This window comes from Sturnira hondurensis, unplaced genomic scaffold (genome assembly GCF_014824575.4).
Source record: "Sturnira hondurensis isolate 20B ecotype Veracruz unplaced genomic scaffold, ASM1482457v3 Scaffold0007865, whole genome shotgun sequence".
Classification (NCBI taxonomy): domain Eukaryota; kingdom Metazoa; phylum Chordata; class Mammalia; order Chiroptera; family Phyllostomidae; genus Sturnira; species Sturnira hondurensis.
In genome coordinates this window covers 7,876,581-7,948,669 of record NW_028080496.1, presented here as the reverse complement: position 1 = coordinate 7,948,669, position 72,089 = coordinate 7,876,581, and positions in this window count along the sequence as shown.

The window sequence follows — 72,089 nt, the reverse complement described above, 5'->3', positions numbered from 1 at the left end:
GATCCTTATGATGACAGAATTATTCTTCATCTTGACTGAGTATCAATGTCAGTATCCTGTTTGTTATTGTGCACTGGCGTTTTGTAAGATGTTAGCATTGGAGGAAAATGGGTAAAGTATCACTCCACGGGATTTCTTCCAACTGCATGTAAATCTCAAATAATCTCGAAATTAAAAGTTTCACTCACATAAATGTCCTGGGTGACTTAGGACCCAACAGCTCTGTGACGCTGGACTGGAAGCAAATAAAATACTGACTCTGACACGTGAATCTCACATAACCTTGGACAAATACAGTCGGCCGTTCTCAGCCTACTCCCCTGTCAGCAGAGTGGGAATAAAAACACCTGCCTACTTACTTCACGAGCTGCAGTCAGGACGAAATGAAATTGGAATGATCACTATGGAAGTGCTTCCTAATCTTCAAGTGCGACCAAAACAACACCAACAGCAACACTTGGTGGAGTCGAGCGCTATGCCAGTCTACAAGCTGAGTTAACTGTGTCCCTTGCTTTATGTCTGTTTGGTAGCACACGAGGCACTTAAAAAAGCACCACTAAGGAGAAATCCACATCTCGCGCCATGTGTTTCTGGGGGACCCAAGACTTTCTTCATCCAGCGCCTGCAGTGACTCTTCTCTGTGACCCCTTCACACTCTGAAACTATGAACACCCTCCTGCTTTGCTTCCCCTAAACATTCCGAACCAGCCCTCCATCCTGGCCTCACGCCCCTTCCCCTGCCGTCCCCCTGGCCCGGCCACACACAGCTCCTCTGCTGCGCTGCTCTCCCTTTGAACCACCTTCTTTCTGGAGGAGAATCAGGCCATGGCATTGGGCCCTTTTCTTGTTATTGCATCCCCTGCCCCCGATATTGCCACTGAGGACTGGAGAGTTTGTACTTAAGATGTTGGTGGTTTTTACTACATTTCACTTATTATCACCATTTTACAAGTGAGGCCATGTTAGTAATCTGCTGAGAATATAGAGCTATGTCAATGTAGGTGCTTAGGAAATATTTAATTAACCAAGGAATGGATACGCCATACATTGCACAGATTGTTTTTTCTGTTTTCTGTGACGGGACTACATTTCTGAAAACCCATTATGTATTTATTTTCTCATTTATTCATCCATTATCTTATCACTCACTGAACAATGACCTAACACTCACTAACTGCAAGGCTCTGTGCTAAACCCTGTGGGTATGAAGATGAGTGAAATCTAATCTGGAAGAACAGTCATGAAAGTAACAGTAATGGGAATGTGGTCCATGACCCAGAAGAGACACAAAGGTGCCATGGAAGAGAGAAGACAGCAACTCACTGGGGAGGCTTCATCACACCTAGAGAAGGTGGAGGACTGGTAAGCCCTCAGGGGCAGGCACGCACCCCACTCCCGTGGGGAGGTATGGCAAGAACCATTCTGACCAAATTTGATTTGAAAATGTGGGCCTAGCTTTCCTGGGACCAGGAATATTACGCTTAATGATGATGCTATTGGGTGGGTTCCACCTTCAATGTACAACTCAGTGGTGAATATAGTTTGTCACCAAACCCAGTACAACCCTCCTAGCCCAGCTGGGCCTTCTTTCCCCTCGGGTCAAGTGCAGTAGCCTCTCATTGAGCTTCCTGCCTTGCCGCTCTCCCTCCACAACATTTTCTCCACTCGGAAACTACAGGGAGACCGAAAGCATAAGTAACTTCATGCCACAGCTGTATTCCCTGACTTCCTATCTCACTCAGGTCAAAGCAAAAACCTTCACCTTGGTTTGAAACCATTAGCACAACCTATAGGATTTTTTAAAAGTGTACGTGGCTGACCCTCAACCCCAAAAGTTCTGCCTGATCTAAGGGTGGTACCACCCTCTCTTGGCTGCTGGCTGCTTGAGTCAACTCCAGGGTTGCCTGTGTGGGAGGACCTTCTCTGGCAGCCCCGCCTAAGCACCGCTTCTTGCCTTCTTTCACTTCGTTACGTGTCTTCGGAGGTCACACATGCCCCTGTTGGCTTACGTGCTTGTTGGCCCCTTCCCCACTAAAGCATCGTCAGCCCACGGGGTCAGAGGCTTCACCTCACTGGTCTGTTTAGTGTTCTACCCCCAGGACTTATACCAGCCTGGAGACACACAGGAGGCACTAAGTTAGTAAATTTTAAAATGGCACGAATGGACAATGACAAGTCGAGGAAGGTGACAACTGGAAATAGGAAAGAGAAGGGAGACTTATATAAAGTAAAGAGCCAGGATAATTTTCCTAAGACAGGGAACCTTCACAATTTAAACAAAAGTCTGCCACGGCCAGATTTTTCTTTTAGGGAACTCGCTTGTGCTGCAGTTCTGAGAACGAATCAGTTCAAAAATAGTGTTAGCAGGACAAGAAACACCTTTTAGGAGACTCTTGTAACCATGAGATAAGTTTGAACAAAAGATATGATGCATTTGGACAGTGCAACACGGAAAGAAGTGGAAACTGAGCCACGGGTGGGTTTGTTTCGGGGGCGAACACAGCTACAAAGGCGCGCTCGCTGTGTTTTAGCCTTTATAACTCACTGCTTCTCTCTCTTGCCAAAGCTTACCTATGTGTCTTAGGCTCTCTCTCTCTATTCTAGTTAAACAAATACAACTTAAAGCAGGCTTAAAATACACAAACTGAAGACATTTCCAGAAACCAAGCAGAGGTCCTGGGCCCCTGGGTGCTAGGAGTCCCACGCGAGGCACGGGTGAAGCTGGCTCCTCTAAGGCCCGCCTCCCAGGCCATTTCACACATTACTTGTCCTCCAGTGAAAAAGTGCCGCGTGATATCCGTTCCGTTCTCAATCTCTTTTGTCTTCTGCTATGCACCACTGCCCTATAGTTCCTTCAAAGCTGAAGATAGAACTAGGGCCTGATCTTCGTGCATCCTCCAGTGTTTAATTTTATCCCTACTCTTTCCCCAGTAGAATAAACTCACAATAAGTAAGAAAAGCTTCATCTGTGAACGAACCCCTCAGCAAATAGGCCTCAACCCCTTACCCTTCAAACTTCTCGAAGCTTGCTAACCTAATATTAAGTAGAGTGCCTCCCCTCCTCCCCCCCATTCTTCCATCCCTATCTTACTTTACTTTGGTTAAAAAAGTAAATCTAATTAAAGGAGCACGGGAAATGGAAGCTGTTTAGTGAAGGAGGGAAGCTGGATCTGCGTAACTTTCACCGGCGATGGGGCTTACAAGATGGAAAATTCTTCAGACTGCTAGGCAAAGTACTCTCAATGTCGTAGAAACATCTGGTTTTCCTTGTGTAAAATCTTTTCCACGAGGTTGGCGGAGATTTTTATTCTAATTGAATTTGTACTTAATTCCAGATAAAGATGAGTTTCTTTTTTGCTGATGCTGCTCAAATCAGGGGACCCAGCCCCACTACTTGGAGCCATTTTTACGCAACATTAATCAAATGAAGTCGGGGGTGGGGTGGGGGGGTGTTTGGCACCAGCAGGCCTCCATTTTTTCATGTTTGTGGGGAAGAAGCACGCTCTCTGATGCACTTGACTCCTGACTAGGTCTTTTGAGACCTGGGTCATGGAGATTGGAGGACAGACTCCTGCCTCTGAAAGGCAGTCTTCCTAACCAATGAAGCAAGGGCATGGATAACGCTTTGCCTTGAAGATGGCTTACCACTCTGCCTGTGAATGTGTATCTGGTATTAATGGATTTGAAACAATGTGTTTATTATCCTAAATCGTTTAAAAGAGACTAAGGAGTTAAGCTTTGCAGTATCTGTAGTATTTGTTCAATAATGTCATACATGGATGAACAAAAGAAAAAATAAAGTATAACATACGTGTCTCCCCATGACTTGGATACGCCACAAACTTGAGAGCCGTCTGCCAGCACGGTGGCCTCCTAGAAGCAAGGTTTTCCCTGAGTTATGTTTTGAATACTATGCCATAAAGGAAGCCTATGAAAGGACAGTTTTAATTTCTTTCTCAACCAACCCTGATAAGTAGCTGGACCTCCCCTACCCCCTCCCACAGCACTTTCTTTGGAACACCACCACAGAAATTAAAACGAAGATCTACAGTCCAAACTCAGAATGAGAAGCGAATTTCTGCACTCGCAGATTACCGGGGAGCCTGGAATCCCTGCCCTTTGCAGGGGCCACTTCACAGAAACTGACTCCCCATTTCCCCAGGGACTTTGCCCCCAGGTGAATGGCACCCCCCTCCTCTTTAGAAGTAGAGCAGAAGTGTCCATCAAAAGCCATGGGCACAGGCTGTAAAGTAACCTTGGCATTTGCAAAGCTGACAATATGCACGAACCCTCGCCGAAATGTTCTCATTCTTATCACACGTAGGCCCAAAGCCCAGGTTTCCCACTCTTCCTCCTTGAGGCATCTCTGCACTGACTCGCCCAACTGAGTGAGTTGGCTTTCATCTGGACATCTCACTGTCCAGCATGTACACTGAATTCCTGCTTCTCATGTTTTTATCTGGTCACGATTGTTACCGCAAAGTCTCCTGCTGTCTATCGGAGCGAAGAAGGGCAGAGGGAATACGACTAATTTATTTCTTAAATTCGGTAGACACTCAGGCAATGATTTCTAATTAATGGGCCCAAAGAGTTGTAGAAGATTTAATAGGGGAACAATGCCTCTTTCTTATTTGGCCAAAGCTGCAGGCCATCGCATGCAATCATGAGAGGTGGTGGCTGCGTTTGGTCAGGTTAAAATACAATAGGAAAGTGCTATCTCAGAATAAGAGTTGGTTGATTTCAATATTTTTCAAATAACACTGCCATGAACAACCACAGAAATACGTTTTTGAGTGCATCTCTGGTGATCTCTGAAATCTGAATTTCATAGAAATGAACTACGGGGCCAAAGGATATAAACCTGACTCTTCCAGCTTCTCATTAGCATTGCCTATTGTAATTAAGTATATTAATCATTGATAGAGTAAAGTGATATCTAATATATATATATATATATATATATATATATATATACATACATGTATATATATATAATAGATAGACATTATATGTATGTGACTTTCTCTGGCCAATGTCAAGTTAGAACGTACAATGCCAGAGCCACTTGAAATGAAATTTTGTGGCTGGAAGGAAGTTGGGCTGCTTGGTTTCAAAGGATTCATCCAATGCTACAGCTGGATAATTTTTTAAATGATCAAGACAAGGCCTGGAGTGGGCCAGCCACTCAGCAAGCCTGAGGAAAGATGTGTTTACAGAACGGGTGATGGACGCCTGGCCTCCTTGCTTCATCCCGGGAACGCATCTCAACACATCCAAGGTCACGAGGTAAGAAGGAATAGGAATTAACTACGGCCTCTCCTGACATATGTCAGAGTTAATTCTACTTTAGATGAGTCTTAATTATGCTGGCGAAGTTTAGGGTTTAATAGAAAGAAGCCTGTTCACTGAAACTGTAACTTTTATAGGAAGGACTGAGAAAGATTTAAAGTCAAGTTCACTTTAAATGTAGTGAACTTAATTTGAAGCTACAGTATTAATTTTTGAGGTAACAAGCCCTCCATCTCTTATAGAGTGGTTGGCTTGTTGTCTTTACCTGTCTGTGGAATTACTCACCCCAGGGAAGACCTGTGCCTTCTAGAATATATTTAGCCTGATTGTCTGGACTTGGTGCGCTCAATTGCAGGACTCAATTTTTAGTCAAATTTATTCTTCTTGCAGAGGATCTATGGCCAGAAGCCTTATTCATAGTTGTTCTTCTCTATGGCTACAAGCCACCCTTTTTTTGACAGTTGACAGCCTTTTGTGATGAACTGTGGGATTTATAAACATTATTTTTTAACTGAGATATAACTGACATAAAATGTTGTATCGGTTTCAGGTGTACAACTTAAAGATTTTATATAAATGTGTACATATATCATTTACACACCTGTATATATAATGTGTGGTGATCACCACATTAGGACCTGTTAACAGTCATCCCCAGACATAGTTGTAATTTTTTTAATACTGATAGCATCACTATCAGAGTGTATGGGAAACACACTCTTCTTTTTTTCCAAAGAAAAAGCTCAGCTACACAGAAGTAAACAACACGCCCAGGATCACATCCCTTACAAAGGACTCAAACGGAGCTCCAACCCGTGTCTTTTTGACATCACCGCCACCCACAAAATAATTTTAAGTTAGGAAGGATCACATAAGAATCTCCACACCTCTCCTTTGTGAAACCAGATGGTGACTGATCATTGCTGTTTTTTAAAGGAGGCGTCTGTAGGGGCGAATGACCAGGAGGGGGTCCTAGAGATGCCTCAGTTCAGTGTCACATCCAATTTAGCAGCAAACCCAGGGTAGTTAAAAGTCCAGTTATTGTTTAATCTTTACAGATATCTATTCCTTTAAGGGGTTTTGCTTTTGTTATTTTTTGGACTTTTTTTCCCCCTAACAGTTAGTGTTTTTCTTCTGAAATAATTAAAGGGAAAGGAAGTTTAAAGAGAGGCTGAGTGACATGCAATATTCCCTAATACCCTCTTGTTGCTTTAGGTGATTGGTACACTTAATTAAGGAGGGTCCTGGGTCTATCATCGGCCAGGGCCTGACCTGGGGGTGGGAAGGAGTGAGCTGTAACCTGACCGAGCCCAGGTGTGTGCCTGGAGGTCACACACTGGGAAAACATGTGGCCCCCGTAAGCTTTCTCAAGTCTGGCCGTGCCTTTAACTATTTCAGGTCTTTCTCAAATGTCCGCATTCTCTCATGCTTAGGCAGTGTCCGTGTGCTTTCCTCTAGATTGCAATTTTCAAGTTGGCAGGGGAAGTACATAAGGTTAAGGGACTCACTGAAGGCTTGAAATTCCAAGGCAAAAAGTAGAACTCCTCTCTCCAGCACGCCCCGGCTCCGGGTGCTACAGCGCTGTCTTGTTTGTCGTGCACCCCCACCCCCACCCACGGAACACTGGTTATTGAAACATCTTCTTCTTCTGGATCACGGCATCTCTTGATTTTTGCCCTCACTTGTCTCCTTCCTCCCCTTCTTTCCTTTCTTCTCCCTTCCTTCCTTCATTTCTGTCCATCCATCCAGCCGCCTGCGCGCCTGCCTATCACAGGTAAAGCAGAAGCACAGTCCTGGTGCAGGCAGCACGGGCGTTAAGGAGAACACATTGGCAGGGGATTTCTTCTCTGTGGATCCTCCTGCCCTACCTACCACAGGGGTTTATTCATAGACTGGGTGGATGGAGGAGGCTCCGAAACCCTGGCCACGCACGGCATTAGTGAGAAATTAGATTCAAGTGTCTTCCTTAAGGACAGTCTTATTGTAACTTGTTCGTGAGCCACGAGATATAACATGTTCAGGCAAAAGCATAAAAAAATAAATGACCATACTTGACATCAACAAAGAATGTGCCATTTTTTAATACAGAAGTACCTGCATCTAATGATTGAAGTGGTTTGCATTTCAACCTTTTTTTTTATTCGCAATTCCGTTTGCAAAAAGCAGCTTAAAACTGACAACACACTTGCCCGAGTTTTTTTTTTTTTTTAAATAAAGACAATTGACCTTATACTGAGGTCTGTCTTCTTTGTGAGGATTAATAACCTAACTCTTCTCCACTCTAAACCACACAGTCATGGGCTGTATCGATCAGCATCCGTTCAGAATATCATGAGAAGGCCCTTAGGAGGCATTTCTGTACAGACGCCCATTGGGCCAAAGCGCACTTGAACTCCAGCGGCCTGCCTGATGCCAGCACATTTAAGCAGAACTTTTCTGTCACGTGGCCAGATGTTCTCTTTCCTCCTGGCTCAGGGGCAGGAATGTGGGCCTTTGAGTCACAAAGTCTGATGAGCAGAGTCTCTCAGTATATGTAAAATTTGGACAAGTGAACCCTCAAGAGACTCAATTCATATATAAAGTAGGAATTAAATAAACACTCAGCAGCACTGTTGGCAATATCGGGCAAATGTCCTAATGGAGGAATGATCCGACTTCCCGCCTGGAGTCAGTAGATGCTCAATAAACAAACCGCTCGCCCTTCTTTTTCTGACGGGAGCACAGCCGCTGTGCAGGTTCAGGGCAGCGGCCCACCCCGTCCTCCCGTGCTGTAAGCCCTGTGCACTCTTTGCACGGCTTTCCCTTCCTTGCTCCTACTTCTCCTGTTTGCTTCCTTTTGTCCCCGGAGCGCCGTGGCCCCCCAAAGATAGCAGTGGCCAGTTAGAATGCTGTCCCTTCCAATCGCTGACTGATTCATCGGTGCCCTGGACACTACCACTTCTTTTTATGTTTCCGTCTTCCCCCGACTTCTCAAAGGATCTATTCTGGCCCCCGGGGAAGCCTCTCCTATGCCTTCCCTCCACACGCCCAGCACTCTCAAACGTGTTCACATCACGCTGTGTGCTCGTGAGAGTCGGAATTCTCCCAGTGACTCGTGGATACCCAGCCAGCTGAGTGTTCTGTATTGTCAGGTGGTCTGAATTTGGGCTCACAGGCCTGTGAAAAGGACTCCATGGAGCCGAGATGATGGTAGACGAGGCTACTATCCCTCTCCTTTTCCCTCCGTTTCTCCTAACCATCTGTTCTAAACCTGAACTGGAAGGATGGAATTAGAACTCCAAAGTTCCAGTCTCACTCAAAATTACACATAATGTTGAGAAGCATTTTTTCCTATCACTGAATTCCGGTCTTTCAAATTTCAAAATGATTAAATACCCAAGTACTTCGTGCTTTTGTTACACATTTTTTTCACTACTTTTTCTTTTGCTTATAAACTGAGAGGCTACAATTTTGTTTATACATTTCCAAGACTTTCAGAAAATAAAACAGAAAATTTGATGAATTGTTAAGATTATTTCTGTACACATTACCAAACAGGTATTTCAACTTTTGATTTCTGAGAATACTAGCATATCAGTATACAGTAGTAAGAGTTATTTTGAAGAAACATGTCCTAATAAATAAATACACATGAAAGGGTGGAATAAACATTTTGGGGAAAAATGCATTTTTCAAACAACTGGGCCCCAAAGCTCTTTTTTGGTGGAGCTTCTCGTGGCCCTGGCCCTCTACTAAAAACACTTGGGGAAATAACGGATACAGACTCATCTGAAATGCATGTACAGCACAAGAGGCAATTTAATAATAGGACATGTTTAGGTAACTAGATTATAAGAAGCCAGATGAACCACTGTAAACAGATTCAAGGTAGAGTGGGAAATCCGTTCCCTTTGTTAAAGTTAGTAATAATGACACACGTATGCAAATCCCAGCACAATGTCTTTATTGCCCCGAAGATTCTAACCAGGACAACTTTGACTGAAGTTTTAAAGGTTTTTAGAGAGGGAATTCCGCACTTATTTCTCTGGGCTGTGAGACAGGTCTTCAGTATGTTTTCTCATGCAGCCCCTACGCCCAAATCAATTCAGATCATCTAGATTTCATACACCATTCAAGAGGGGAAAATACAGACAATTTCTTTTTCATTCATAACCTTAACTGTGTGGCCATAGCTCTGGACTGCACCATTCCCAATGGGTAACTATTAGCAAGAACTTACATCCTATTGACAAGCACACGTCGTTACTGATCTGAATGTTATGCTCTTAGCCTATGGTTTCATCTGCTGTGAAGTCCAAATAACTCAGTAACAAGCTCATTGTGATAACTTCACGATTTTCACCTAGAATTCTATCAGGTATGGTCGGTTCAATGCGCGTATGTCTTTGACTGTGCCTGGGAGTGAGACCAAGGTAGGCCGGCTGTGTTTCCACTTTAACAAATGATATGAAACAGGAGATTGCCCTGTAGTGACATTGAGGCTGGACCTGCTTTGACCTAAAAGCCCCAAGTTTCACCTCATGGAAAACCTTCCCAATCAGATCGGAGAAACTGAAAACAAACGCCTGGGAGAAAGTTTCAAAAGCAGAAGAAAAAGAGAGATAGACGTGCAAGTCAACATTACGTTTGGAGAAAAGACCCTCTACATGATATCAAAGCACTGAACTGCTTCTTTTTTTTTTTTTTTTTTTTTTTACCTAAGAGACAGATTGTTGGAGTGAAGAACTGTTCGCTTTTCCAAAAATGTGATATTGAGCATTCTAAAATTGTGGTAGACAGTCTTTGGATTTGCCTGCCCACCGTGCCTTCACCGTTCACACGGTCTGCTAACAGCATCTTCGGAGAAGTCCCCAACCATGCTCCACACCACCCAAGAGCAGCAAGGTATCGGGGTCTGCTCTTCCCGGCCCAAGGAGTGGGCAGTGGCTACACTAATAGGATTCTCTGTCCCGGCCACTTGAATCTTAGCTTGGAGAAACTGCATGGAAAAACAAAGCTGGTTCTTCTGTGGGGAGTACCCTAAAGCGATTGCTCTTCTATTCTTAGGCCACTGATTGACACATCATAGATGTCCTTTCCTGCTTGGCTTTGATGGTATTTCAAGAATCTAGTTACAGCGTCCATTGGGTTTTTCATATGCCCCAGTTCTGTCATCTCAAATGAATCCTGACTGCATCAGCCAATCAGACGAGCAGCCCCTTCCTGGCTCTAGTTCAGCTTCCGGGCCCCTTATGTCTTCTAAGTACAACCTGGACATCCCTACCCACCACAGTCTTCACTAAATACCTCAACGAGTCCCTATGCTGGTGAAATCTTGCCACAGCCCTGTTTCTCAATGTTAACCACTGGAAATAGTGACGTAGTCTTTTTACTGAGATTTTTTTTTCTGATGAAAGAGGCAATATATCAATAGAACCTCTCTACACCCCCCCCAATGCTATGCAATTGTTATAGTTGATAAGATGTAGAGCCAACTTATGGGGAAGAAATTTGACCCTAATAATAGGGGTCCCTCTGATTATATGCCTATAATAATGCCAGGTGTGAGCAGGAAGACTGTGGGTGAGGTTCGCGAAAACATATTTCTACTCCGTCCCCAGAAATAAAAATAAAAGTAGAAATTAAAAGAGACAGAGTCAATGTATTGGTCTGAGGGTGGGCAGATTGTGGCCCTCAGGATGAATGTGACCCCCAGGATGAGTCCCACCCATTCGCACATCGTCTGTGACAACATCTGCACAAGGATGGCAGGGCTGAGCGACTGTGACAGAGACCACATGGCTGGCGAAGTCAAAGATATTTACTACCTGGCCTTGTACACAAGGAAGATTTGCCCATGCCTGGATTTAATCATGCCCTATACACCAATGAGAGGAGACCTGGATGAATTTTGGAATGATGTTTAGCATCCCCCCCTATCTTGACAATGCCAAATAGAAGGGCATTTGGAAATGCTGGTTGTAAAAGCTTTATTTTTATCGCTGTTCTACCCAGGAATAGTCATGTAGCTTTTCTGAGCCTCAGTTTCCTCCCTGCAAACCTAGGGTATCAATAACACCCAATTCTCAGACTTACGGTAAGGGCTGTAATCGTGCCCTAGTATGACTGAATATGATCTATGCAGTTTAACCTGCCTTAATTTTAATGAAAAACACTCAAGACTAATTCCCCCAATATATTCTCCCTTTCTAAAGACAATCACCTCTATCATTAAAATTCTACAGGATTTCTGCCTCCAAACGATTCAATAATATGCTATTATTATTTCTGTTTCTTTCCCAACTTGAAATTTGTCTATCGAACTCCCACTATAATAGATGACTTCAGGTGTCCTATTTTCTGTTTATCTTTCTGTAACTCTAGGTAAGATGATTAAACCTTTACATATTGTTGCATTTACTGCTGGCGTTTTGCCTTTCAACTTGTGTCAGAGGTAGCACCATTTTTAATATATTAACAACATAATTCTATTATGTTTTGAAATTATTACAGATTCTGTATTTTTCCAAATAAAGTGTTTTCATAAGGTATAGATTAACTTAAACATGTTAACAGTTATACGTCAGGAAAGAGGCAAGTGGGTACTTACTATACTTAATTTAGAAAATTAGTAGTAGAAGAACACATGAAAGATATTATACACACAGAGTACTGATGCAGAAACGCTTTCCTACTTTTATGTTTCGACGAAGCTATTCTTTCCCAAGTCCCTGCGTGCATCCCTGTTGACTCTGGAGCCAGCTGGAAAGCTCCTGAATGCTGTTTCTGAGGCCCCCTCGCTCCCGTCGCGACTGTTTCGGATGTCGGTGTTTTTTGAACCCAGTGGCTATCACTGCCATTTTACCACGTGACTGGGCAGATTTTCAAGTTTAACCCAGAAGAGAAAAATTCATGATCTCCGTAATATAACCACTGACTTTATTGCTTTTTAAAGTGGCCTTTAAAAACTGTGTCTCCAGCCACCTCTATGCCTTGCAAGTGTGAGGTCTGGGAATCATGACCGAATCTGTGAGAATTTTTTTTTGCCTGTATTGTTGCTAACATGATGTTTCATTCCATTTTAATAATAATAATAGAATAAGAATATTGATTTAAGAGTTTCCTTCCGCCTCATTTGCTCTGTTCTCTCTGTCTGGTATCACCGTTAACTAGATGTTAAACTCTGGGAGTTAACTCTCCTGCTTCTTACCTTTGCTCTCACATTTTGTCTCTTTTCCTGCACCCTACATTCTGAGAGAGACGCTTATCTTTCACTCTTAACCCGTCTTTCTCTTTTATTTTCTCCCCTTCTGCTGTCATATTTTAAATTCCTGGGAATTCTTCTGGTTCACCAAAAGTTCATTTTTCCAACTGGCCTGTTCTTGTTCGACGAATACAATATCTTTGTACATTTCTGAGGATACTCATTGGAGATTTTCTGTTTTATCCCCCAATGTCCCTGTTGGGGTTCATTCTTAATTCTACTTGTTTCTTCCTTTTAAAAAATAATCTTTCCTTCGTCTTGAAATATTCCTTAACTTTCTGTAGCTATAGATTGTCAGGATGGGCAGCGTAGGACAAAATGGCGGCTGAACTACAACCCAGAAAAGAAGGCTGACGTTGACGATTCGGCTCCCATCAAGAGAGCCAACCAAGATAAAACCCTGCCATATTCTCTGCTTGGGGGCAACTTCCCCAGCCCCACTCTGCAGACCGGGAACCTCGCCCGGGCGTGCAAACCCCAATAAAGCTCTTTATTGCCTGACTTTGTGGCTGATTGGCATTTCTTTCTTGACGGAGCCTGAGAAAAACCTTTCACAGATATGTCCTTATCCAAAAATGAGGAAAGAAGTTCGACTCCAGTCTCTGAGAAATCAGGTGAGGCTTCTGAACTGATGAACTTTGAGTTTGGGCCATAAGCAAAGATGCACACAGGCTGCGTGTGAGAAGAAGAACTTCCTCCTGCGGTCCTGACCCTGCATCAACACCACGCCCTCTCCAGACAGCTCAGTTCCTCTCCAGAATGCCTATGTGATGCGTTTTGCCTGGTGTAAACACTGATTGCCAGCAGTCGTGCCTTCTGGGATGGAAGGGGCAGCTGACTGTCGGACATCACCAAACCCTTTCTGTTAGGCTCACTTCTCCCTCCCGTCTAAGGCCAGCACCTCTCTGCACCCTGCTGGCCACTGAGCACTGTCCCAGGCTTAGTCCCCTCTATGATCTTCCTGGCTGTTTGCTTCATTGACTTCATAACACAACATCACCCACATACTTTCTGCTTTCAGAAATGTGGCTGAATTTCTAGTTCTCTGATGGCCCAGGATTTTGTAGATTCATATCTATTTTTGTTTCTTATTATTCTTTACTATTATTTCCTGGGTGTTTGGGAGGTAGAGGAGGAAACTTCATATGGTCAGTAACCTATTCCAAGCTAGAATGCAACTTTCATTCTACAAACCTTTGCAACTACTTCAATTATGTCTGAGTTATTTTCTTTCCATGAACAATAAGTTACAAAGCTACGATATTGGAAATAAAGGAAATAGATACCAGATCCCACCTCCTCTCAAAGTTTAGCTGCATTAACCGGATTCACACAGCACTCACCTCTCCTTTGGCAAAGATGCTTTGCCATTGTCTTTTTTAAAAACAGTTATTGAGTGAAGCTGTTTTCAGGTTTTTTTCTTCTCTAACAATGCACACACGCATCTCTCAACCCCCTTTCGCATCCCCTTCAAAAGATGTTTGAACTCTCACCTTTAGGGGCTCTTATAATTTAGCTCCGCTGTGTAATACATGTGGAGGATCCTGGCCTTGAAACGAAGGAAGAGATGAGTGTGTTTCATGGATGCTAATGTCTCAGAGCAGCACTCACTCTGGGCCGATGGCGCGTGTTCTCCCGGTTAGGAAAGGGTAAACAGAACCGGGCGGTAGAGTGACGGGACAGCTGCCCAGGTGACCTCCCTGAATCCATTTTTCACACCAGCTGTGGCATATTGCTCTGAGCTGGGCTTTCATCTCTTCCCGCTGCATCTGGCTGGCCCATACTGGCATTCTCAGATATTCAAAGGGCTTCTTTTTTCCTTTTCTGTCTTCTTGCTTTTCTTTTTCTCCTCCCTCCCACCCCGCATGGCTTTGTGAATACCAAAATAAGGGATCTGGATGGGGAAGCCATGGCTATCTTTCCACCTTCAAAAAGTGAAAAACTCAAGAATAACAAGCAAGCCCAGACTTGCTGAATAGGGCTTCATTATTTTCCTTCTTTTTCCTTCCCCCTTCTCTTTCCCCGGCCCCTCTTTCGTTCCTCTCCTTCTCCTCATCCTTTTGCCTTTCCTTCTTTATTCCTCCTGCTCATCCTCCTCCTCTTCCTCCTTTGAAATGAACAGTTTCATGTATCAAGGCCTCACAAAAGCTGCCCCAGTTTCCGATAAGCATCTTCAATTCTCCAACTGGCGAAGCTGTAATCTGATGTTATCAGGACCGACAAAAGTTAATGGCTAGGAGCCAAAGATCTGCTGAACAACAAGGTGTTGAAAACACCCACCTCAGCAGTTTAAACAACAAGTGGGTTGTACCCAGGATCAGGCTGCTGCACAGAGGGAAGCGGCAGGGAAGATGCGGGGAAATCCCCGCGTGTCTCACAGAGGCAACTTCCTCCTCCCTCGGGTGGACTCGGATCCCAGACTGAAAACCCCTGGAAACATGGAGGGCTTTTTCCTCCTCATGTGGGCGCCCGCATTCTGGGTCACCACGGATTCAAGAGGCGTGGTTAGTAACTTGAAAGCCAGACGCGGCTGCAATGATTCCAAGCTAAAAGTCTCTCTTTCACCATTCGGGGCACCAGGTGCCCTTTGGCCTTGAAGTAGGTATTATCCAAGATAAACAAACAAAGCCAGGCACTCAAGGGATGAGGGCAAACTTAAAGCAACACTATGTTATTGCAATAGGAGGAGTCCAGTGTGAACTGAATTCAAATGCGATGTGTACAGGGGCGTTTTTAAGGGAGAATGGGAGAGTAGGGGAGCAGGTGAGGAGGGACTCAGTAGATTCTGGGAAGTGAAAAATTACAAATAGGGCCCTGGCTGGTGTAGCTCAGTGGATTGAGCACGGGCCTGCGAACCAGAGGATCGCGGTTCGATTCCCAGTCAGGGCACATGCCTGGGTTGCAGGCCAGTTCCCGGCAGGGACACACGATACATTGTGTGTCCTCAGCAGAGGCAACCATAGATTGATATTTCTCTCCCTCTCTCCTTCCCTTCCCTTCTAAAGATAAATAAATAAAATATAAAAAAATAAATTAAAAAAATTACAAATAGGAACCAGGGCTGGTCCCTGTGAAACCCATGTGGTTTTGCATACCCTGAAGGTAGGCTCCTACCCACCTGTGCAGGTGGGGAACAGAGGCCTAATCCTCAGGCGCTGGCTGGAACAGGCCCATTCTTCTGGCAGCTTTGAGTTTGGCTACAGAGTTGGCCTTGACCTGTTGAAAGCTGTGTTGATGTTTGTTCAGTCTTCCGTGGGTCAAGATTGGGGTCTAATGGAGAAAGGGCTCAGGGGAGCCTGCCTAGGGTTTTGGTCAAGCAGAGAATCTATTTCAGAATATCAGGGGTCTGTTCAGGTCTAGTCAGCAGCTGAGTTCTCACTCCAAATTTTAAAGCACAGAGTAGGTGAAGTTTTTTTTTTGTTTTTTGTTTTTAAATCTATGTTTAGTCTCTTCTCAGTAGGGGCAACTTATACGTAGTTGGTCACTACAGTGAAGTTTCGAAAGAAAGTGAAGAACTGTATTCCAGCCACGATGAAAAGGGGAGCACTCCCCTGAGAGCCAATATATTTTACTGGTAAGAAGCCAGCTCATCGCGCATTGGCCTTCCATAGGAGGGGTGTTCCCATTTGTCAAAAACGTGAAAAGAAAATACAAACCCATACCTTCAGGTGTTCAGGCACAGAGGTGAATACACAGAGCAAAACAGGTTCGGGCAGAAAACGGAGATGACGTCTGGGTATTTCTCCCAGCCCCTGGTGTTCATTATTCTTCCCACAGGGGTGTGTCGTCCGGAGATTAACATTTCCCGTTTCCATAGGCTGGAGCGTTTCTGCGTGCTGTTAAGCGCGCCCATAGAAAACGTGGGTCACACTGACCGTTCAAGATTGCCCTTGCCAGGCCGTATTTTTGAAATCTCATTGCTATTTTTGTGAGCTAAATTTTTGCAGGTGGTAAGGTGGTGGATGCAAATATCACAAAGTGAATGTGAGCCAATTAACCAACAACCGCATTTTATGAGGTTCCAACCACCTAATTGTTTTGTGTCTGCAGCTAATTATTTCTGGGAGATGTTTCTGCCTATGGAAATGGAGCCGGTTATAATTGAGTGTATGGCAAAACAAAAGTTCTCCTGTAAGTACATCCAGGGCAGGGATCACACCCTCTCCACGCCTGTGTACACTTCCATAAATCACTGTGAGACCATGGATTCTAAATGAGCATGAACAGCAAATGGCAGCACGATGCTGGAGTTGGGAAAGCAAATCACATTCCTGAATGTACAAAATGCTATCCAAGATATTACCTGTGGTTGGCATGGCTATCAACTCATTGACTCCTTTCTCATAGACTCAAAGAATTTTTGAGCTGGTAAGAAACATGGAGGTCATCTACACCGACAACTTTATCTGAAAATGTGGACCCTATGGCCCGGGTGAAATACGTGACCCACTCAAAGACTCACGATGCTATTGAATCTAGCTTGCAAGTTGCGCTAAATCTACACCAGTGCCCTTCCAACAGACCCAGCACTTCCTCGATCCCTTCTGTAAGGCATTAGAGGCAGCACATGTCAAGGGGAAACATGTCTCTTAAACCCACACATACCAGGCCTAAGGGAACACCGACAAATTAATTTTACAGCAAGAGGCTAAACTTGTTCTTATAAATTGGTCTGTCCAGATGAAGTAGTGGGCAAAATGTGTAGTTTTATGCAGATAGATTTTATTTTTGTTATTATTGCAGCTGCTCATAGATATTTTAATGCAAGTTTTTATTGAGCTATGCCCCGAGGCTTTTGAAATTAAGGGTTCAATTATTTCTAAAATCTAATAATTAAGTAAATTAATGAGCCTAGTCAGAAATCTGGCAACTTGACTATAAGGATTAGACACAAGAAATATTACCAAGAGGGAGTTACAAACCAGCCGGGCACAAACCTGGGTGGAGATACAGCTAACCAGCTGGCTGGGATGGGCAGGGCAAACCTGGCCATCTAAGTTGCACCCCCGCACTCCTACAAACCTTGGCAAAGCAATTTTGAGTTTCAGGAAGTGAAGCCTCCAGAGAGACAGAAGAACATTACTGTGCCCACATTCCTTCACTAAAAGATAACAACTGATAAATCATATGTTTGGGAGAAAATGAGCATAGCATCCACTCAGAAACCACAACACGAAGCGAGTTAAGGAAACTAAGGATGTTGACTCAGGGCAGAGTGCTGACGAGAGTCCACGAGAGGTTTCTTGAAATACTTCAAAAGAGAGCCGTACTGGGGCTGAGCGACCCTGCAGGATGCACCCGGGGAGCCAGCTGTGTCTTCCGCAGCCTTGCCTGCTGCATTGCTTTGCTCCTAGGGCAATACCTAGTGCTGGGCCAGGCTGTGCCGTGTGGCTTTCTAAGTCTGCTCTGAGGGAAAAGACCAGTCTCTCTGGTTACCCAGCCCACACTGGAACTCCTCCATGAATTCCAGTTCCTGACTCTGGGGTTCGGTCACATGCACAGTCGCCCATCCTCCCACAGGACTGGCTTGCCTTCCTCTGTGCGTGCTGGCCTGCGGAGTGTCATTCACCCCAGGCTCCCCCTTGCTCCTTCTCATCAGCTTCCAGATTCTCTGTGCTGCCTGCAGGGCACCCGATTCCTGGACAAAACTCGACATGCTTGTGTAATACCTTGACACCACGAGTGCTTATTGAAAGGAATTTTGATTTTAAAAAGATAGAAAAACTTTAGCATGGTATGTTGCAATCCGCATGCTCTTTGTGGCTCACCACAGGTTCTTGAAGCATCTGATCGCAGAGGTTCGGAAACATACTCGCTCACCTGAGATCCCACAGCACGCAAAGGTGGGCCTGGAATACAAAGGGCGACCTGATGGCAAAGCCCATGTGGCGTGCACCGCGGTCCCCTCCTCTCATTATTTCACACTCTGGATTACTGCACCAAGACAGTGAGGACTGTAATAGGACTCTTTATGGATGTGGTCTGGTGCAGTCCAGGTGTGTTCATTATTCACACAGGACATAATTATTAAAGCCAGTGTTCCAGGGCCTTCTAAAGTTTAAAAGCTCTTACAGTCTTTACTTAATTCCTTATGGAACAAAAGATGTTTTGTCCTGGAAATTCCAGTTGACTAAGGCTAATGAAATGAACACATTTTCCCCAAGCAGACCAAAAGATGAAACCTGGGAAGAAGGTGAGAGTCTTGAAGATGGAGTGAGAGAAAAACGAAGAAATATGTTCAGACACACGACCAACTGCACAGGGGGCTGGACTTCCACACAAAGGCTGTCCCCATGGCTCCCAGTCTCAGCAGAAGCTGCTCTGAATTCTCCTGGTCCTCTCACCTGTCCTTCAGTGGCTGAAGACGGAGGTCTGGATGAAGAAGATGTGGTACACGCCTACAGTGGAATACTACTCAGCCATTAGAAAAGAGTAAATACTGCCGCTTGTGACCACACGGTTGGATCTTGAGAATGAGTGAAATAAGGCAGACCCAAAAAGTCAAGAAGCCTATGGTTTCACTTACATAGGGGATACAAAACGGAAAGCAACAAATGAACATACAAGAAAAACAAAGTCATAGATGCAGACAATGATACGGTGGTTGCCGTAGGGATGGGGAGTGAGGGTAGTAAAAGGTAAAGGAGATCAAACATTTGGGTGGTGGGCATACTACATGGTGTACACATGCTATGTCATAGGATTATATACTTGCAATCTATATTATTTTATTAATGTCGCTCCAATACATTTAAGGTAAAAATAGAAAAATAAAAATATATTTAATTGATAGAAAGAAAAAAAACTCTTCTCGGAACAGGAGCCAGAAGTGATGTGATGGCACGGTATGAGCAGTTCACCCGGAAGGCCAGCGTTTACACAGAAGAGTGAGATGCATGAAAACCCCACTGTTCACTTGACTTGCTCTGGGGTGGTTTAATGCTTGCACGTGAAATTCTGGAAAGGGCGTAGGAGATTTTTTAAAAGCCACAAGTCAACATCCTACCAGAGATAATAGGGGTCCTTTATTATTTCTATGACTGGTTCTAAAGGCAAGTGGTAGTTCTGGTGACAACATGAATCACTACCAGGGGATTTTCTTTCTTCGTTTCCTCTAGTGGAAGTAGGTTGCCAGTAGAGTTGGGTTGAGTTTCTTAAAACTCTTGGGCAATAATGGAATCTAGTTGGTAACCTATGCTGTGAGCTACCCCAGAAGTTATTAATTTGTAGTAATGGTCAACTGCCTATTTCCCACCCCTTAGGATACACAGAAAAGTGTTTTGGACCCATCTGGGTAAAAGCACAGCATAGGCATAAGATCATTATCATCCATGACACATTCAGGTCATGTTTCTTCCACATTTTGTTAGTTTCAATGAACCAGGGACTGCTAATGAATGAGTTCCATTGGATAATTTTGTTTTTTCTGTTTCAAGTTTCCAGTTGCCTGTCTGGATTTCATTAGCATTGCAATGATTTACCCAAGAGGGCTTTGCTTCTTAACTTGATTGGGTAAGGGACATTGAGGGGGTGGCTGTCTTTGTGGGAAAAGGAGATTTTTTTTAACCCCACGGTGATTGTATATGTGTGTGGAAGAAGTTGGAGGAGTGCAATTTTCATTTACAGTTGACGCTGATCTTCCTCAAAGTATGGTCTGTTTAAATTCCTGCAAACATATTTGCCAGTTGGACACCAAAGTCATCAGCATGTTTTTACTAAGAAAAAACATTATGGCCATGGAAGCAAAACTATTTAAGTGATGCATTAAAAAAAGTGTCTAAAATCTTAATGGTAGAGAGGAGAAACTGGTTTTCAAAATTTGTCTTTGTGTTTGTTCATGTATTATTCCTTAATTTGGTTTTCTTAGAACTCTACTATGTGGCTCATTTTCTCATGTCCTTTTTTCTTCTTTATATAAAGGCAATAATTTCACAAGTATAAGTAGTTCAAAATAGGACCAAGGCATTTCATCAAGTTTGCAGAATATGACATAAATAGAGAATCAAATCATTTTTTTCTCTGGATTCATCTGTACTTTTTGCTAACCAATGTCACAACTTTTTTTTTTTAATTAAGAGAACTATTTAATGAGATGACCCGGTGCATTGTCGAGCTAACTAGCACTTCCCCACCCTCCCCAACTGCTCACAACCGTGAATCCACCAGCTATCGAGAGACCAAGGCTTTGCTGGGCTTCAGGAATGCCACCCTCTGGCATTGCCCATCTACGCATTGATGGAACGCCATCCAATGGGCTTGGACATTGTGAAGTTAGTTGTCTTACACAAGCCTCGCCTATTTCCAGCAAGCAATCATGGCTCTCTGCCATGACAGTTTCTGTCTTTTGCCCACTTATTAAATTAGGTGAGTCCGCCTTTTATTGATTTGAAGGATATCCAATTGGCAAACAACCTAGGAAGAGGGCTCGAAAGCCTCAGTTGCTACCCCAGAGGAGTGAGCAATGTCGGAGAAGCCATGCTGTGGTCACCTGAACCTAGTTATTTGCTCATGCGAATCTGCAGGACCATGTCAGAGCAAAGAGAGTTAGGATTCATGGTTTGGCACATTGGACAAGGGCCTGCAGAGATGCTTGCGGCCCATGGCGGACCACCTCTCCCAACACGGGCAAATCAAGGACCTATAAACAAGTCAATTAATTGAAATTATTTTTCGCCTATCTTTTGAAAAAGCTATTTTTCAAAATATTTAAACTATCCATAAAATCAATAGAAAAGATATAATGATAATAATAGAAGTAAAACATTTTTAACAGAGCTGAACCTTTTTAGTTTGTGTTTAGAAAATTTAATCACATCCTATTAAATACTTTAAAAAGAGAATCTCTTTGCAGTTCTGGCAGGCAATGTCCCCACTACTGGCAATGAAAATAAGAAGTGGTATCACCCTTGGTGGTAGGCAGAACTCCAAAATGGGCCCCAGGATCTCAGCCCCTGATGTACAGGCACTTCATAATCTGCTCCTACTTAATTGTGGGGAGAACCAGTGAGTGTGAGAGATATCATTCCCATGGTTGCATAGCATTACAAAGCAAAGGAGATTTTGCAGATGTAATTAAGGTCCCTAATCAGCTGACTTGGAGTCCTTTCAAATGGGAGGTGTATCAGAGGGAGGCTGATCTAATTAGATGAGCCCTTAAGGAGACAAGAAGCAGCAGCAGACCCTCTCCTGTAGACCTCGGAGACAGAGTCGCCATGGGTCCTACCGCCACAGTGAACTGAATTCTGCCAGACCTGAATAAACTTGGAAGAAGACCCTGAGCTTCTGCTAAGAACCCAGCCCTGGCTAGTACCTTGACTTCCATCTAGGGCAATTTCAGGCAATAGAATCACGTTTTTTTTTTATTACAGAAAGCTGCTTTTTGCCCATAGATGTGGAAAAATGGTGTGGGTCCATGTCTGGCTTACTCTTTTGCAAGTATTACTGGTTTGCGAAAACACTGGTGCCCACAACTGAATGAGGATGAGGAGGGTCCGTAGCATATTTAGCACATTCCCCACCTGCAGCACTGCTAGAGACTTCTCACTCTTGACAATGAGATGAAGAGAACATACGATGTATCTAAAGTCTCATAGATTTTCTTAGAGTATTCCAAACATTAGAAAAGTCTTTGAATGACTGTTTTCTATTTGGGCCCACATGGAGAGAAATGAGGGTAAGAGGACGTCATTTTAGCAGAGTTAGAGTTTGTTTTGCACCTATGCACATCATGATTTTTATTTCAAACATTTGAAAATTTTAGAACTATTCCTAAGTGTAGATTTCCCCTGCCACTAGTAATTTTCCTAATTATATAACCTAGAAATACAGCACCCAGCCCCTCGCCCACACACACTAGGAAGAGAAAGAAATAAATGCTGTTTAGCATTAAGTAATGTCACTTTGTGAAAAATCCAGATCTGGTTACCTTGAACTGTTCGGAAAGAAGGCATTTCTTATTAAAGAGTCCAGCCCATGAACTTTGCCATGGTTTTGCTTCCTAAGTATACCAAAGTGTACAATATACATAAAGTCAAGATCCTTCAATACATATGAGGATGAATATTGTGTTTCTTCTGTTTTATATGAATGTATAGTGCCTGTAAAAAGCAAAGCCATAGCAATCGGGAAGCACATGGGAAGGGTTAACTGCCCCCCAGCCCCGCCAAGCTCCGTTTTCTTCTGCCCTCTAAGCTTTAAGACAAATATCTCTTTGTTTCTCTTCTTTAATATCCAGTTCCATGTTCAGTAGGGAAGAGAGGACAAGCCTCCACAAAATTCACTTTTTCCTCAGCTAGAGTTATACCATAAGACATACAACCAACTTTTCGTGCTTAATATTTCCTTTGTACTTCAGAAGACACCTGCCTGGGGGCCTTGCGACTAATGGGCCACAGAAGGCTCGGTCACTGTTCAAATTCTATGGCCCCCACATGATGTTCAGCTGCAGATCAGTGATTCTAGAACATTCCGCCTGTCCGAGTCTGCTTACCACGCACATTTTTCAGAACATGAAAGTCTCCTTATCACCCCACCCCTTTGGAAGTATTTTGAGATGTAACTTTTGGCTTCCCCTGAAACTGTCAAATACTTGAACTTCCTCTGCAATGAAAACAGGTAATCAGATGCACTAAATAAAACCTACAGTTAATGTGCTCAGAAAGGTGAAATTCTAAACTGGCTATTAGAACTACTTTGCTCAAACTGTATCCTAATGGCCCTAGAGTGTTGCACCTGCCTCCGTATTAAGACATGTTCTGATGGGGGTGGGGGGAAGGGCTCCTTTTAAAATTAAGTTTGCAAATGTACATTATCCAAATTTACTTAATAAGCAAATTTTTCCCCTCTGTAAACAGTTTGGGAAATAGAGTCTTAGAGAAATTTAAATAAAATTTACCAGGGATTCCTTGGGAAGATGGTTCTGAGCTACATACACTATAGTTGTTGTTACTTTATTGTTTTTGGTCAAATCTTATTTGGGGGTCAGAACTGAATAGATGCCTGTGATAGTCTTTCTCTTTTCCCCATTGTTCACAGAAGCTGGGAGGAGGTGTGAGAAGGTGCTTCCAACATTAACACTTCTTGAATGCCACTCTGTATTTCTCTCGGATTCCAAAGGGCAAAAATCCATAAAGGTGATTAGAGTAAATGGTGATGTTACAGGCCAAACAATGGCTGTTTTGTGCAGACACCTTCTCCTGCAGTTTGTCAGAGAAAAAAAAAAAAAAAACAGATTTCTTTAAACCTTTGCCTTCTACCTGCCTCATGGAATGATGAAATGAGAAGATGGCATCATTTCATAGAAGAACTGAGGGATTCTGAGTGTGGATTTTGGGGAGTGCTTCTGGGGGTGGGTGGCATAGAATCACCTGCAGGGTGAGTGCCAAATGCGAGAGAAGAGGCTGCACGTTCCAACTCTCAGATCCCTCCCCTCCCGCTGCTGAGCCTCTGACTCCATCACCTCGCTTCCCAGTCCTTGCTCCAGGCCCCTGCCCACCCCCAGCTTTATTTTATTTTTTCATCGTCTCTGCAAATGCAATGAAGAATAAAAACGTGGTGAGACCTGCCGCCAGCACCTATGCCCTCCAGTTCGAAGCTGACAGAAATGTCAAGAAACTGACAGTAAAATATGCGAAGGAAAAGCACTGCAAACAGAAGCCAGCCCAGACTGCGCGGGGCTTTCGCCACACTCTATGGAGGTTTCAAACAGAAAGAGCAGTTGCGGGATGTATTACCTCTAACATCACTTGCTAAATTTTACCCTATGCAAATTACATATAGAGAATACAAAGGGGAAGCTAGGGAAGGTGAGGGGGGTTGGGCAGATGAGCAAATGTCCAGATGCGCTAGTGGAAGCCTGTCTGCCACTTTCCGTGGGAGCATCGTTCCACCTCAGTGGGTTTCACAGGGCAGGAAGGCTGGGGAGCTCAGCAAAAGCAAGATGACCCGCGCCTCCCTGTGCCGGCAAAAGTCAGGTGATGTGGTTGAAAATCTGAAACATACATTTATTTACTTGGCCAACCCAGTATTAGATAACCTGGCTAACTTTCGTGAACACTCCAGTGTTTATTCACTATGGTCCTAAATGGTTCGAAGCACACAGTCTTCCTGAAGTGAAAGCGTGCGTTTGAGAGATTGTGACTAAGCCTTGTCACTGTTCTCTGAGCTCCTGATGGAGGCTGGGTTTTTCATTTACTATTAAATTTCATCTTCATGGTTGTTCCACCAGGTAAGATTTCTTGTTGTTGCTTGTTTTTGTGTTTTGCTTTTCCCTCACTGGAGGAAGGAGGAAGCCAAAGCTCAGAGGAGAGTAACTTTCTCAAGATCACAGAGTGGTTAGTTGACACAACTGAGATTTAAACCTCCAATTTTCTGGTTCCAGATGGCCCTTTTGATTCAAAGATCCATCCCTGAGAGAAACGTATTTGTTCAATTTCTTTAACAAATACACTTAAAAGCTACCACTTCAACAGCGAACACAATGTGGAGCACAGTATAAACAAGAGCCGTAGATAGTCTGTATTTATAAATTTGAAATTACGATGGCCATTTCCTTCCTTTAACAAAATGAGATGCTCTGAAAAACGGGCTTTATTTTCTTATCCTTTCACAGATTGAGAAACCAAGGCACATACAAATGCAGTGTCTCTTTTGGTTACCACTAATAACCATCGCCCTCTTGTAAAAGTGGGAGAAGCATCCTACAAAATGACTCCATCAAAGCAGAACTGGATCCATCCTCTTAGACACCAGATATCACAGATATGTGTATAATTGATGCCTTTAAGGTGCACTTGAGGTGCCCTACTTAGCTTGGGGTATGCACAACTTAATTGCACATTAAGTTGGCAACTCATGCCCTTAAGGAGAGAGAGAGAGGAAAAAACAGAAGAAAAAAAAAGAGGAGCAAGTGGGAGAGCACACAGGACTCAATTGCCCTTGAAATTTGCATGCAACATTTGCCACGGGCAATTAAGCTGCACACAGAAGGAAGGGAGGCCCATAATCTTATGTGACTTATCCCAGCCATCCAGCAGGTGACTGGCAAGGCCAGGAGCGGACCCAGGTTGTGTGGTTTCCTGTCCTCTTCTGACCAACAGACAACCTTCCCTCTCCTGACAGGCAGTGGGGCCATCTGCACACCTCCACTGTGATCACTGCTATAAAGTGAGCCATAAAACTGCCATTGGAATCCAAATGTCATATCAGTGGAAATGTCTAAAGCCCATAACAGCTCCTGTGATAACCCCTTAATGTTCCAATAGATCCCTGAGGGCAGGACAGGCACAGCTTCTCCTTCAAGATGGCCACGCGGGCTTGGTGCAAAGCCAGAACCCGCCAGTGTCCACGAGCCCCTAGCCCCCTGGCACGCGTTCATAGATTTTATTATTACTTTAAAAGCAGACTGTAGGGAAGAAAGAATAACAGCTCTAATTCAATTTACATATGAATAGAAGGATATGTGCAGGTATTGGGAACGAACTCCTGGTTATGAGATGAGCTACAGAACAAAGCCCGCCTGATTAGGAGTCTTTGTGTAAGGTGGCGATGCTCTCATTTATTTGAGCTCAAGTTCAAAGTGTTCCCAAGAGGCTGTGACCACTTCTCTGAAAACTTCAAACATTGTATTCGGCCGTTCAACTTTTTTCCTCATTTAAATGATGCCAGTTTGCATTTTATGTAAATAGAAGGTATGTATTTATTTTGAGTGAGAGATACAAATATAAATAACTTTTATGTTGGAATTAAACCTCTTATATCTTAATTTGGGCTGACAACCAGTGATGACCAGAAACAACATTTTAAACCAAATACAGTGAATACAATTGCTTATGTTTTTCATATTGGTCATATATTATTTCACTAAATGGTCTACATCAAAAAACAACAACAACAAAAAAACAGAAGCAAAAACAAAAACACAGAATGGTTTTGCTACATATCTTCCCTGAGAGTAAATCAGTATATAACATTTATACTTCTGCCTACCCAGAAATCTGAACTTTTAAGTTTGGGAAACTTAAGAAATAGAGAAGTAGAAATAGGGAAATAATTTACAGTGGGAAACGTTTGGCACCTTCACTCTCTATCTGTACCAGAAGCTAAACATAAATAGGAGATGGGTTTACAATTAATATAGCGAAGGAGTCTTGTTTTTCACAAGAGCTCCCAATGCCACTCTTAGCATCATTCTTTGGGCTCAGGTCTTGTTTACCGGATTTTGATCAGGAGTCTGACCACAAGTTTTACACTGTTAATTGCTCTCTTCACTATTTTCTTTCCAAAATTCACAGACATTACAGAATCTGTGTTTCCCATTGCAAAATTCTGCAAATTAAGATGCCCTTCAGAGCTCTCTCACGTCTAAAACTGTGTTGATAATTTTCATAGAACGACAGAAGCTTTCTGCTTCTTTCAACACATAACCAGTGTAGTTGTAGCTGAGTGTCACTAATCCCTTGAAAATGTGCCTTAGAAAACTTCTGTTTTTCTTATAGTCAATTCCTGATTTTCCTTGATAGTAAGTATGTGGTATAATTTAAGTGGAAATCCAAAACTTTGTATATTGGATCATATGGATATAGTCACATAAGCTTATAAGAGGGATAAAGGAAAAGTGAAATGCCCAGGAAAGTAAGACTTAAAACCAATTTCTCCTACTGGCTGTGTTTCCCTAAATGGTACTAGCTAACCAGAGATACCATTATTTTAAACTAAGTTGATGAGATCTTTATAAGTTGAGAATGCAGCCTTGACTTTCTACAAAGTTTCACATTCTGCCACCTCCTAGCCACGGGATTGGGCAGACGGTCAGTTACTCCAAGCTGTACTTCCTCTTGTTTAAATGGAGATAGGAATTGCATGAATTCCTAGATTTGTGTGAGCACAGCAACTGCTTAGCACCACAGAATAGGACCCCATCGTCTATCATGTAACAATATTGTTATTATTAGTAGTGGCAATACTAAGAGATACTGAGCCCCAAACACACATAATCGGACCTTAAAAACAAAGTGCTCAGAAACAAGTCCAGTCCAATCCAGTGCCAGCAGTCTAGGATACAGCCCTGGTTAGTCAGTAGGGCCCCTGTGGTTTTGGTCTCTTGTTCAATTTGTGTGTCATCCCCAACATGACCTATTTCACACCCTTTCGTGAATTTCTTTTCTGCTTAAATACATCAGGGTCAGTCTCTGCTCTTTGAACAGAAGAGGCCCTACGGATGCAGGTAGCATCTTTAGCTCTGTGAAATCACTACATTCTTCCTATACATTTGACTCACAACTGTACTGTCACTCCAGTGGCAGAATACTGTTCGAGAGATCTGAGAGAGTCCGTGCGGCTTTCAGTGCAGAGGTTGCATCCTCCGGGAAAACATACCGCGCTGCATCTGCATCACAGTGTCTCAGGTCAATGAGAGCCAATGACGCTCAAGTTGGTGGAGTAAGATCAAGTCCATGGGTGGTTCAGCTGTCCTTGACCATTCCTGTCAGTCTTGAGTATGAGCCCATGCACCTCCCTGGTCAAGGCTATGTAGAGCCACGTCCCAGCACTAAATCCGGATGGATTATAGGAAATCGTGAGAGAGCTAATACTAAACATTTCATGCTCCAACCCTTTTCAGAAACAAAAATTTCTATTGAAAATAAGACTTAGCAACTATGGTCAGGAATTTTTCTGTACACACCTCATTTAAATGCATTTCAATAGTCCCACAGCAATACTTTTCAATGCCTGAGGTTGTGTAGAGAGTGGACTCTGAAGAAAATGAATCTTCCAAACTCATTAGATTCTTTATCTCATCAGTGAACAGAATTGTTCATGTCAGAAATTTGAAATCTGAATAATCTTTAAATGTTCTTTTATCTTTTTAGCCTGCTTCCTAATATGTCATTTCTAGAATGGATGTCCTAACTCTACTGAGGAACGAGAACTTGCATAGCCTGTGAACTCAATGAGCCATTAAATAGGTGACAATAATCTTGATAGAAGTTTGGAATATTTAATTAGTGCAAAAAATACTCATGGCCAGTGCACTCAATTACTTCCATGGATACTCCCCAAAATATCAACCAACTAGTTTGCATGTCTGTGAAATGCTTTGAAAGACATTTAAGGATGAAATGGGAGATAATATTTCATCTATTAATTGAGGACTTGACATGCTTATGCATGTCCAGTAATAAAATTTCAAAGTGAATTTAGTTTAGATCCTTGAGATATTTTTAAAGGTGACATTTCTATCCTTAAGGCATTATCTGTTGGATTTATTTGTTCTTGTGTTTTTCAAATCCAGTCTCCCTTTGAAATTATTTTTGTTTCCTTTCCTTTAAAATCTGGTTCTATTGGTGGTTTGTCCCCACACTTTTTAAACAGATGCATACCATTATCACGACTTAATTAGCTACTTTCCTATTTTGGGGCAATTATGTTGCTTCTAATTTTCCTCTCATAAATAGATAATTTGTGTTGAAAATAGTTTGTAGTGTGGGTTGTTGAGTGAAGTTGTGAAAGTGTAATTACTAGGTTAATAAATGCGATGATCTTTTTTAAAGACTTAACCATGTTAGATTATGTGGCAATTCAAAAGAACATATCTTCTTAAAAATACAATAATTTTGCACACACTAGTGGGATATAACGTAAGAACAAAAACTGCATTAAAATTGCATTAAAATGTGTTAACTGTTTTCACTAGTTGTATTCTTGGTGATCATGTTGGTATTGCTATTCTGAGACAGGTCTGGGAACAACAGGGGCTAAAGCAAATAAGCAATTACTATTCTGGTCCCATCGTCCTTAGTGATCTTAAGAATCAGAATCCTCACAATCTGGAAAAGGAAATAGTGGAAGGTAACTAAGTATGCTATAGGCTGAATTTGAATAGAAAGTATTAGTATATACTCGTATTTTAATCTTAAAGAAATGCATATTCTTATTTTGTCATGGAAAAGCCTAGAAATATCAACGGACTCAGTAACAATGAGAACTCCTAGTCACAAAATTTTGAATAACTACAGAATGTAAATATGTAAAATGTTTGAATCTTTGAGTTCATAGTTATGCTACATGAAATTATTGTTGCAACATGCTAGACAGCTACCTTATTGTTTGAAAACTGGTTAGCAAAGGGAATGACTAAAACATTTATATTGCTTCTCCTTTATAAGAACTTTAGCACCAAGATAACCCAGTATTAGATTAGGAGAAATAATTGTTTATGGAGGTATTCCAGCTAATAAATGGAGAAAATGACAAAATATCTCCATTTTATTTTGCAACTCATAATGAACTTATGGTTCTAGGCATTATGCATCTTTGGCTGTTAAGACGGCAAAATGAGAGATAATCAGGTAGAATGAGGCTTCTGGTGGCATAATGGAAATTCTATATTACAAAATAGTTTTAACCAGGAAAGAAAGACACAGAGGAGGGGAGGGGAGGGGAGGGGAGACAACTCCAGATCTAACTTACAATTTGTGGGAAATACAGAGAACAAAGAAACACGCTAAACTCCACAACAAGTATGTACTCAGAAAAACACAGGTTTCTGGAAAATCTAGTAGTGATTTTTTCCTCAAAGTTTACAGAAAAACAAAAAGAGGCGGGGAGGGATAAATGGGCAGTGGCATCGACCATTCTCAATACACTCCATTCTTTGGATCCTTATTTTAAAAGTGGTTAAAAATTTTGACATTATGAAGCATGAAACACTTACACATTTGAACACTCCCTGCATGTTTTAAGAATTACATTGACTATATTGTTGTGAGATGGTGAGGTTAAAATCCTCTTTATCTGTTAAACATACTCACTGAAATATTTACAGTTGAAATAATACAACCTCTGGGCGTTGCGTCCAAGTGCACTGGGCGGTGAAAACTGGGTGGGAGTGAGGGTGCGTCAGGGCAGGTCACTGACGGCCGACTTATATGACTGAGCAACAAGAACCAGTGGTCTACAATACTCTTTTGTTTCCTTTTCGTGTTTGGGAAAATAGCAATATAAACATATCACTTACTAATGCGGAGGTAAATCTACAGGAAAAAGGAAAATGGGAAGGCGGACGATTCTGGGAAGAGGAATGGGGGTAATAAGAACTGGTGTGCCCAGAAACCAATATTTCTTTTTATTATTTGCTGTTCAGTGTTTTTTCACCTATACAAGTATGTGCATGTATAAAGTATGTGCTGTCAAAAACAAAAATATAATAAAAACAAAATGTGTTTCTCCACTTACCAGGTTTAGCAACTTATCCTAAAGAAGATCTTATATAAGCAATACAACTGAACAAAATATCTGCAGTACATAAATAAGTCCACAAAAGCATGGTCATAAGGATGCGTAATTGGAATCAGGCAGAACGGCCATGAGGAAGGGATTCATCTGCGGGCATGCTGGCTTGTAGCTCAAAAGAACAGTATTGTGCTGTATGTACTGATCTGGGAAGAGTTCACTATACACTGTTGATTAAAGAACAAAGCCATTAAACCATGTAATGCAATGTGTAACAACATATATATCACTTTTGCTTTTAGAGTGGTACTATTCTATCATCAACCTATTTACTTTCCAGATACTGCAAACTTTATTTGCTAATATATTTACTAATTTGTATTGTCACAGTCATGGTGCTTATCAGCGGTTTTAGCACTAGATTTTGAGCTCTCAGTGGGCAAGGATTATGCATATTTGATTTGCTAGTTGGCATTTTATAAGTTGTTTTTGCAAATAAATATAGAAATGATTTTAGTATATACATCTTAGAAATTGAGAAATGAGTTAACAATTGTTGTTATTTAAGGGCTGGCATTAAAATTTGTGTTTTCATGAACATCTTTTCTCTCTTTTCATGTAAGAATCATATATTTCTTATATAATTAGAGAAAGAAAGCCAAGAACTAGAAATTTTAAAAAAATGCAAGACAAATCTTCAAAATAGGCATACCATCTGGACCCAAATATTTTTGCCATTGTTCATTGACCCAGTAATTTTTCTTGACCAAAATATGAGTAAAATGTGTGACTTCCTATAAAGTTACTTCTGGTTCATTGGCAAATAGCAGCCTATTGCACAACTGAGTGTTTGCTTATTTTTTCCCTATATTATTATTTGCAGAATAAGTAGAAAGTAGTTTGTTGCTGAGTAGAAGGACATTCCATCTAGCAGTTTCTCAGAATGACTTTTATTTTGATGGATATTTTTTAATGAACCTAATTTATGTGAGGGTTGTCCTGTTAAAAGTTCACAAAAATACCACGCATGATTGATCTGAAGACTGCGCCTCCATCCAAAGACAACACACAACAGCAGTCAAATATACATTTTATGGGGTTTTGTCTGTTTTGCAGTAACACCGGAAAACATTCTTTAATTAAAATTTAAAACCGTAACTGATTAATTTTCTGTGTAAACAATCCGTGTAAACATGAATGTCAGCATTTTAAGGCTATGCGAGTATAAATTGTCCTTTCCTCGACTAGCCATTTCAGGAAGAACTTTGGCACAAGCCAAAGGTCAGAGTGCGACCTTCAGGGAGAAGGGCTTGGAGCCTAGAATGTTCTTTAACTCCCCTCCTGACTGCTTAGCTGAGACCTATCAGGGCTGAGGAAATTGTCCTGTGGGGTGTGACAGTGTTGGCCAGGGCCTGGTTGTCCCTCACTTCGTAGCTCGCTCTTTACCAGCTGCAAATGGCCAAGGCTTCCCAAAACACAGTCAGTAGCTGGACCTGCTGTTGCCTCTTTGGTGCCTCAAGGGACATGCTCCCAGCTTTGGGGCCACCGACATGACTGTGCCCAGTTTAGATTGAGTGCTCCCATTTGGGTTTTGTTGTTCAACATTGACCCCAGTTTTCTCAGGAGCCAGAAACCAACCTCACTTCCGTTTGGCAATGACAGGATTCTTTCTCTCTTTCTTAAAAACAGAGGGAAGGTTTTAAAATGTTACTTAAAATACTCTTAAATGACTTTCCAAGGAACATGGAAATATGTTGCCAGGAAAATGGGAGAGTATATTCAAAGTAAAAAAAAATCTAAAAAATCTCTGCTTAAACATTTGTTTAAAACTTGAAGTAAAAATGCTCATAATCAAGTTATTTTTATTTGACATTTATCTCCTTGCCAATAATAAATTACATTGACCTTTGCTCTTCTGGGGTCTAGAAAATGGCCAGAATCGAGTTCCTCTGAGCTCGTGTAGGTGACAAGTTGGGGGTTGCATTTCCAATCTGGTTTAACAATTTTGGCTTCACCTTAAACCTTTTGCTCAATTTGCCCAGATCAAACACAACAAATAACCCACTGTAGGGTGGGGCCTCAAACCACCCCAAGTAAAACTCACACTTCTGGGCCCAGCTCCCTCCCCAGTGAACTTATTTCCATGGTGCTTATACACTGAAGCTTTAAAATTTTTCCACACTAATTAATCATATTATTGTTATTACAGAAAGAAGAAGAAACGTGAGGAAACCTTCTTCAAGTAAAGAAACTTCAGTCTCCTACCCTATTTCCAAAAGAGGTTGCGTATTAGCACATCATTTAAAATTCGGCATGCGTCTGCAAAGGGATTTCTTAGGTGGCCTCCCGTGTCATTCATTGATAGTGTTTATTAGATGCCCGGTTGCATAATTCACTAAGTGGTAGAGAAGGTAAGGCTGTGCATCCCCTGCCCAGAGAATGTGGAGAGGATACGGAGTTCACCAGGGAGCTCTAGGTGGGAACAGTAAAGAAGGCGCACTTAAAGAGCACCTGCTAGAAGCAGAGGCATAGGTATTGCCTCACAGAGTTTGAACATTGCCACGTCCTTGTGAGAGGGGGCGATTGAGATTTTATGAGTTTAGAGAACCTGGCAAGAGACGCCAAGACAAGATGCCCAGGGTCAGCATTTCAGAATTTAGACTGCAGTGTAGTTTACTTTAAGGGCATTTGTAACCTCATGGGTGATGGAGTCAGTCAGGCAAAGGGATGGTGTGGGTCTTTGGATTCGAACGTAGGGGAAACTCAGACCTGGACCTTCAGGTAAGAGACAGAAAAAGCCTATGAGGCTAGAGGGGAGGCACGGTTAGGGGTTATTTTGTTGAGGTTGAAGGGAAGGTAGGGGACGTGCAAGTGGGGACACATAGAGCTGGCTTTCTCCACCAGACAAGGAAATACCAGGATCTATTCCACTTCTTACATCATGTTTGTTCCCTTGCGAGGATGCCCTAAAACTTGGGTCTTTGTGCCCAGAGGTCATTCTCTGCCAACTCCTTTGGTAATAGGGGACTCATACCTTCATTGCTTTCATTCACACACCTGTAGGTCTCTCTTGCACTGCATGGAGCTAACAGAAGCTAATTTCAAAGAGCTGGGCCAGGGGTCCTCACTAACACACTTGGACTTGGCAGAATAAGCACACGGAGTTTTGGCTGGGAAAGGTGGACTCCATGGGCCAAAACAGTGATCCATATGTGCTCAGCTCTTTTTCAAGGAGGTGATACCATACGAAGGTGGACAGATCAGACCTTTTATCCTGGTGGCCTCATTTTCCAGGCCCGTGACCGTAGATAAATCACAGCTTCCTCGCCTGTAAAATTAGAATGCGTAATAGTACCTGCTCTGCGGGGTTGTTTTGAGGATTAAGTGAAATAACTCATGTAAAGTGTTTAACACTGCAATGGGTATATTTACGACTCAATAAATGTTAGCCATGGCTAGCGTAGGCACTGGGGTTATTCATTCCCGAATTCCTGAGGCAGCTTGTCTTTCTAAACTCGCCTCTTCGGCAGCACGCACAACTCCTCGCACACGACTGACTCCCCATCCCCGTAAACGCTAGTGGAGTAATTAATATGTGCTCCATAAAATCCTCAAACCACGGGACAGGCATGGAGAAATAATAGCTGATATTTTGTTCTCCTCTCACTTTTGTGCCGACAAATCCCTCTCTCCCCCACCCCCCTCTGCCCCCCGAATCACAGGCACACACGCGGCATCATATTTCTTCATGCTGAGTTGGAAGGGGTGTTCATGTCGATAAGAAACCTTCCTCCCACCCCACTTTGTCTGCCCTGCACTTAGGAACCAAGGTTGAGTTCAAACAGGGGTCAGAGAGATAAAAGCCTGAGGCTTACCCACCAATTCACTAGGCTGGTGCCTAAAACTTCCGTCATTTATTTATGGCCATTAAAAAGGATCAGCCCGGGTCCTGTGTCATGAAGGATGTAGGCAGAGCCTTCTGCCGTTTATTATCCCCCTTCAGATGGGGACAGAGCGGGCAGATGCCACTCCCCTGGACATGCTGCCCTGTGTGTGTCCTCCAGTCCAAATGCAGAGGGAGAGAAGTTCCTTGCACTCTGTGGAACATTCTGTTCTCATCCCAAGGCTAAGTGCAGGCATTTTGAAATCATTGTCAAAAGCAGCACACGCCGGCCAAGGCGGGAGAAGCCAGCTAGACCTGGGGGACAAGAGGGCAAACACCCGTGGCTGAGGCTTCCAGGCGGGAAGAGATTTACTGCAGCCACGGCAGAGACAGTTTGTTACGGCGAAGATAAACAGGAGGCCCCTTTCAAAGCCAGTGGTCATGTGGAAGGTGCTAGAAGCAGCCCTGGGCAAGAGCGGCGCCCAGCCGCAGTGCCAGCTGGTTGCCGATGAGCTGGGTCTGCGGTGCACAAAACCATCTCCCGTTCTGTTCTGTGCACGGGCCCTTTTACGTGCGAGTGCAAGGGAGCACCGGCCAGCCACGGCCCTCCCCGCCCCAAGGGCTATGCACAACAGATTTGAACTAAAACGCCAGCCCTAATGCATTCAAGCAAAACCTGCAAGGCCCCAGCCGGGGGAGCTAGGGTAAGAGATGGTCTTCAACATCCCCACAGTGGCTGCTGAGCTCACAGGAGCCTGAATGGTGTTACATCCCTCCCACTCCAGATCCCCCTGAGCTGTCTCCCCCTCCTCCACGTTGGCCAAGCCACACGATCCTTACGTCAGATGTGGGCTTGTCACTGTCATGATCCCATGGCTAGGAATAAAAACAGCCTGGGAACAGATCTGCAAAGTGAGTCGCCTTTCCGGTTGGTGAGTTGCGTGGACTGGGGCAACCCCATGGGCTCAGCCTCATGGGGGTGCGTGGTGTGTGCGTGCAGGCATGCACTCTGATCACGTTGAACTTCTAGCAATTCGAGAGCCCACACTGCCTTTGATGACACACACAAAAAATTTTAACTCTCATTTTGTTGCAGTGCATTGAGTCTCTGAAGCCAGTGTACATGTGGTTACTATTTGCAGAATTTGGCATTTTCTATGAATAGTAGAAAACAGGCCCTGGATTGGCCGGCTGTCGTGTTTTGACAGGGTTGTCCTTTTTTTCTGGAATGCCATTTTCCCTCCCCGCCCCCACATTTGAGCAGCAACACTACCACGGTTTTTTTTTTTTTAAAGTGGACTGAGAAAATTGATGAATAATGAATTAAGAGCTGGGGTGGGTCAGGGGTTTAAGGCACAAGGAAGCAGCCCCGCTGAAGAGAACAGCCCCAGAAGGGAGTCACGTCCCTGTTCTGGCTGTCGGTCAGATCGTCTCCAGATGGGGCCTCACCGGGCCCCAGAAATGGGAACAAGGTCAGGAACCAGATTAGTTCACAATGTGAAGCAGGAGTTTGGGGCTGTTTTGTTTACAACAAGCTCGTCAGGCTGACAGTAAAGTAGCCTAGCTCCTCTCTCTGCTCAACACATTTGGTTCCTTCCAAGCATCCGGGGCCCCTGCTTTCAGTTTCTCTCAATTCTGCACCTTTTACGTGTCCACGCAGATGACAGGAATGGAGACGACAATGAGAGATAATTTGAGCTCTTAGCGGTGACACACATCCATCAGATTCAGCCCCAGGGTGGAAACCTGGGTGTGAGGTTTCAACTTCTCAGTGAGAGATGGAGTTTGCTGGGTTTAACCTGTGAGCCATTACTACACACACACACACACACACACACACACACACATATATACACTCTCACACAGAATATGCCCTCTTTTAATCTCTTGAGAATCTGAGGCTTTATGTTTTGTTCTGAGTCCTGCATGTGTTAATTAAACTTTCATTTCCAAGCTGACCACTTCTTTTTTCCCCTCACAATCACTTTCTTATTTCTCCGTTTCTTTTATTTAAGAGGTACCACTTTTTCTTTTGCTTTTCAGGGACCACAAGCCAGAGTGACCTCGAGTTGAACACCTTCCCTAATCAATCCTTCAGATTTACAGCGGGATGGCCTCAGAAAGGACCCTTCTTTCCAGCTCAGCAGAAAGAACTGACTTTTGCATTGGAGAAAAGAAAATAGCTCTTACATGTAGTTTGAACAGCCATAGTTTTCTGATTAAACAGCTTTGTCTTTCATGTTTAAATGAACAATATAATTACTGAATTGCAAAACTGAAACCGATTGTTGAGAAGTCTGTTTGGCTTGGACGTGTTCTAATGTAAACACAGTCCTAGGATTTCTCAGAGCGGTAATAAGAATATCAAACGGGTCATGCACTGCATTATCATTTCCTTGTTATTTATGTTTGTCTGGACTTGACTCAGAGTCGCAGGAGCCTCTTACTCTCACAACGTTTTTACCTATTAAATCATCTTCTACCAGGAACCTGTAGGCGAGCTTTTTCTTGGAGAAAATGAGGTTCTAGAATTAAATGCTCACCATTATTTCCTTGATTTGTGTGGTGGTCACCATCTAGTGTTATAATTATTTACTAATCAGATGAAAATGAATCCATTTAGCCACGTAATTACTTTTCATAAAACATTTTGTGTATCTATCATGTGATGAACTTTATGCTACAAATTTCCAAGTTCATGAAAAACATTTAAAAACTGCCTTGAAATTACTCAAGATATGAGAAGTAAAATACCAAGTATATAATCAACAGTGAAATATGTGTTGTGTCTGTGAAAGATTTATATATTATATAAGTGTATGTTTGGTTTTCTATTTTTCAGAGAAAATCTTATGGCCTAAAGCTAATATCACCATCCATTCATCTATTGATAGAACCCTACCAAGCATATTTCCAGGACTGTACAGCTTAGTGATTCTAATAATTAGTAAAGTTAATTTTAAGATGACAAGGAAAGTTTCAGGAGACTTGCACAGAGACCATCTAATTGGAATGATTATTATACCTTTCACCTCGTTTCGCAAAAGATTGCATAATAGAAGTTCTTCATCTAGGAACTTAGCATGTACAATTTTAAAATGAGCAGTTCACTCATTTAACAACCAGTACATATTCGTCGGCAAATATGTATGCCGGATCCCTCTCTTGTGTTGTGTAAATAGTAATGAACTAAACAATTCCTTTCCTTGCACAGACACAGAGTACAGGCTGGTGAAGGGAGACATGGTACAAACAAACACGTAATTAAATATTGAACAAAATGCTGTTAAGGACACGAGTAGGGTTCTATGAGAGAGAAAATCGATGAGAAGCATGTGGTTTAGAATGGAGAACAAGGAACAGCCTCCCAGAGGAACTGGTGTGTGATCTGAGAATCGAAGATGAAGGCAGGGAAAGGGGACAAGAGAAAGTGTCCCCAACAGAGGAACAACATGCGCAAAAGTCTCAGATAGGAAAAAGCAGCTGTATTTCAGAAACTGCGCGATGCTGGTGGGCCGAGGGGATAAGACACAAGGAAGAATTGTATAAAATGTGAGGCTGGAGAAGTAGGCTTTAAGAGTATTGTGGAGGGCCTCATAGGACAAGCATAAGTCAGGGTTGGCTCGGCTACACTGCAGTAACAAGTAACCCCCAAATCTCAGTGGTGTAGTGAAATCAGAGTTCATGCTACTGTGCGCATCTTGTGGCCTGATGTGGTGGTGAAGGTGGTGGTGGGTGCAGAACTCCTGTCCACAGCGTCAGGCGGCTTTGCACTGGGGAGAGGTGTACAAAGAAACACGGATATCTTCAACTGCCCTGACCTCCAAGAGGCTCTTTCACCACAAAATAAGTCTAATGAGGAGAACAAGTTTGTAATGCCCCACTAGGATACAAATTGATTTGGAATTTTAGGTTAGTTGGGTGGCCGGTATAAATAAATTATGTGGCTGGGCTCTATTCAGGATGAAATGTAAAGAAAGGGACTTTGTGCTTCATCCTAAAAGCTATTAGGCAGGGCTGTAACGCAGCCTGATTTCAACAGTTCTGTAGTTGCGTTAACTCAGGGTCAAGGATGGAGAGGGTAGAGGTTCCTTCTGGCCTCTCAGTAAACCTATGAATGTGACATCGTTTTTTGGTTGTTTTTTTTTTTTTTTGGTTTTATTTTTCTTTCAGGCAAACAACTTAGTCTTGATGTGCCCATCTTTTTTTGTGAAAAACTAAAACTTACAGCTGCTTTTGCTTGTGAACCCCACAGAGGTAAAACTAACCTTTGTTAAAGTTGAGTCCACAATTTAAAAAGATAACAAAATAGGACAAACCTTTACCAAGTTCAAGAGTCAGGAAATACAGCAAATAAGTTTTAGAACTCTAGGAAATATAAAGACTTAAAATATAAATGAAGACTAAAAGTCACCAAAAAAGCAATGCCAGCAGATAAAATGTAAAAAAATGAACTGGAATTATAACTATAGAACATAGTCTTTGAAACAAAAATTCTAATAGTAGTTAATATAGTTAAATAGCAAGTTAGACATATGTCAAAATGTGTTAGTGGCTGTATTGGAAGACACTTGTTGAGAATCAGCATAAAACTAAAGAGAACACTGATGACGATGATGAGATCGTGTGATGGGGAGGACAGGGTGGGAGAACCAAAAGGGAGAATGGGAGAAAGGATATTTCAGAAAGGAAATACTCTGTCACTTCACAAGACCCGCTCCTCACATTTAAGAGGCACACAAGTGAAAAAAACAAGCAATTAGAAATAGTGTCACACTGGCCATGCAGCAAAATATCAGGGCACGAAGGAGAAGGAAAATCTTAAACCACCACCGAGAATCTCACCACAGTACCCACAAATGCACACCCACCCACCCATTAAGTGGATGCTCCACTTTTCAAAGCAGTAATAGAGCGCATAAGACAATGCAATGATCACCTCAGAGTATGACTGGAAGATAACGACCAACCTAAACTTCTGTTGCCAGGTAAATTTCACTCTAAGATGAGGGCACAAGTTGTTTTGTTGAAAGTCTCAGGGAGTTTTCCATTTATAAAAGCTTTCTGAAAGAAGAAAATTAATACAAGAAGAGAGCGATGATTATGACTAATACGGGGAGGGCATGCAAACATTTTGGACTATACACTGATGTTAATAACATATGAAAATAATGATCACCCTATGAATCTAATTTCTCATTTCAATGTGTCATATTGAAACAAAGCTATGTATTCTTAATTCCATTTGTGGACCTCAACACAGCCATAGAACCTGTATCTCTCATGGCAACTGCAGTTGGACAGTGGAAAAGAATAAAAATGTCCAAAAGGCATTAATTGTGTGGAGAGACGGGTAAACGTTTAAAGAAATCCTAAAACATATTCTTTTTATTATCATTTACTATCATCTAATGATCACATTTCTAAATTACTCTTGTTATATTTTCATTTTCTATACATTGAGATTTATGACATTATGCACAACTGTGGGTTATGTAAAGGTATGCGTGTGTATGTGTGTGTATTCTACTAATATTTGGAAGTGAATATTCTGTATTTAGTGGGACCACTACAGAAAAGCAACATCTGTCGTATCAATTAAGTATTAATTCAATGTAATGAATGTTCTTTCCATCTCTCCCAGCCCTTTCTTCCTGCAAACTCACTTTTATCTCTCTTCTACTATCTACACCCCCACAGGCTAAAACTGTGCCCGGCATTTTACCATGGTAACAGCCAACCTCCCCAACCTTGCTTCCTTTCTGGTTCCCACCGTCTCATTCTCCTTCCCCTCACCAAGAAGCCTTTCTAAAAATGGCCAGTCAGCTGTTAATATTCCTACTTTAAATTTTTTTCCTCTAAATTTCTACTGAACACAGATTTCTTTTTTTTTTATTTCCTTTTCCCTGGCCATAGCCCTAAAACTCCCAACCATACCCTAATAGTCCCATCCACCCTCTCACTCAGATGTGAGAACAGTTAGCGAGGTTGAACTCTGTGTCCTTCCTGAGCACCTAGCCTGGGCTCGGAGCTGCCCTGGATTCCCGCAGCCCCACTAGCCATTCCTGTTCAGTCATGACTGCTGGCCCCTCTCCCTCAGCTCCTCTCCAGCCCCATCAACTCCTGTGTTAGATGGTGGACTCACATTCTGGGTGGTTCATGTCCTCTAGTGCACATTTGTTATAATCTAGTATCAGTTAGCCAACCTGGTGGCTGGGAGTTCACAGTGTAATACCTCATAAGCATCTTCACTGTCTCGGCGAGACCTGAGAGCATCCAGTCTCTCGTAAAGCCCCGCACTCCAGGGGGGATTTAGCAGGGAGGGGGAGGAAGCCGAGGGAGACTAGAGACACATTCGACACCATTTTCCATGATAAATCTCTGTCCAAGGCTGCGATTGTGAATCACAAGGCATTTAATTTGCACTGCCAAGTGGGAGGATGAACACTGTGAATCAGCGTGCAGATGAGTTAGACTCAGGAGAAACAAATACTCATGGTGACTGACTGTGTTCCAACTGTAAACACATTTCTTCATTGGCTAAGCTATTAGATATCGGGCAATATTGTCCTTTTTTTAGTTGCCTTGCCTCTTCTAAAAATAAATGAATTAGGTATTCCAAAATGTACCTCTTTTGCTCCTCTAAGAAGGTTTTTTTTTTCCCTGTAACTTCAACCAGTAAGGTTCTGCCTAAGTAGAGGAGCATTAAAACCTTTCCAGTAGGTTTGGGGCCCCTCTGCCTGGTGTGATCTTCATATACTGGAACTGGAAGCATCAGCCAAAATGTGTACAAGTTGTCAACTGATAAACTTGTAGGAGTCTGCCCCCAGGACAGAAATGCCCCAATGGAAGCATTTTATTATTTTTAAATTGGAGCTATAGATTCCTTCGGGGACAGATGGATACTTAGGCAAAATCTATCCCCCCTCCCTTCTTACTGACACCATCTCTGTTTTGTTGAGAACAGAAATGTTATCAGTTAAAAATTATATTTCTATGGATGCTAGACCACTAGCGATGATCACATAAAACACATTTCTGGTCATCTATGTCTATTTCTGGAACAGTTTAGCTTTCCTGATGTAGGTGCCACTCTTTTTCTTGGTTCTATCTCCTTTCTGCCATATGGATGACAGTTGTGATGGCCGGAACTACAGTTGCCTTCATGTGCCTGGTCACAATGGGAAACTTGAGAGCATTTCTCTCTACCAGCTCTAGACAGTTTAGCTCTGAATTTATTGTCATATGGGAAGAACAAAAATCTCCATCTCCTCTGACCCCTGGTTATTTGGATTACCAAACCCTAAATGATGAAGATTCAAATACAATGAGTCAGAGAAGCCTGTAAGGAGATAAAAAAAAGAATTGAGGCCTGCAGGCATCTGCTTTGTCTCCCAGCTTTGCCAGTTGCTAGCGTGAGACCTGGAACAAGGCTTTAAAGCTTCCAGTTTCCTCATTTGTGCTTTGAGGTTTATCATATAGAACTCCTGCCCTAAGGCTGCTCGGAGGATGAGCTGAGTTAGTCAACAGCTTCCATAGATGGAAATTAAAACTGCTGTGTAATGACATCTTAGAGGACAATGTTGGATATGCTCTCCAAAGTGATATATATCCAGAAGATTCCATTTAAAGGCGGAGCCGGGCTATTTCTGACCCGGTCCGTTTGTTTTATGCACTGCCAGCAACATCACCGTAGCGGAAAACGTATTCCCTGGTGCGCTGGCTGGTTGGAGTAGCACTTAGATGCAGGTACACTAATTCCAGGTCAGCAAGAAAGATCCAAGGCACTCTGACAAGACCCAAGGTGACCCCTTTTAACTCTTGAGTGAAGTGTTATTTTACTCACCCAAGAAATCACTGGAAATGAAATAAATCTTCGAGAGGAATGAAACTGCCAGGGGGAGGGAACCGTTCTTTTCAGGGTAGTACTCTTGAGCTTCTTGACAGCTGTTATTGTTTTTTAAATAAGGATGCAGAGTGCTGGGTGCATTTTCCATTTCCCTACAACCTCAGCATTACTGCCCTTTCTGAGACACGTCCTACTTTCTCCTTTTCTGCTACTTTCTTCCCCCTTTCAGAGTTGTGAAAGTATTAACAGGGTGTTTCCAAGATCTCAAGTGTATCTTGGCCGTAAGTTCGATGGACCATGTGTTGGGACAAGAGCAGAGAATGTGTTGACTTCTACTTGTTCCAAGGACCAGATGCATCTGAGAGCTTCGGGAGATGGGGGACAAGGGAGGTCGCTACTGTGTGGTGACCAGAAGCTGAAGCAGACAAGCAGGTCGGAACTGCTGGGCCTAAGGATTCCTGGGTTCTGCACACTCTTTTCTTCCTCTCTCTACTTGAAGATTTTAGCTGCTTTCTCTGTTAAGTAATTTCTTATGCAACAATGTAAAAATGACCAGCCCCAGGGCTTTGTGGCCATCTTCTGTGGGACAGTTACTATTACTGTCTAAATAATGACTTAAAGGTCACTAAATGAATTTACGCCCACTCCTTCATTCCTTCATGCCTGACTCCTCTGGTGCTTAATTGGAGTGCATCTTGGTTCTACTCTAAATTCATACGTGACTGTGAAGATTCAAAATCTCCATGGAAATTCATCTCCAAGAAAAATCCAGGTTACAAGCCAGAGACTATCTATCTTGACATGTGACCCAAAACTAAAACCAAAGCCAAATTCCTCATCCGTAGTCCTCGGATCATGAATTCTCACTCCTCCTTCAGTGCTCTTTCATTCACCATCAATCATCACCATTCATTCACCATCACCATCAATCACTGCTTTTGATTTCACTCAAATTGTGGTCCAAGCGCCACGGTGCTTAAGGACTAGGGACTGTGGTTCAAACAATTGAACAGAGCCTGGCCGGTCCCCTTTGATTCGGTTGCCATATGTCAGCGCTTCCTGTCTGTCCCGGAATGCTGCTCCTTTCCCTGAATCACCCATCCCGTGCCCTGCCTTTCTTTTCCTGCCTTGGGAAGTATGACTTCCGTCCGTGTCTCTGGGGACGTAGCTGCCATCCTCTCGTTGGTGTGTGTTTGCTTATCGGCCTCGCAGGGAGGTGTGCTGTTGAATGGTCGGGAGGAAATGCTGATGCACACAGCACATGTGTCCATCCTTTGGGGGCTGCAGTTGGTGGAGCTTCAAATGATGTTTAAAATATCAGTGTTGGCCGGGTTGTTTAAGGTTGCCGAAGGGGAGACATGGCAGGAACCACCGTACGGAGTAACAGAGAAAAATTGACACAGACTGATTAGGACCACTAGGAAGCCAGAGTGCAACTTCTCAAAGACAGAAGTAGAGTCCAGTCAAGTCCATCCGTACACAAACATTTAAGGAAGAATAAACCTGGGAATGTGTATTTCGGTTGCAAAATGGTATTAGTATTTGATCGTGTTTCCGCCCCTCTTATGTTTCCACCCCCAGGCTGAAGCCACTTGCTGGGGGAAGTCACAGGATTGGGTGGAAGTGACCACTGCATCATCACCCTGTCCAAATCCAGTGGGGCCGTCAGTACAGATGGATCTCCACCGACGCTCTAGTCAGGATTCTACCATAACTCTTGTAAGTATTTGCTCCATCCTGGAAAAGAGGAGGCAGGAATCCCCTGCCTGAAATCTGGAACACTTGGCTCTACCGTGTAACAATTTAGCCCGTTTGGGGGAACAGCTGGGGCCAATAAACTGACTATGATCTTTCCTCTTAGGTAATATTTGTAATGTTGTCTGAAGGGTAGTATGGCAGAATGAGCAATGTCTAACCATTTCTTAACCATTTTTTCTTTGTGTGGAGATCATGGTCCCTTGCTCTTTTTGTCATCTGTCTCATCGGACAGATTAGGAAACATAAAGCTTGTCCCTCTTCTGCCAAAGAAGGTAAAGTAATATCACTCGTGTCTCTGTGGAGCCTCAAATGGCACCCTGGGGGAAGTAATAAGGAGTTGTTTAGGCCCCTATACAGGTTAGATCTGGTACCTGGTCAGGTGCAAAGGACCTGGACTCATCTCCTTCCTGCGCTCCAGCTCTGAGCAACTCCAGCTCAGGTTCTTGATGTCATTCAGAAGATGAGACATTCACAGGGTTAGGTGGTGTGTGCTAGAGGCGGTAGGGATAACAACTGGATTTTGCTCAGCACTGCTTTTAATTAATGGGGTTAGAATAGAGTATGAAGTGTAACACTCATGGATTTTGTCTTTGAGGGATATATCTCATTGGGATAAAAATAGCAAAAAAAATTGCTTGGGTAAAGGTCTCATTCTCTTTATCACTTTATTCAAACAACTTGCCAACCCTTTTATCTGGAAAGGTGAGAGGTTGCACAAGACACAGTGTCTTTCCTAAAATGATGATCTGATATATGCTTCTCCTAAATGTCTCCTCATCCTCACCGACCAGCACCTCCCTCTCCCGGCTTGTGCCAGACGAACCAGCTCTGTACAAAGTGCCACGGTCTGTCCAGTCCCCCAGACCTGGAACCTCACAGGCACCCTCGGCGGCCCCTTTTCCTCCCTCAAAAGCCCAGACCCCTCCAACCATCAAGTCGTCTCCATTTTACCGTTGAGTTTTTCTCATCTAACCGAAGTTTCTTCTGCCTTTGACTTAATTCAGATCCTCTCTTATCGTGTTATGCCTGGAGTATAATGAAAGCTTCATAACTCTTTCGTCTCCAATCCATCCTGCACAAGTAACTGACTTGCACTCATCATCTTTGCCCTTTCAAAGACCTTACATCTTCAGAATGAATGCCAGATGGACATTCAGAATCTTCGGCCAGTGGTTCCAGACTATTACCGAATCGTACCTCCCACTACTCTGATGCATAAATTCTGTCTTATGCTGCAACATGCACTTAAACCTGCTCGATGCCTTTGCAGGCCCTTCATACAATACGATAAAAAGGCCAGAACACTCCTCTCTGTCGTACCCCTTCTTCAGAACTGATTTTAAATTTTACCTTTTCTATGAACCCTCTTTAATCCTTTAGCCAGGTCCTTTCCTTCCTATGCATGTTTTTTTAAATATTTACTCTCTGCACTTTTTGAAGCCTGTCAGTGCCATGTGTCCATATGATCTTTAATTTCTTGAGAATAAGGCCGACACTGAACACCTTTAGGGATCCCTGCGAGATCAGACACAAGAATCCGTGCATGACATCAGAGGTATTATCACTGTTGATCAACAGCAGCAAAGAAGGTATTTAGATTCCAAATGATGACTGAGAACATTAGACTAGATTGATGACTCCTCATATGGGAAAAGACCAGATTTGGAGTCTAAAAAATCAACTGCTCCTTAACTGGGGTGGGAGCACAGGGCCATTCAAGTTGTGCTCAACCAATGGCTGTGCGGGGAGGTGCTCCTTACTGATTGGTCAAGAGATCAGAAATGAAAGCGTTGGCATGAGCCTATGAGAGGCCGTGAACTAAACACACCCTGGGATGCTCATCGTGTGCATCCTATGAAATCCGGTGGTGCCAGCATTCCTGCTTATAAACGGGAGTGAACATAAACAGCAAATCGAACAGCATTTCTTGCCAAATCAAGGGAGTGGGTTTTTTTGTATGCTAAAATCATACTGCATTTTATAATTTTCTAACCCAAAATGGCATTAGGCAAAATTGTTCAGCTATTACGGAAAGGAGTTTGACAGAGCCTCAAAAAATTGAACATTGCATTACTACATAAAGTAGCCATTTCATTCCTAGGCGTACACTCACAATAATTAAAACTAGGCTTTCAAATTCATATGCACGCATGTTCAGGAGAGCACCGTCCACAAAAGCCAAAAGGTGGAAGAAACCTGAATGTCTGTTAGTGGATGAACGGACAAAGCGATTATAGTATATGCACACAGTGGAACATTATTCAGCAATAAAAATAACTGGTGGACTGACACAAGCTGCAATGTAGATGACACTCCACTTATGCCTGTGAAAGAAGTCAGACACCACAGTCACAGAGCGTATGATTCCGTTTATATGAAGTCCCCAGAAGAGGTATATCCATAGACAAAGGGCCAGTGGGTAGTTGGCAGGGCCTGGGAGGCTGAAGGATGAGGAGTAGCTGCTTAGTGGATGATGGGCACCCTCCGGGGTGGTAAAAAATATTTTGGAACTAATAGAGGTGGTGGCAGTACACGACTGTAAATGTACCAAATGCCACTGAACTGTTATCTGTACAATGTTCAATCTCATGTGAATGTTCCTCCCTTTAAAAAAATGTATTCGTTATCACGATCCAACGCGTTGGAGAAAGTACTTTCTCTAGTGCAACACCAGCATCATACCGTGGGAGGGAAGTACGCAGACCGAACGGTCTCTCTGCCATTAAAGATTCTATAAACCACTTGGGAAAGAAGTCACCATCAAGGCAATTGAGCAATGATACCAAACCGCGTATAAAAAGGTGCTTCTCCAGTCATCAGAGAAGTATACTTGCATGCTGACTTTGCTTCCTGTCCTCGTTTCGCAGACAGGTGTGGACTCTGGGAAAGTCATTTCATGTCCCTCGGTTTACAGAAAGGAAAAATGCAATAAAATGGCCTCTAAGACTTCTTCTGGGCCAAGAAAGCATTGGGAGATGTTGAAGACAAGAGTATGTGGCAGAGACAATGCACGTCAGAGAAGGCCAAGGCCTGAGAATACACGAGGGTCAGTCACCCCGGGAGAAATGCTACAAAGAAGGGCCAAGAGAATGCGATTGCCCTGACCCAGACCCAGAAGGCTGGGTTGCAAGAACGGCTATTGCCAAGCCATGAACTCCGCACCGGTTTTACTATTGAAATAATATAATGAAAAAGTGAATTTTCTGTAAAAATTTAAATGTATCCTTAAGTTATAGCTAAGTCATTCATAGATTATGTTCTATTTGACTCATCTAAAAAAGGCACATTCTTCTCCAAAACTGAGACCCAGACATAAAAATTCTACGGAGCTAAAATAAAATCCACTAGCAACCCAGCAAAACACACATTGAATTTGATCAGCACGGCGATTACATTTCACTGCTTTGAAATTGAAGTTGTCAGTTGTGGATTTTGTCCTGTTTTATGTGCACTGGCCATTTTGATGGAATGATTGAGGTTGTGGGATGAGGAAGATTTAGGAGTGAAAGCCTGGATAGGATTAATCTTTTATATTAATTGTATATTACCCACCTCAGATCCACCGGTTATTTAGTTCTCAATATAAATCACACAAAACAAACTGCCCCCTAAACAATAATTACACTAATGCCTTCAACAGACATTTTCTCAACCTCCCCAGAGTAGACGCGTTATTCATAAGGAGACGGCACATGTCTGATGAAAGGTGGCCCCTGGTTCTTGCACAATCTTCCGCTGTCCGTTACCACGTCACAGAGCCAAGGGCCTGGGGTTTTTTCTTTCCACAAACACTCTTTGAACGGTGCTTTTCTTCTTGCGTTTCATCTGGGATGTAAATTATCAAACTGCAAAGCTGCTTGTCCAAGGGGGTTCTGTAACCCTCCGTTGTGCACACATGTCGCTGATGAGTCTCTCCTTTGTGGCGGTCGTTACTGGAAAAAAGTCTCCACCCCCCATTCGAAGGCCCCCAGCCTTCTTCTCTCTCCCACTGGAGAAGGGGGCGGAAGGTAGGGAGCGTGGAAGGAGGAAGTAGATACACTGAGCACTGTCCTGCCACAGGGAGCCGCCTCCTGGCATAAGGACATCAATGGCTGTCATCTGACAGATGACAAAGGAGGAACAGCAGCGTGGTGTCTGGAGGGGATGAGCTGCCACGGCTCCAAGCTCAGGAAGCCTGGGATGACCTGCGGCCACGTTCACCAGCTGCCCTCCCTGACCCCACCCAGACTCTGCCAGATACACAGGCACATGTCTTCGTATACTCTCTCGGGCTCAGAGAATCACCGAGCACACTGCCCCGGCCCTTCCTTCCGCTCCTTGCACGCCACGGCTGCAGAGACACCTTCCAGAAAAGCAAGCAAAGATTTTTGTCCCTTTTCACACCTTCTTCAGCAAATTTCTGTGGCAGAATATTTGGGAATGGGAACAAGTACAAATGCAAAAAAAAAAAGTGTTTATGAATAATGGAACATTTCAAATCCATCTGGTTTCTGAGACATTTTTTAGTTTCTCACTCCAGCCAATTATATAGCATGCTTGAGTGAGAAGTGGTTCTATCCTGAGGCTCATTCTGCTCTCAAATTTCTACATTGATAGTTGCTCCCAACCTCTGAGGTTAGTAGCCATATGGTAGTCCAATATGGTACTTCATACTCCACTTGTTATACAGGAGGTGATTTTCTGGTGAACATAAATCCACATCGGAGCAGGCACCATAAAAGGAGGACCCGGGGTGGGGAAGCCAGAGGGCCTTGCCATATTTTGGCAGCAGACAATGGTTTCCCTTTTCAGTGTAAGGATGCTGGGCAGTTGTTCCCATAGTTTGTCCTTTTGTTGCTTATGCCTACCCCGGGTATCCCTGAAAAAAAAATGCCTAAAGCCATGAACAAGATAGAGGAAAAATTGTTTGGGTTTTGGGAGAAGCCATTTCTCTCATGCCGTTCTTCAAAGAGCTTGCATTTTTAAGACTCTTTAATGGAACATTCCAATTTGTAAATGCACACATGTTTCAATTCCTGTGTTTCAGTATATAAAAGTAGAGATAATATGATAGCAAGCTTCCATTGGTGTCTGTAGAGAGCTTCAAAAGATAAGACCTCTTTACGAAAATATCATCGTTGCGCTAAAATTTTGTATCGGTAATTATTATTGTTAAATAGTCGATCGGTTTGCAGAGGAGAGAGGACTTGATCAAAAAAGGCTTTTTCCTGGTATTAAGAGGCCTCTCTGCACGGTTCACTTGCGACTCCCCATTTTTATGGGTGAGGAAGTCAGGCTCTGAAAACATCATCACTGTGCTGCCCAAAGCTGCACGGCAGGCGAGCAGCAGACTCTGCCACCCAAGTCAGTTGTATCAGTGGTTTTGCCCCACTCCTGAATTTCTGCGCTCCACGGGTCGCAGCCTTACACTTCAGGAAGCAGGGCCCGTGCGGACAGGGCCAAAGTCAACCCTGAAGTTGAAACAATATTTGACTGGTTCCATGTCTGCCGAGCTGGAACTTGCAGGAGACGACAGGAATATGCCTTAATGCGTATGATGCATTCACACCCAGGATACGGGGGGGTGAAGCCTAGCGTCACCTGGGGAGGCGAGTCCAGGTGCTGCCATCCTTCCTCAGGTGGCCTTTCCCCGCTAGCCCTGTGTGGCCACTGAATCACAAATGCCGTATTTTGAACATCACTGTACCCTTTCCCCGTGGTCAATGCTACATTCTGTGTGGAAGGACCAAGTAAGTACTCACCAGTATTAGTATTACAAACGCCACCTCCATTAAAATTTTCACCAGTATTTGTCTAAAATTTTCTTCCAACTGCCTGGAATGGAGTATATGATACTTGGAATAGCTCCCCCAGCTCAACTGAACAAGCAGTAAAATGTTATAAAATGTCTAATAGTACCTATCCCAAACCCCAGGGGACTTGTTATGTATTTTGGGTTTTCTGCATGACTGTACTCTCTGACCTTGGCACAGGTCACCACAATTGGCTTTCATTAATTATATGGTTTACTCTGTCAGCTTCGACATGGCCACCTAGGTCGTTCCAAATGTCTGTAGGATCGTGTTTTTTTAGCTGGTTACTAAATTTTAGGTGGCATGAGATATTTTACCTGAAGTCTTAGGAATCATTCAATGTCCTTTCAATGCAAATGCATCAAAGTATTTATGTTCTCTACCTTTCAAGTTAATAGTAGGTTTAAATTTATTTTATATTGACTGGGTACAAGATAACTTTATGTGTGAAGTAGAGATTTCCCCCTTTTCATTTAAAAAAAAAGTATATTGCCTTTTGCCCTGGCTGGCATGGCTCAGTGGACTGAGTGCTGGCCTGAGAAGTGAAAAGTTGCTGGTTCAAATCCCAGGCAGGACACATGCCTGGGTTGCAGGCCAGTTCCCGAGTTGTTGGGGACTTGCAAGAGGCAACTGATCGATGTCTCTCTCACACATAGATGTTTCCCTCCCTCCCTTCCCCCTCCCTTCCCCCCTCCCTTCCCCCCTCTCTAAAAAGTAAATAAAGAAAGTCTTTAAAAAAATAAAAAGTATACTGGTGTTCTTATTTCAAAACTAAGGAAATCAAGATCAGCGGAGGCGGATGAAATCCACGTGGCCTCAGTCGGTAAGTGAGTGGGAAGCTCCCTCGCAGCACTTTCCCCGGCTGCTCGGCTCAGCATCCCCCTTTAGTAACTGCCACACTGGCCTGCCCCGAATCTCTGAAATCCTCTGCAGCACATCCATCCCTGTGGGATGAGGGCGGCTATGGTCTCGCGTCTTTAAAGGTGAGTTCGATCTCACCAACAGTGGTTGGACTGAAGCGAATGAACACCTTTTCTGGCTGTGGTCTTCTGTCTGACAGAGAAATCAGCACCTGGTAACTCAAAGTAACGGCAGGTTCCTGTATCGTGGGCAAACACGGACGTCCCTCCTTTGTTCAGCGTCCGCGGCCGGCCGGAGGAGCTGCACGTCAGAGGCAGGAATCAGGCCTCTCACCTCCGATAACCTTTCAGAACAAGTCTGCCCAGGGACCAAAAGAAAACTCATGTGTACGCAAGGCAACTGCTGTTTCTTTTTGTGTAGGAAGCCCAGCACCATTCCTCAGGGAGTTGGCCTCCCCACGCTTAATTCACTTAACACTCAATCACTCCAATGTGAGCGAATTTTGTTAAGATTTTCCTGTTTGGTACTTGTGAAAATTGGTAGGGAGGGGAATAAAAAAAAAAACAGGAACAAATAGCTCTGGGCAAAACCAGGCATCTGAGAACAGATGGTATGTGAGCTCCTACCACTGAGCATGGCTGACAAACCGTATCAGTGACCTGTTCCCGTCCGCAACGACTGCAAGGTTTGTGAGTGAGAATTCCCAGCAAAGCCAGAAGCTCCCCATGACCTTGACTTCACTTTGCATAAGTGCCACCAAACACATCTTTACTGGAAGCAGAATGGGATGAGAGCAATGACAGCACAGTCTTTTTTAATGAAAATACTACAGGAAAAGTGTGCCCTGTCATGCCGTGGAGAGAAAGAGTATGAATTGTCACCATCCACTCTGATCTGAGGTGACCCCGAGAGTGTGTGGGAAGTTGTCTAATGAGCCCCATAAGAATTTCCACACACTGGGAAAAGCGGGACCTTACTCAGCCTCCACCTTTTGTCTATCATTGATTCCTCTCTCTCCTTCCCCAAAGCTACAAAATAAATAAAAACCAACAATTTATAAAAAGACATTTAACTCGGCTTAATATCTCTTTTAAATCAGGGGTACAATTATTTTTCCAGTACCCATATTTGCAAACCTCAAAGTCATCAATTACCTGTAACAGCCATTTGATTTTCACCTTGCCCTCTAATCCTACTTATTTTTCTTTAATTGTCTCTCAGATGTGTGGCTTTCTGTCTTCCCCATTGCCAGTCACACTCCTAATTCATACTCGCATCTTTTCAAACCTGGAATACTGTGACTGCCTCCCATCTGGTCTCTTTGTCTTAAGTCTAGTGATCGCACACTGTAACTGTGAGAATACTTTGAGAAACTTCCCTTCCCCCACCTCATGGAGTTCTTAGGGGGTTCTGCCCCACCACCACCCTCTCAGGTAATTATTTAGTTTCTCCAATATATAATATATTTGAATATTCCTGCCATATTAATTCCCGTATATTGTCATCTTGCCAAGAACCTTGGCGGGTCTGAGTCCCTACACTTGACGTTCTGATTTCAAAGCCTGTCATGGGTCTGACCAGTATGGCCACAGACACGTATTGATTCAAAGTGTATTTATTCACCCTCCACTGAAAGACACAGTGCTTAGAGCTGGACTCCTGGGCCAAACAATGTCCCTCCCTCCCAACGAAGCTTACATTCTACTGAACAGAGACAGACAATAAACGAGTAAGTAAGATACATGTGCTATATCATACCATATGTAGTGGGGGCAAATGGAGCGGGGCAAGCAGACAGAGGAGGCCTGGCATTGGTGTGCAGCTGCAATTTCTTGAAGGAAAGAGTAAGACAATTGGGGAAGGAAAAAAATCTGTGTAGAGCCGGTCGCACGTTTTTGAAACCTAGCAAGCGGACCAGAGTAGCTAGACTGCAGGGAAAGGGAGGCGTGAGAGCAGAAGAGGTTATCAGATACCAGGAGGCCCGGTCCTGGAGAGCCTGGTGGGATGCTGTAAGGACTCGGACTGTGTCAGAAACAGGTGGGGAGCCGCCACCGGCAGCTTCGGTGCAGAAAGGCATGCCCTTCTGAGAGCAGACTGAAGGGGCGCAAGGGTAGAGTGAGATGGTCCAGTTAGGAGACATGGGCCATAATCCAGGTGATGACAATGATGTCTCGTACCAAGGGTGTAAAAGTAGTTGGTGAAAAGCAATGAAAGTGTAGGTACATTTTAAGCAGTGCGCCAACAAGGAATATTTGACACGTGTAAGGTGGAGCATGAGGAGGGAAGGTAAGGGTTATGGCCTGACCATGTGAAAGGATGGATGGCATTACCATTTACTAGGAACAGGTATGGAGGGAGAAAACTGGCGGTTTGGCTTTGAATGTGGAAAGTCTGAAGAACTTCTGGGCTGTCCAAATGCATGTGCGTATCCACCTGGCGTTCTCTTCCACTGCCCTTGATCTCTACTCCATGCCCTGTATTCCAAAATTATACTTAATAATTCATGGCAGAGTAATAGAATGGAAGTGGAAAACTCCTTTGGACAACTTTGGAGTAAAAATAATTGTCATTAAAATTTGGCTCTGTTTCACGTTACCCAGGAGAGCTAGAAAATTCACTTAATGTCTTTGCACTTCAAATGACTTTTTAAAAAATGGGGATAAATATAATAATTCTATCTCACAATTTTATAAGAATTTAATAAGGACAGTTATTTGAAACCAGTTTATAAACTAGAGTGTTAAATAAATAAGAGATTGTATTCTCCTGGTTTATATTTTCTACAAATCTTAGCAACAATCAGCTTTTCTCCCTTATTCAGAGTTTAAGGTACTTAGAAGATGGGATTTCTCATCTATTTTCACCCCTTACTGCGGGCTGCACGGTGTCTTGCACATAGTAAAACTTTAATAAAAGTAAAATTGTTCAGTTCAGTTTAAGTCAAAATTCATTGTAAGAATGAATTAATAAAATGAGCACATTTGTATTTATTTATTTTCTGAACACAGCTTCACGGAAGAATTTTATCCATGAAGGTTCAAAATGTACAACTAGACCATAGCCCATACCTGGGTCCAGATTCTTTTAGCTCAATGTTGTGGCTTTAGCAAATATTTATAGAAGATGTCAAGTGAAATTTGAGTGTCAGATGAACAAAAAATAATTTTTAATATAAAGAAGTCTTATACAATATACGGGACATACACTAAAATACTTTTTCTGCTTATCTGAATTCATATCTAACTGGACACTTATTCAAATTTAAATAGTGCATGGGAACACAATGAAACATTATTTGTTTTTGTCTGAAAATTCAAATTTAACAGAAAATCCTTTGTTTTACCTAGCGAGCCTGTAAGTCCAGTCACAATGGAAGGAATCCAATTCCAAGTAGCTGAGACTGACGAGGAGGAATCTTGTGGACCACTGACTGGCCCAGCTGCTGGGAGGCCAAGGCGCCCTGTGGGTCTGCTGGCCAATGGGGCACGGAGTTCCAGCACCATGGGAAGTCTCACTTCTGCTTAGTTTTGTGGTTCTCTGCATGAGCCTCATTACTGCTCATGGTCTCATTCTGCTAGACACTTGAGGCTCCCATCTTCCCGGAGTTTTCACCAGACAGGAAAATGCCCTTTGTAATTGGTTGCTGTCACATAATCCTAGACATGGTCCGGTTTCACTGTCCAGGTCCAGATCACCTACCCACCCCCCAGTGCAATGGCTGTGGAGGCAGGAATGGGGTATCGGATTGTAAAACGTTCCCACATCTAGACCAAATACTCTGGCGATGGAAGCATAGGGACCCTGGAGACATTCCAGATCACGTATTTGAAAAGGAAAGGGGAAGCCATTCCTCCAAAGTAGGGAGGAGGAGATTTCCAAAAGGAAGAAGAGACTGAGAACGGAGAAAATAACACATATCCACTATCACTGGGCATCTAAATGAAAAAGATTTTTATACCGGTGCTTACCGGTGCTCTTAAACGGACTTTTTGTCCTTCATTTTTATTGACAGCCTCATGGAATTCTGGGTAATTCATTCCACTGTGACAAGTAGGTAGCTTCATGCTCCATTTCTTGTGAGTCTTCTTAAGGAGACTCACAAGAAATTAATTATGGAATAGTTTCGTGCAACGTTAGGGTCAAACCTTGTCTGGAGCGAGGCTTCCCACCCTTTCTCCGTGATAGAGACATTCCGCACGAGTAAGAGAGCCAATGCCCCCTCGTGCAGTGCGTCCTGTGTTGCCGGGCTGGTGCTTCACAATTCTGCAGATAACTCTTGGAAAATGTATGCAAATCTAAGTGGCCAGTTCATAATTTCATCCCTGAGGAAGCTAGCAAGGCATTTTAGTATGTAATGCACGCATAACCCAGGGTCTAAATTGAAAACGAGCATGTTTTAAACAAGTTCAGTGGAAGGAATTAACAGTAGAACTAAAAACACCATATGCTTATAACAGGAAAAGTCGCTCAGAGCAATATGCTGTAATGATATAATTGAGTAAAGATCCAATTGCATCAGGACAAAAGCTAAGACACTGAGTAAGTTAAGCCTGGTAACTTATGCTGCCTAGTTAAATTGATATTTCAAAAGCAACGAGACTCTTGTTGTCTTTTATTTATATTAGGGAAGAAAAATATCTCTGGCTGGACTTCTGCTTCTAGTGATGATGAACTAGGCAGTTTGGACTAGTGAGGATATCCAGAAAAGTGGGTTACATATTCTCTTTGAAGAGAAAAGGTTACTAACAGGACTGTGAAAAATGGTCAGGCCAAGACACAGAACAGGCCAGAGATCCAGCGAGAGTCAAAGATTTAGGGTCACTTTGGCCTGGCGGGAAGTTGCTATTCTGTCCTGCGTATTGGGGGATCATCAGTGATTCTGACCATCTGGGAGAACAGAGAAGCAGGGATTAGAATCCAGAGCTCAGGAGACGGGCCCGGATGAAAACCCCTGTCTGAACTGAGTCACAGAAGAGTTACAGTTTAGGAAGCAGAGTGAAATGGAAGTGGACAAGGCCTCAGAGAGATGGCAGCTCCGCTTTGACTCCTCTCCGTCGGCAAATTGGATGAAGAGGATTCCAGATTGCTAATGCTTCCAGTACCTGGCAGAAACACTGTAAATCACTTCTGGGAGAAGATACATCATCCCAGGCTTTGCATTATTTCTACAAACAGTTTTCAAGGAATAATTTACAGCACACAATAAAATAACACCGGCTTATAAAACAATAAAGAAAAACCAGGAGAAACTTCAAACACTACACAAAGCCTCTTCAAGGTTTGAGATATTGGAGCTATCAAATATAAAATTTTAAATAAATGTGCTTACTATATTCCAGGAGATAGCAGAAATAATCCAGAAGTTAAGATAAAAATCAAAAAGAGAATTTAAAAAAGTATCTGGAACTGAGTTATAATATAAAGTATGATACCTCAAAACTTTTGGAACACAGCTAAAGCCATGCTAAAAGGAAAATTTATAGCCCTAGTAAATAAGAGAGGCCAAAAAGCAATAATCTTAAAACAACTTGTAGCTTAGAGAGAGTGTAAGAAACTAAACTCAAAGGAAATACAAGAAATGAAATGATAAATATAAAGCAAAAATTAATGAAATATAAAATAAATATATAATAGAATGAACCAAGTGCATGTGGTTTGTTTGGAAAAACAGTATAATTACTGTAGTTGTGGTGACTTTTGCAAGGCTGTTTAGTGCAAAGAAGTCAATAAAAACTATTTTGTTGCTAATGTCCTGGGTCTATCATACATGAAGAACTTCTATAAATCAATAAGAAGAAAAAGGTAACCAAATTTAAAAATGGACAAGAGACTTGGGAAAGCACTTTATAAAAGGTTATATCCAAAAGGGTGATAAGATGCAAAATAATACTCAATGTTTTTACTTATAACAGGAACAAAATATAAATTATAAGGTAATAAGGTAACAATGCACCAGAAAGTCTAAATTGAAGAAAAAAAGCCCCGCTATGTGCAGGATTGCATGCACCCATACTGCTACCAGGAGTGTAAATTGGCCACAGGCACTCTGAGGAATTGTTTAGAATTTTTTCTCACGTTGAAGATAAGCGTATTCAAACACACCAAGAAACAGATACAGGAAAGTTCATAGGCACAGCATGGCTAATAGACCTAAACCAAAAGTAACCAAATGGGAAATCATTTATGATCATGTCATAGTGGAATACACAAGAATATCAACGAACTGTGATCACTGACAAAACCTTGATGAATCTCCTAAGCATAATGTACATAAGTGAAGCTGGACATAAAGGAATACAAAGTGTATATTCAACACAAAGTTCAAAAACTGGAAAAACTAAACTATCATGTTTAGGAGGTGCACCAATGTAGATGGTTAATGCATAAGGAGAACAAATCATTTCTTTTCAAGTCATAAGTGCTGAGAGCTTCCGGGAGAGAGAGGAAGTGGTGGATGGTAAGGAGCTTGCTGGGGACAGGTTTCTGGGAGCAGTAATACTTATTGGTGTATATGCTGTCTATGTGCACACTTGTTTATAATAACTTACTGAGTTCACTGGTACATGGCAGTGATGTTTTTGTGTGTATTACATCCACAATAAATAAAGCTTTTAAAATGAGGGTAAATAGCCAAGGCTGTTAAGCCACTTAAAGCTTCTTAACTGCACATCGGGTTGCCTAAGATCCCAGAGCAGGTCCCCATGCCCTCCCCTCCACCCACGTTTTTTGGGAGAAAAAGACAGTTCCTCCTCTTTGATCTTTCTCTCAGAACCCTGAGAGCATCTACTCCCTGCTCCTCTTTTTGAAATTTGATTTAGTTATCTAATGTTCTAGGAACATGGGGTGCCACTTAAAAATTCCCTTTTTCTTGTACTGATGTCAAAATAGAGAGGTTAGTGTGCTTTACCATGTGTTAGCTGCACTGGCTTCTTCTGTAATATAACTGAGCCACCCCCTAAGGGTTGAAAAGGGCCAAATTGATTTGCACTCCAGTTTGTCAGAGATTATGCTTTAAGACAAAGAGATGCCCAACTCCCTTTCTAAAACACAGAAAACTGTATTTTCAATGCCACAATGTAGGCTATGATTCCATGTGTTTGACCTTAGGCTGATTTCATATACACTTTTTCTCATGTATTACTACACACTGGAATTTGGAGAAAGTCAATTGCAGAGGATAATGATACAACACTATACCGCTGGTCCATTGCCATGCAAATCTGAATAAACAGCAGAGACATCTGAAGCAAGGGTTCTGTATCTGATGCCTTTTAAAATATTCACACTGCCACTGTGTAATGTCGTGACTGGCCTTGGAGACTTAACAATTTGAGAATAATATGCAACATGGAATCCATGGGTAATATATGTATCAAACAGTCATATTGACCATCATGAAAAGATCACAGAATTCAGGAAATATAAGTTCACATTCAGACCCTATCTCCTACTGGTATGTGATACAGGACTATTTTCTCCATGGGCTTAGCTCTTGGGTAGAATGTGGAGTGTGTAGTAGGTGCTCAATAAATTCTGGCTGAGCAGTCACAACAAAGTCCAAAAACAATATGTTGGGGGATAATTTAAAGGGAAGGCACAATATTTGGAAGCATACCTTAAGAGACGACTGATGCCTAATTTGCTGGTATTTTTTTCCCCTTTTTCAGAAGGCAAAGGAGGGAGATTAGGAATGGAACCCACACTGCTCTAGCACTGAGCCCACGCCTCTGACACTCCCGTGGAGCTTTTTCTTTCCCTGCCCGAAGGTGAACGCCAAGGTTCCATGGGGCTCAGGAGACAGCCCTCTCTTCCGGTGACAGAATGGCTCTCTGATGAGCCACACTGACCCTCCCTGCCTGAGTCCCCGTCTTTGTACTGGACACGTCCAAATCCACATCCCCAGCAGCATTGCCCTTCCTGAGCTCCAGATCCCAGAAGTCACAAAACAGATGCTTCCTGCATTCAGTCCGCGTGCAGTTCTTTCTCTTTGAGAGGAATATTTTAATGAAGCTGAGAATACTAAACGCTGAGCCTTGACAGCACACTTCAGCCTGAGCTATATATATCCCAGCAGCCAGTCAACCAGAGGTGACCTGGAAGGGTCCTCCAGCTTCCGCTGGCGCTTTGAGGAATTGAGTTCACCTAGAGTTATGATTGGTTCAGAGCCTCGGGCAGTAAATGTGTAGCTGTCTGCACAGACGTCTATTTTCATTCTACAGTTATTGCTGTGACAGTCTCATGTACGTGCAGTGGGACTCTTGCTGCTATCATAACCCTGTCATGCGCAAGTTTTAATTCAGTTAATTGTTTAGAAAGTTAGTTTTCCGTCAGAGAGAAGGATACCCCTGACTTTCATTGGAAGTGTAATTAAATGTGTGGCATCCTGGTCTCCTGAAGACTTAATTCACTTCGCCTAGATTTCTCCTCCAGCCTCTCAAAATAATTTCCACCCAAATAATTGGTGTTTCTCTGGAAAATAGTGATGGGGAAAATGTTCATCACTTCTGCCCCAGTCACTCATTTATTTAACAGTATTTATGAAGCTCCAGGCACTAGGCTAGTCAGCGAGAACCTCAAAATTAAATAAAAAACTTGCTGACTACAAAAATTCAATTGAGTGTTGAAGACGAGACGGCAAGGGGGGGAGAAGAATATTCTGTACATTAAAAGACAGACACCCTGCGATCTGGAATAAGGGTACTTATCTCCCTCATTTAAGTCTTTTGAAAAACTGTCCTATGTGTTTCCATTTTTTTCATCACTCTTCTCATCTCTCCAATTTTTGTTTGGCCCCAACACACCCCTAAAAAGGCTCCAGCCAAGTCCACCAATGACTTCTTTATTTCTAAAAATTACATGGAAGTTCTCCGGTCTCAGTTTTACTCACTTCCTTGAAAGTTAGGACCTCTGACCTCAACCCCGTTTGAGACGCTCCTCCAAACAGTCTTTTTGCTTCTTTTTCTTCATGTGCAGGAGACTTTTCTCCCCTTCCTGCCATCCCTCCTCCCTGGGACTGGACTGCCTTTGTGAACTCTGGAGGCCCATGTCTGTAGCCCAACGAGGAAGACGCCTTCTTACATTTCCCACTTACCACTTACAGATGGTTTATTGTGATGGCCCATGACTTGCTCTCTGGAGTGCATAAACTTCACTTTGATCCTGCTTATATTTCAAGCTCTCACATGTGCCTAGAACCCTAAAAAAATGTGTTGAATATCAAATGACTCAAAGTGTGCCCAAAATATTACCGGGAGCCTAGTGGATGGAGTAGTTCATTTAGCTTTGACAATGACTAAAGGTTTTGTAATGGAAATGACGTTGGAACTGGGCCTTGAAAGAATGGGAGGAATGATACAAAATTACGTGTCTGTCCCCAAGCAGATACCTTAGTTATGTTCCTCCTCGCAACCTAATAAGGGAGAATGCAGCTGAGCTGATTGTTCTGACCCTCCCTCTGATTCAGACGCGATCCTCTTCCAGGGTCCGGTATTCAAATGAGGTGTTAGTTAGCATCAGCCACTCATAAACCACCTCGATTCTCACCAGGGGAGAAGGTGACCTCACTGTAAAGGGTGTTCGGGCTCCAGACCAAGACATTGTTAGCCCACAAAGTCAGATGCAAATCAGAGGCTAAATTAGTATTATTTCAGCTTGTACCTCTAATCAGCAGAGGTCAGAGAACAAAGATGGGCCGGGGAGACCGCGAGGCTCTCGGCAGAGGATTATTGCTCAGTGGCAGCTTCATCACGTGGACACCTCTCCCCCAGTTTCGGGTTATAAAACCGGTGGGCCTGGGGCTGCCTTTGGATTACAGCCCCTTGAAGTGATAAACATGCTGTTTCCCTGAGATTTGCCCCAGGAGATAAACATTTCCGATGGGTTTTTCTGACAAAGCCAAGAAAGCTAATAATTGCCATGTCAGGCAAAGAAAAAAACGTGAAAACTAATTCAGTGTGATCCCTTATGAAAGAGGGAAAAAGAGCAAAGATGATTCACCACTGGAAGCTTGAATTGTCAGAGCCCTTTGAGGATCTTTTGAATAAGCACATCCACCAGGTTATAAATAACGACAACAGACAGTAATTTGCATGGATTAGGGTTGTTAACATTTATCAATTTCTGCATTTTAAAATACTCCCCGATTGATTAGGAGTGTCTCTTTGTAGTGAAGGATTGATAGTGGGAGGGAAAGAATCTGATGAATTTAAAACTCAGATGAGAGAAGGCAAAACTGTCCAGATCGAAATGGAGATACCATTAGTAGTTCCCATAAATCAAATCATGTTTATAGTAAGGGTACAGTTGAATTACCATCTGGACTTTTTAACCTTGACATTTATTTCCGAATCATTCCCTAATATTGGAAGTAAACTTAACCCTTCCTTTCATCTCCAGGGTTTGCCTTGATGCCAATTCTGAGAGAGATGATCTGATTTTTGATGGGGACAGAATGTCATTGTGTGGCATGAGGTGGGAAGAACCAGAGAAATTCTTGCGTAACATTAAGCTATAAAAGAAAGAAAACACACTTAGCTTTAAAACCAGATCAGCTGAGAAGAATTTACAGCGAAGTCAGCGGCAAGGACTAAGGGGAAGTCTGTATTCCAACTGCGTAAGTTTAGGTCACATAGATGAGGCTTAAGTATGTAACTAAGTTGATAGACACACACACACACACACACATGCACACACAGGCATGACTACAAAGAGAGGGTGGGCCACATGGATTTTTCTAAGACTCTAATTAAATGGCTAAATAATTTTAATTAAGTCACTTATATCTGGAACCTTTAGGGGCTCTTATTTTTTTAATCAGCTTTCTACTAATAGTGTTTACAGTGATAGAAAGGAAAAGCCAAAATTCACTTGCAAAGTCCCATTTTCTTGTAAATTATTTGATTTTAAGACTTTGCAAGGCAAGGTTTACCAGCTGCTTCAATAACTAGTTGTGTGCTGAGTGTGAACCAGGTGCCCAAACAGGGAAGGAAGGGACTTGGACTGGGTCCTGGGCGGGGCTAGTGGGAGGGGAGGGGCTGAAAAGAGGGGAGGGTGCTGGCCCCGAACCGCAAAAGACTCAGCAGTTGTCAATCATGTTTGAAACCAAATCACAGAAAAGCAACTCCGGTTATCAAGGTAGTCATGCTTAACCTTAATACTAATAGACATCACTTTAAAGGCAAAGACCTATGATACAGAGGGAAGTTTGTAAAATACAAGGCTGTAGAATATAAAGGCAGAAGAGTACAGACTTTGGAAATGGGAAAAGCCTAGCTTCAAATTTCAGCTGTCTACCAGCTTCCTGGTAGAAAGAAGGTGGGCAAGTTTCTGAAATGTCTCTAGACAAAATTTCCCTCCTCCACAAGATGAAGATAACATCTACCTGGCAATTTCAACACAAGGCCTAACTGAAAGACAATATAGATACTTATTTGGTATGTAGCAGATGAGAGCAATCACTGTTTAGACAAATAAAGCATTTTCACGAATGCATCCTTTACTACATTATGGGAACATGGTTGGGTGGATTTACACCAAACTGAAAAGGCGTGGGTCTTAAGATAAAGTCCAAACAGAATATATGAAATTCGTATGTGAGGGGCTTAAACAAGCTGCAGAAAAATGAAGAAATGATAAAGCAGACCACCCGTGGCCTCAGACGTCAGCCCCCACCCTGCGGTGTAAGTTAGAATGGAGTTCGGTCCAAACAGAAAGTTCCAAAGTGCCTTTGAGTGACTTTCCACCCAGTATGTACTGTGTTCCAGGGTAATTAGCAAATTTATTAATGGTTAATGATTCTCCTCATCAACCCCAGGGATGAGGGGGAGGGGGAGTGATTTCACACAACCAAGCACAGAACTTTTCCATTCACTTTACCAATCAACTGGGGAGACTGTTAAGGAGAAAAAAAGATTTTTGTTTCTTCTCTCCCTGGCATGTCGGCCCCAGCACTTTCCCGCAGCGGATTTATGGCATCTTGCTTTCTGACCCCTTCACAAAAAAGAATTTGAGTTAATGTGCTAGAGTGGAAGTCGGCCCATTACCCCTGCCAAGGTGGGGTTCCTTCAAAGGCATTTAGGTCTGGACAACATTTGCGCAAGATGACTGGTCCACTTGGAAGTGATTGGTTGGAAAACAATCTGAAATTAATATAGAATGGTGAGTCTCATTCTTGTCTGATTGGAGTCAAATTTTAGGAGCAGAGAAAGACAATCACTCAGAACTGGAATCTTTTAAATTATCTTATCCTCTCCAGCTTTGAGACAGCTCTGATCTCATGATTAACATGCTTCTGAAGTTCAACATTTCTAGTGCCAAGAGAACTAAAATGTGTACTCTTTTGAAAAATATATTGCTCTCACTGGAGATTCTCTCTCTCTCCCTACCCTGTCTTGCATCTTCAAATTTTACAGTGAAAGTCAGGTATGGGATAGGACATTTTTTTTTCTAATTTTATACATAAACTGGCTCATTTGTCACTTTCAACTGTATTCTGCCTGTGTCATTTATAGTTGTGAATGTCAGGAACTTTGCTCCAATGGAGAAACTACCTGTTAAAGCTATCTAATTGAAGAAAAGTGAGTGTAATCTACTCCCTTTTGTTTTTAAGTTTCTGTTTCCTTTTCAGCATAAATAAGAACAATCTGGCTCCGAAACTTGGCTCCTGGGACTGTGACAAGCTTCTGCTACGTGGGCCTTGCCTCAAGCTGATCGGGGAATCTCTTTTGTCTGGGGACTTTCTTTAGAAACGTATCAGTGTCCAAACTGCTTTCAAAGGTCGCCTGGCTAAGTTTCTTTGACTCATTGTATCTTCCACTTGGAGCTGAAGGTTTTTTTTCACCCAGCCCTTATTATAGATGACCTAACATTTTGCTCCGGGGCTGATGCCAGAACCCTTTTCCTTTAGTTCCTGGCAAGGCTGCTGCCATTTCCTCTCGCTCTCCTTCCTGAATTTACCTAAACCCAAGTTCCAGGCTTTTGTTGAAAAGCTTTTCTCCCTTCCGCCCCTGTGTGCCCCGTGTCACATTATCTGCAGAAGGTTGCAACCGACTTCCCTTCACTGTGGACACAGGAAGGGGAAATGAAGAGGCGAGAAGTTACTGATCTGATTCTCGAGGTCAAGGGTGTGGGGAGGGTGAATGAACAATTCTCAATAGCTTTCACTGCAATGTGTGCTTTCCTTTGTTGACCATCCCTTGCTATTGTGTTGGGAAGGCTTTTAATAACCGCCAGCAGAATCGACTAAATGGCAATACCAGAATGAAAAGGCCTTGGTAAAAAATCATACATGTGCAAATGCCTGGGTACAGGCAGAGCAGATACCCAGCGGTTTCTAGAGGATTTAATGTGCCTGCGACTTTTCTCACCCGTCCCAGACAGTACCAAACTGACTCTATTATATTGAACCTTCACAGCATCGCAGTGAAAGGAGCACTGTTTCTACCACGTTCGCAGGGAGAAAACTGAACACGGAGGTTTCGGGAGGAGTGGTGCTGCCTTAATTCACACTCGAGCAGCAGAGGCACCGTTCAAATGCACGTCCATACCTTGGCTTCTGTGAAAACGCTGCTGTGAACACAAGGGTGACAACTTGGCACGGCGACAGACAGACTTAGGGCAGCGACCACATCATAGGCACATAAATGTTGAATCACTATATCCATGTGCATGAGACGAATATCATATTATATGCCAACTATACTTAAAAATAAAGGTATGTCCCCTGTCCCTGCTCTTCCCGACCTCTCATCTTGCTCTAATGTACACGCACACGTGCTGTTGACTTGGAAACCAAACTTTCAGGGTACGATAACTCTTCCCCATCAAAAGGGCAGTGAGATTATCTTTCGCATTTAAATGATTCTTTTCTGGTACAGCAGGCTAATTAACGTGAGCGTATTTCCATTCTTCCAACCCAGAAGTACTTGCACGATGGCTCTCAAGGTGCCCGCAGGTCGTTCACTGGCAACCTGTCTCTTGCAGAACCTTCATTTCCATAATTAGACCCCACTGCTCCACCACCTCTGCAGGGCTGATGGTAGCCCTGTGGCTCTTCCTTCCCATTTATGGTGATTGTGAACAAGGCCTCCAAGTCACACCATAAGCAGGACCCTGCTCTGAACAGGGCTCCAGGATCCAGGGGGCCGATGCCTTGCATGTCAGGGACAAGGCAGGGATCACACAGGAGCCAAGCCCATGAACTTGAGCTCCCCAAGACAATTGAGAGGGTGTTTTGAAAAGCACAGGAATAGGTTACTAAATACACAAATGCCTTTGATTTATTACTACTGCTCCGTAAGTGTCAGAACGAATGGAGTAACACATCAAAGGTAGCATCTGTGTGAAGGAGGGAGGGCTCTGCGTGTATGAGTAGTGGAAAGATGTTGGGCACCAGGGGGAGGTGCTATGGCCGATGCCAGGGCCAGCTCCAGGTCAGAAGAAGCAACCCTACACTCGAACGTCTCTGTGGCCAAGCCCAAGGAGGGAAGCCAGGGGTAAAGGGAAGAAGAAAAGAGCAGAGAGGAAATGGAGGCTGAGCGAGTCAGCCACGTGGAAAAGTCAGTGAGGACACACAGAAGGGATCTTTCGCCTTTACTTCCAATGTAGAAAGTTGTCTTCTCTGTGGCCCAGTTCAAAGGCACATAGTAAAAGCAGTTGATGGAGGAAGACAACAAGGCAGGCAGAGGTCAAGCAGGTGGCTGGGAGGAGGATCAGGCCCTCTGGCTCCTGGTCCAGTCCAGTCCCTCCCCCACAGCCGGGGCCATGCCCAGGACCACTGGAGGATCACCAGGCATCTGGGCACAGCAAAATGACACAAAACTCACCAACTTCTTTTCAGTGTGAAAGCAACAAAAAAGGGTCATTTCAGAGACATTAACCAGATCATTGCCTAACAGCCATATTGCCATGTCAAAGAACATCATAAAACACACATTGATCCAATTTGGGATTCTTATAAGAAGTGGAGGAGAAAAATGTTTAAAGTACTGTATACCTGAAACATTGAAAAATGCATTACTTTCTAAAGCCAAATTGTAAGGGTAGCTGAGAGCTTATGCTTATTAACATCATTTTAATTTTCTATTCTTAACCTGCTTTTTATGTTACATCCTTGAATGCCTTTGTGATTGACAAAACAAAACAGGAATAAAAAACCAAATATTTCCTTCTAAAATAAGGCAATGTATATCCACTGTAGAAAATAAAGCAATAAACAACAAATGTTGGAGAGGGTGTGGGGAAAGGGGGACTCTAGTCCACTGTTGGTGGGATTGCAGACTGATACAACCATTATGGAAAACAGTATGGAATTTTCTCAGAAAACTAAAATTGGACTTGCCTTTTGACCCAGCAATTCCACTGCTGGAATTGTATCCTAACAACCCTAAAACTCCAATCCCAAAGAACATATGCACCTCAATATTCATAGCCACACAATTCACAATAGCCAAGAGTTGGAAGCAACCTAGGTGCCCATCAAAAAACTATGGTATATATACACAATGGAATTCTATGCTGCAGAAAGAAAGAAGGAGCTCCTACCTTTTGCAACAGCATGGATAGAACTGGAAAGCATTATGCTGAGTGAAATAAGCCAGGTGTTGAAGGACAAATACCATATGATCTCACCTTTAACAGGAAGCTAAACAACAAAACAATGAAGCAAGCAAAATATAACCAAAGACACTGAAATAGAGAACAGGGGACAGTGACCAGAGGGGAGAGGGGAAAGAATTTCAGGGGAAATAGGGGAGGAATTTAGAGGAACAAATATAAAGGGTACATGGACAACAACTAAGAAGGGTGGACAGGGGAGGGAGGGGTGAGCACGGGGCAGGGGGTGGGTTGAAATGGGAGTCATAGACAGAAAACTGTACTTGAAAAATAATTAAATAAATTTAAAAAAGAGCATTTGGGCAATATACAAACATACCAAGAATTTTTAAAAACCCACCTATCCATGCAAATACATCCATATTTGGGAGTATGTGTGGGGTGATCAAGAGGCCTGAGAGCTGGGTATGAAAACGCCCGGGTCTAATGCCAACTCCGGCTCTCCCTAGAGGTGAGTCTCTGGGAGAAGTTGTGCCTTCATGTCTCGTTCTCTCCAGCACAAAACGGAGTCATTAAGAATGTCCATATTGTAGAATTGCCTGGGAGGATCCAAAGGTCTGTGTCTAGGGCCTGGCACAGCAGTATTCTACAGATTTGACTGCTTGCTGGCCGTGTACCCTGCTGAGAACTCACTGGTAACTTGATAACCTGCTTATTGGAGCATTCCATGATCCGCCATTTAATAAAGTCTTTTTAAACGTCAATCAGGAAAAGTTTTGTAATTTTATTTACATAGGTCCTAAGAGGGCTTACTGATGCAACTATTCATAGATGTTTGACAATTTTGATTTATAGTATATAGTAGATTTTTGAATACTAGTCTAACTGATATTGCTGTTCAATAAGTAAATGCTTGTTTTGTTATGTTGACTTTATAACTGGCTATTTTAGATAATTCTCTTATTAGCTCCAGTATATATTTTTTCAGTTAATTCTCCTAGATTTTTTCAGTTAGACAGTTATTACAAATGGTAATAAATGTTTTATATTTCACATTTATTTGTCTTGTCATGCTGCATTTGTTAGTATTTTAAGAACAATGTTACATAGTAACACTAATAGTAGAATTACTCTTCTTGACTTTAATGTAATGGAATGACTCTAGTGCTTTACAGTTAAGCATAGTACTGGCTAATTACCTTATCTTATCAAAATATATTTTCATAGTAGAGAAGAATCATTCAATCAACACATTTGTTAAAAATTTTTTATTCCAAAAGTATGTTGAACTTGGAAGATTTTGAGATGAGTAGATTTTTCCTGCCTTGATATATTAATGATATAGAATATTGATTTTTGTCCTGGCTAATGTAGCTGGGGCCTGTGAAGCTAAGGGTCACTGGTTCAATTCCCAGTCAGGGCACATGCCTGGGTTGCAGGCCAGGTCCCCAGTAGGGGACACATGAAAGGCAACCAACAATTAATGTTTCTCTCCCACTCTTTCTCCTTCCCTTCCCCTCTCTCTAAAAAATAAATAAATAAAATATTTTTTAAAAGAATATTGATTTTTTTGCTATTGAATGATCCCCATAGTCATTATTTTATCATGGAATATTAATGACTATTAATAAACTACTGATTTTATATTCATTAATTATGTAACATTGATTTTCATTTATTGTGAGAATAATTTGTTCAGTAGTGAGGAGCCATAAATATACAAGAATTTCTATTTTATTTTTTTTTAAGATTTTATTTAGTTATCTTTAGAGAGGAAGGGAAGGAGAGGAGAGAAATGTCAATGTATGGTTGCCTCTCTTGAGTCCCCTGCTGGGAACCAGCCTGCAACCCAGGCATGTACCCTGACTGGGAATCGAACTGTGATCTTGTGGTTCGCAGGCCCATGCTCAATCCACTGAACTACGCCAGCCAGAGCAAGATTTTTAGACTAACTGACTTCTCTACAGCTTAGCAGGGCAACTGCCATGGAGTAAAAGATGATGTACTAGGAAGTAATGAAACTTGAAACAACTGCTAGGATACTTAGGGCAGTTTTTCCTAAATTTTTCAACCATGAAGATGTTTATCCTTTTCCGTTATAGGGGCCGTATGAGACTAACCTCGTCACTCTCACTTAAAGCTTTCCAGTGGTACCCATTGCCCACCAAAAATGTCTAATCTTTCTGGTGCAGTACAGCAGGCCCCCAGCACAGCACCCCTGCCGCCCTGCCCCCCTCTTTTTTATTGAAATTATTGGGGTAATATTGGTTAATGTAATTAGGTAGGCCTCAGGTGTACAATTCTGTAGTACTTCATCTGTATAGTGTCCTGTGTGTTCACCACCCGAGTCAAGTCTCCTTCCATCACCATTTACCCCTCCTTTACCCTCTCTAGCTCCCCAGGCCCCGTTTCCCTCTGGTAATCACCATAGTGTCGTCTGTGTCTATGAGATTTTTGTTTTGTGTTTTGCTTAGCCCTTTCACTTTTCCACCCAGACCCACACACCATCTCCCCTGTGATAGCTGTCAGTCTGTTGTCTATCCACAAGCCTGCCTCTTCGGATTCATTTCCAACCAGCCACTCCCTCTAACTTGGTGCCCAGAGCTCTCCAGGTGCATCCAAGCCTGTAACACCTCTTGCCCTTTCAGAGCTGGTCTTGCCTTCCTGGCAAGTTCTTTGCTACCTTCCTCAGAGGTTAACTCCTCAACTGTATTTTACGATCTGCTGAAACATCACCCCAGCCGGGACCACTTTCCTTTCTGTGTGCCTCCGAAAAACAGTTGCAAAGGGCAACTGTAGAGAACATACCACGCCGTCCTGAGATTATCTTTCCACCAGTCGTTCTTCCTGCCCTTGCTCGTGGCAGGCACTGAACCGGATTGCCACCTCATCTGAAGTATTTGTCTAGAAATCTATTTTTATAGTTGTCTTTTCTATTGAACCAAAAGCTTATAGCTGAGTTGTAGAGCTTTTAAGATCAAGCTGAGATAAGATCAAGATACACTGGGATATACCGAACCGTATCATCCCTATGAAAAGCAGATGATATCGGCATTTTTGTAACTTTGCAGAGAAACAGGTATGGTCTCTGTTGGCCCCTTTCAAAGGTTTCAGGAGCTCAAAGACCCCCCACTGGTGCTCTCGGGGTTGGTAAAACTCCCTCTGGGATTTTCTGATTTCTACTTTGCCTCCAAGAGTCGGTGGAACTTTTGTGAGCAAGAAAACAAGAATGAAATAAAAAATATGGAGGCCTCTTTCATCTATGCGTTTTGCGTGAGTTCCCAGAAGGGCTGTAGCAGTGTTTTGAACATACTAAGGCATCTGTGGTAATACATGTTATTGGTCTCCATCAAAGATAATTCCAATTACTATATTCATACATCCCCTTGGCATATGTGCTGGATTAGACAAGGATATCTCATGGCCCTTCACAATTCTTATTACACACACATAAACTAATATAATACTAGAAAGAAGACAGTGGCTAACATGTCCCTAAAAACTGATGGGTTTTGAAAGGTATATAAGACATCAGAGACTGACTGAGGCAACGCCCTCATTTTTCCAACAGCAAAGGTGGTTCAAGGAAGAATGTATTGATCCTAGTCACACGGCTGGTTAGTAGCAAATCTGGCAGTGACCTCACATCCCAAGTCACATCCCAGGCCTCTGTCCATAATAGTGACAACCCTCCCCACTACCCAACACTTGGTCTACACGCAAAATAAGAATTGGCCCTGGCTGGGAAGTTCAGTTGGTTAGAGTGTCATCCCAATACACCAAGGTCATGGGTTCAGTCCCCAGCCAGGGCACATACCAGAATCAACCTGAATGCATCAGTGAGTGGGAACAACAACTTGATGTCCGTCTCTCTCTCTCTCTCTCTCTCTCTTTCTCTCTCCATTCTTCTCTCTCTCTCTAAAATCAACACATATTTTTAAAAGGAAAAGAAAATGATATGGGAACTGAGGCAAATCAATTGTTTTCTATTTTATAGGCAAAAGCAAATTACCTCATTTTGCTCCACCCCTCTATGTAGGACTAACAATACTTTCACTTTAACGATGCAGACACTCGCCTCGGGCCCCCCTTCAGAAGTCCACACACCAGATTTCAGGGTCAGGCAACGTGTAGCATTTGCATGGTGTTGCACTGGCTCACATTTTCTCTGGGATCCTGCCTTCTGTTCTTGCCATATTTCTTTTGTGTATAAAATCATGGGGCAGTACTCCAGCTTGCAGCTAAGCGGGCTGACAGAACAGAAATGGAATCAATCCCTGGGAGCAATAGATTCAACCCTGGGAACCTCTAGCACAGGCTGGCAGCTGCTAGCAAGCCTTGTGCGGAACATGCCTCGCAGGGATTTCCTGGGATGTTGCTCTTTAAGAAAACCATTTATAAAAACTACCCACTGTGCAAATCTAACATCGGTTAGTGGTTTCCACGCAACTTGTAGAGGCATTTCACAATTCTACGAAGAGAACGTAGTGACTGTCCTGTGAAGGGAACTGCTGAGGGAAACAGGGCCCTGAGCTATTAGGGAAAAAAGTCTGCTGGAGACGGGAGCACTGGGTTCTGACTCTTTCTTTACCTTCTCCTCACTCTGTTAGAGAGAAATCTGACTGTGGGGACAGGATTTTAAGTACCCACAGAATCTTATTTTTCAAGAGTGTAAGAAACAAGCAAGCAAACAAACCCACGAAATTTAAGTATGTAAGAATCAAGTAAGAAAAGATATGAAGAAATTCAAAGAAGAAAGAAACAAATAGAGAAATATACCAAAATGCCCTCAAGTGGACGCAAATCAATATAATAACATTGGACAATTTTACACACATTAAGCGAAAATTAATTAATTCATTAATGATTGTTTCTATTTCAGTAAAAGTACAGTTAAATTAGAGCCTGTGTTTATTGGCTTAAATTGGGTTAAATTCGCATCAATACTTTGGAAAGCAAGCTATCGACAGGTTAAAAAATACTTGGAAGTGCTCACACCACTTGATCCAGAAACACCCCAGTATATTTGTATCACCTTGACCAAAAAGAAGAGCTAAGCACAAAGACACTTTATTTCATTTATTTACAACAGGTTAGGATTATTTACATGGAACCTTTTGTAATTGGGAAATTTATAGTTTAATGTCCAGCAAAAATAAAACAATTATCTTATGTTTAAGGAAAGAAATATATTTATTTTCTTTCTCTCTCTTTACAGGGGTTCTCTCTCTTTTGAGGTTGACTTGTTCATGCAAACCACATTTGGATATTTGTGCATTTGAATGTACAAATAAAAAATATATATGTATATATCTATATCTATATAATCTATACACACATGTGTTATTTAAATGATGACTTATTCTTCTGCATTTCTTTCTGGATCTACGGTAGCTTTCCTTTCTTTGGCATTACAACATTTGTCTGTGCTGATTCATGTGAATCTGCAGTTTAACAGAATGGAATTTCATCGGATCATAAGCTACAACTATTCAGCCCTATCCTAATGACAGCTTAGCCTAGTGGTTATGAGTGTGAGCTCTAAAGCAGATTTCTGGGCTCCCTAGTCCCTAGTGCGTTACTTCTATTTGCTTTGTGATTTGGGGGAAGTTATTTAGCTGTTGTACCTTG